The 72,089-nt window shown below is 36.5% G+C and overlaps 5 protein-coding genes across 7 annotated transcripts in view; 3 read left to right on the top strand and 2 right to left on the bottom strand.

Moving 5' to 3' along the window:
• LOC112048145 (nuclear distribution protein nudE-like 1) overlaps positions 1 to 738 on the bottom strand; it is a 16,215-nt gene extending 15,477 nt beyond the window's left edge. The window contains exons 1-2 of one of the 2 annotated variants that reach the window (XM_024085550.2): positions 462 to 738; positions 212 to 365 (exon numbers count right to left, since the gene is read on the bottom strand). In XM_024085550.2, coding sequence (XP_023941318.2) covers positions 212 to 365; positions 462 to 535 — 228 coding nt within the window. In that variant the 5' untranslated portion in view covers positions 536 to 738. The remainder of the gene's footprint in view (positions 1 to 211; positions 366 to 461) is intronic. The other variant, XM_024085551.2, reaches the window with a different exon arrangement.
• Positions 739 to 1,277: 539 nt separating this feature from the next.
• On the top strand, positions 1,278 to 12,749 carry LOC112048139 (thioredoxin domain-containing protein 11). 2 transcript variants are annotated; one of them, XM_024085539.2, is made up of 12 exons: positions 1,278 to 1,707; positions 3,127 to 3,337; positions 3,834 to 3,957; positions 4,752 to 4,858; positions 4,950 to 5,147; positions 5,926 to 6,132; positions 6,927 to 7,393; positions 8,025 to 8,325; positions 9,045 to 9,284; positions 9,800 to 9,990; positions 10,920 to 11,055; positions 12,332 to 12,749. In XM_024085539.2, exons 1-12 carry the CDS (start codon positions 1,493 to 1,495, stop codon positions 12,635 to 12,637), a joined length of 2,703 nt encoding a protein of 900 aa, XP_023941307.2. In that variant the 5' UTR covers positions 1,278 to 1,492; the 3' UTR covers positions 12,638 to 12,749. The 2 variants fall into 2 exon arrangements, with proteins under 2 accessions (XP_023941307.2, XP_023941308.2); XM_024085540.2 differs by lacking the exons at positions 1,278 to 1,707; positions 3,834 to 3,957 and having other exon boundaries at positions 3,211 to 3,337.
• A 1,098-nt stretch (positions 12,750 to 13,847) lies between these two features.
• LOC112048133 (uncharacterized) lies at positions 13,848 to 21,060 on the bottom strand. The gene is made up of 7 exons (XM_024085530.2): positions 20,844 to 21,060; positions 19,911 to 20,016; positions 19,004 to 19,212; positions 17,410 to 17,567; positions 16,527 to 16,646; positions 15,547 to 15,685; positions 13,848 to 13,986 (listed from the first exon to the last, which is right to left on the bottom strand). The coding sequence occupies exons 1-7, from the start codon at positions 21,058 to 21,060 to the stop codon at positions 13,877 to 13,879; spliced, it is 1,059 nt and encodes a 352-aa protein (XP_023941298.2). The 3' UTR covers positions 13,848 to 13,876.
• Positions 21,061 to 21,760: 700 nt separating this feature from the next.
• Positions 21,761 to 38,983, top strand: LOC112048153 (zinc carboxypeptidase A 1-like). Its single transcript, XM_052884438.1, has 11 exons — positions 21,761 to 21,842; positions 23,244 to 23,576; positions 24,268 to 24,728; positions 24,813 to 24,981; positions 25,466 to 25,629; positions 30,124 to 30,277; positions 31,649 to 31,800; positions 33,193 to 33,249; positions 35,163 to 35,247; positions 37,684 to 37,799; positions 38,807 to 38,983. Exons 1-11 carry the CDS (start codon positions 21,761 to 21,763, stop codon positions 38,981 to 38,983), a joined length of 1,950 nt encoding a protein of 649 aa, XP_052740398.1.
• Positions 38,984 to 44,445: 5,462 nt separating this feature from the next.
• LOC112048158 (sodium-dependent nutrient amino acid transporter 1-like) lies at positions 44,446 to 68,560 on the top strand. Its single transcript, XM_024085568.2, has 14 exons — positions 44,446 to 44,550; positions 49,797 to 49,901; positions 53,463 to 53,733; positions 55,789 to 56,002; positions 56,706 to 56,749; positions 58,074 to 58,221; positions 59,730 to 59,808; positions 60,840 to 60,943; positions 61,591 to 61,777; positions 62,917 to 63,093; positions 64,283 to 64,382; positions 65,021 to 65,200; positions 66,158 to 66,252; positions 67,236 to 68,560. The coding sequence occupies exons 1-14, from the start codon at positions 44,548 to 44,550 to the stop codon at positions 67,416 to 67,418; spliced, it is 1,890 nt and encodes a 629-aa protein (XP_023941336.2). The 5' UTR covers positions 44,446 to 44,547; the 3' UTR covers positions 67,419 to 68,560.
• Positions 68,561 to 72,089: the final 3,529 nt, after the last annotated feature.

Genomic DNA, 72,089 nt, shown 5'->3' with positions numbered 1-72,089 from the left:
ATACAACACTAGCATAATATTTGGCATTATGTAATAATACTAATAATATGCTTATGCAGAATATATTTTTCAAGTTAAAGAATTAACTTTCATTAATCATTTAAAGACAGACCAGTTTTAGATGTAACTGTTAAGTGGCTAATTCAAATGACCTCATCCTTGACTGTAGAAACATGTATGACACATTAAGTTTTACTAATAATAAACATACCCTGAGCATGTCAATTTCATTTCTGAGGCGTTGGTTTTGATGTTCCAGATCTCTATTCTGCTTTTCGACCTGTGCCAGTGACGCTTCTAATTCCTTTTCCAGTTGAGCTGAGTTTTCTGTGTATTCATCCAATTCTTGTTGAATTTCTGATGACCTACGGAATACGGATATGAAATCAATAAAAATAACAATTCCAATTTCGCACCGTATCGTATATATGAATTAGATTAAGCTTTAAAACTAATCATACTTTTGCTCATAATATTTAGCTTGTTCCTTCCAATACTCCACTGAATTCGAATCTAAATGTTTCGTAGATTCCATATTTTTTTTAAACTAGATCTCGACGTTTTTAAATTTACACGTATGTATAATTTGTTGGTATGTGATGTTTATTGTGCATATGATTTAATTATTTTAATAAGAACAAATAGTTTGTTGTCGTTATTAAATTAATTTCGATCTTTTGTTATATTTTCACAAATCAGCCATTACACAGATGACAGACCACAAGAAAATATCACCACAGATTAGTTACTACTTGCACAGACGACAAATGATTTTCCAAAGATTAATAGAATAGTCGTTCCTAGTTCCTACATACAGAATATTTTTTACAGTTTAGAAATACTTGCTCTACATTCTCTTGCGAATCGCGCGCGAATCCAGGAACACGTCGAAATGAGATGTTTTATAAAGTTAAATTAATCTTGTCTTTGCTTACAATATACTTCATGAATTCGCTCTAATTTTGTCTTTAATTTTTTTTATCATATACGGTTCGGGAAATAACAACATAACATAACAAACAGCTTCCCGGCATAATTATCACCATGAATTGGCACACAAGACATGAATAAAGAGCGGATTGAATAAATACTATCATGTTAATAAAAATGCTGAAATATTTAGGAATTTGAATACAGCTCTTAGCCCTCAAACAAGCCATGACAGCTAAAAAAAAGCTAGAAAAAAAACAAGTCATGACAGCTATGACAGCTATCGATCGACAGTGACAATGTCAATCCAAATGATGTGTGATAGATTTAGATCTTTAGCTGTCATTATCATCAGAAAATTAGAGAAAATGCAGATAGAATGATTTTGTATCACTTAAGTTATAGATTATTTTCTAAACAAATTAAAGGGTGTTAGTTATCAAGTTTTTATTTAATAAGTAAGATAAAGATTTTAGAAGGTGAAAATATAATTGTTCTAGGTAACATGCCAAATTACGCCAACATAAATAATTGTATATTTATTGTTTACGAATGACGTGTAATGTTTCCAACGGCGGACTCTGAAATTGAAGATATTACACGGGGCACGTCAGTGAACAGTAGACCAAGTTCAGATAGCAATGAGCGAGACTCTTCGGAAAATACGCAAGTGGCTAAACCGAACATTAACCGGGAGTTAACCCTCAATATGCTTATTAAAGAACTAGTGTTTTGTATTGCTTTAGCAGTAACCACATACGGAGCCTTGCATAACACGTAAGTTGTATTTTTTTATAAATAATTATTTTTCACACTTTAATTAATGAAATAAAATATCATAAATAATTTACAATTAATGTGTTTATATTAAATCCTAGAGTTAAACAGGTGAATGATATTTCAATTCATTAGTATTAATAGTTTAGACCATAAAGTATTTTGTTTTCAACAGCACCTGTGCAAATAATAAGTCTTTATTATTATTGTTAGGGTGAACACTATATTGAGTAACATATAAACTTCACCTCAACAATATATAGTGTGCATAACTCTCAATATGCTTGCTATTAGAGTCCTTGTGATTTACACTGTGTTAGTAAATACCACAGCCCAAAAAAATAAGTAAGTCAATTTTGTAAGATATGTTAAATTTAATTCTTTTTAATGAAGTATGTATCTGAAGTTTTTATTTTTATATATTCTATAAATAATATATTAGCTGTATCATTTAAACATGAACAACCCTTCAACTAAGCTTGTTATATCTTTTTGTAGTTTGTAGTCCAACTGGCCTTAGGCCAATGTCTTTCAGATTTGGGTCAGGTTGCATAAATATGGAGTCACAGAGGTTTCATTAACTTTCATAAGATCTTGAATTTTCAGGGTCAGATATGATCAAATATTAGATTAATACTGAATAATGAGTAAGGTTCATTTTTTTTTATACTAAAATTATGCTAGTTGTGGTAATGGATTTATTAGTAATAATAATTATTTATTTACTAGTAGGCCCAGTCAAGCTTTACTTTGACTTATGTAAACTCTAGGCTGTCTTTTAAGTACTTACTACAACAATCCATCCATTAATACATTTCAGAGGGATTATTAAATTAGATAAAAGTGACCTTTTATCTAATAATCATAATTGATACCCACTGATTTCAAGACCTGGTATTTTATGAATTAATTTATCAGATAATAATTCTTAATTAAACAGATAGAGTTTAAAAACTTGTATAAATAGAATAATAAAAACCATTTTTGACAAACTATCAATAATACATGTATACAAAAGGAATTAACGGATAGGCAAAGATTATTATTTATCAAGGTTTTAATGTTCTCTTTTTATTGAATTTAAATGTCAATATAAAAATGGCACATACACACTGTAATAATAAAAGTATTAATTGTATATATAATTGCCCATAAGTGAAACCAGTTTTTATAAACCTGTTCCATAATATGCTCTTCAAAATAAATAAAAGCAAAAGGCATTCATTGCGAAATATTGTCAACAGCACGTTCTTTGTGTAATTGTGTACAAATATGTAATTTGTTAGGGAGGAACTAAAATTAGTAGAGCTTCTCTAAGAATAAACTAGGAATAAGGGAGTACAAAGTTGTGGGCATCCATTAGTGTTTAATATGCGTTCTTAAGAGCTAGTTTTGATATTTTATTTGTTTATTTTCCAGACCTTCAAAAGTATCAAAAGTTCCTCAGCCAGAGAGATTTTTTTTATCAGACTCGGTAGTGACTGACTGGTACAGGGGCCAGCTAAGCAATGCTCTATCCTCTATGAGCTTAGAGGATATATCCTTTGTTATGTACTATGCGCCGTGGGATGCTGAGTCTCAATTTGTTAGGGGAGAGTTTGAAAAAGCAGCCAATATATTAAGTGACAGGGTAAGGAAGAAATAACCATGTTATAATTTCACTAATTTTGGGAATCACTTGATTGAAAAACTAATATCACTGATCTATACTAATATTATAAAGCTGAAGGGTTTGTTTGTTTGTTTGTTTGATTGAACGCGCTAATCTCAGGAACTACTGGTCCGATTTGAAAAATATTTTCAGTGTTAGATAGCCCATTTATTGAGGAAGGCTATAGGCTCTATATTATCCCCATATTCTTACGGGAACGGGAACCATGCAGGTGTAACCGCGCGGCTTCAGTTAGTATGTTGATAACATAAAGAGTACCTAGTTGACAATTTTAGAGTATTTCTAACTCTAGTTTGAAACATCTGTAAAAGTTTATATTTAATGAATGCTTGTAATGTAACTTTATCACTGAAGTAGTATTTTGTAAATAGCTTAAATACAGTATTAAATTCCTTCTTTTTTATGTACATTCTATTTTGTATTACAAATTAACTTACAAAATATAATTTTGTAGGTACATTTTGCTGCCATTAATTGTTGGAATCCTGGCAGTGAATGCAGATTGCAACATAATAAAATACCATCATGGCCTATATTAGTGGCATACACTGTCACCTCAAGAGGGGTTTTGTACAAAGGTACAAACATGTAGTTTTTCTCTTATTCATTCATCTTAATTATAGATAACTTTTCACAGTAGTGTCCTGACTGGTTGAGCAACTATAACTCGTAGTTTGGTAATGGATTCACTTAGACGTAAGTGTTTTATAGCTCATGGTCAAATATCATTTTAGTGCTTTAATATTAAGAGTACATACAGCTCACAGCATCACCATATAATGTAACACCATCCATTTGTTAAGTCCAGAAACTAAGAATTTTATCCATTAATTGCTAAAGCCCATTTCAGGGCCAGGCCAAGAATTACTTTGAAGGAAGATAACGCCATATTTCAGAGCTCCAATCAGGACTACACTCAGACCAATTATTGTATAGGACCTGCCTCGCTATACATTATTTTTCTGTCCAAGTATATGATCAACGATCAAATGCTATTATAAAAACTGTCTCTATAGTATCAATGTTTCATAGTTGTAATCATGTTTGTTGGTTAAAGACTTAAAAATGCCTTTTTGTGTATTTGAATGGTGTATAAAACAGACAAAAACTTCTTGTTTAGTATATATTTTATACCTAATCTAAGCTCTTTTTCTTCAGAAAATTACAGACAATTTTGTTCGTGAATTTGGGTGTAATACAAGTCTTTCTATATTTGGTCTGAGGGACTTCATGATGTTTAAAAGCATTGACATATCACCTAAAACTAGTAATTAGAATTAAAGCTGGTCTAGTTTAATTATAGTAGGGTTTGAATATTGGCTAATAACTGCTTGTCATCAAATTTTATTAATTTTATTGCTTTTTTTAACAGGACCACGAAATGCAGAAAGCATGGTCAAATTTTTGGAGTTAATAATGAAACCACTAGAAAAAATATCAAATACAGAAGACCTTGTTAATTTATTATCTATATGTGATGTAAGTGTTGCCATATTACAACTAGTGTTGGACATTAAAAATAAACTCATGATTTTTTTTAGATAGTTTTTTAAGTATTTTTTTTTTACAGGCTGTGGCAGTAGGGTTTACGCCGTTGACAGGCACGTCTCGATCTTACAACATATGGTACAATGTGGCACTGAAGTTTTATGAATTTGACCCTATTGGCGAGTTATGTTTCGGTGCAGTTACATCGGGAGACCTAGCATCTGATCTTGGGGTTGACAGTCTACCAAATGCCAGACTCATGTTGTGGAATGATACAAAGGTGTCTTTTGAATGTATTATTTCTATATTTTTTAAACATTTTTAACAATGCTTATAAAAAAATATAATAAAATCTTTTTAACAAAAAAATTCAACCAACTTCAAAATCACAAAAATAAACTAAAAAGCGAAAAATAACATTGTATGTTTCACCTTTTGATCACTTAGAAGGCGGCACCAAGCCAGTGACGTATTAATTAAAGCCGTTTCTGTAAAAACTGTCTGAAAACCTAAAGTTTGATGATATAAACGACTTGAGTTAATGCATCACTGTGGTACCGCTTTGCAACTGATCAGAAGCATGTACAATGTTATTTTTCGCTTTTTAGTTTATTTTGTGATTTTGACGTGGGTTGAATTTTTTTGTTAAAAAGTTTTTTTCCTGTTTTTACTGTGTCCAAGCATAGTGATCGAATGCGCCACAGTACGGGCAATTTCGTAATTTTCATTTTAACACAAAATTACTCAACCATTTTTCATGAAAATAAAATGAATTGGGAATCTCCTCCTTTTTTTTAAGTCGGTTAAAAACTAATAAGGGACGCTGTTATAAATTTTCAAAGCTTTTGCTTGGCTGTTATATCCCTAGATCCAACAGCAAAGTGAAAAAAGCATTTTAAGATGTAGATTTAAGCTTTTCGCTATAAGACTGATAAAAGACTTATTACATATATACATAAATAAATTTTAAATTTTTAGACTTAAACTCTACTTAGGAAAAAAACTCAATTGTTATCAACAATAATAAAACACGAAGAATTAAATATGATATTTTTCAGGAATACAAATCAGAAGACTCCAATCAATCGTGGAATGAAACAATCCTTGCAAATTGGTTGTTGGAGAACTTTTCTCAACCTGTAGCAAGAATTATACCCATGTGGAAGAAATCGTTAAACTTCAATAGATATGCGGACGGCAACCCCATGCTTATTCTATTCACACCTCTCAATCCACTTTATGAACAACTACCTTCATATGCTCTGGTAAGTATTTTTGTATATATTCTGTTAAGATATTCACGTTTATATTTCAAGAAAAAGAAAAAAAAATCAGGAAATAACTGCTATTTCTTTTGCATATTTGTTTCTACTATGATAATTATATAATTTCAGTACTGTGGAACAAAATTAGTAGTAGTATGGTCACATATGCCTTATGGATTTTTAATTTTTATAATAAATTGTATTTATTGCAATTTATCTCTGTAGAGCGTAGATAAGTTCCATTTCCTCGTCGTCCACAAAAAGCTGTAGCGTTCTAATATTCTGCAGATAATATCGCATATTGTTATCAAGCTTTGGAAATAGATAACTGCTAGTTTCGGCTTTGTATAATGGTATCACAGTTACACACACAAAATAGCGTAAACTAAAAATATCTCGTATGTTATATGTAAAATTTAACCTTCTATTCCAGGAAGACGGTTTCCCTTTGGGGTGTAACTAGTAATGACTAGTAATAACACTAGCCTATGTTTCGTGATCACTTTATATTAAAACGTTTCGTAATAATGCCGATTGATAAGACCTTTACACAAAGACTATTTTTAAACGAACTGACATGACGACGTAAGCTTTTTTGTGCGCGTCCACTGCTCTTTGTGTCGCTACAAACGTGCACTTAAGCCTTTTACTGGCGTATCTGCAATTTTGTAGCGCTACGTACTCGCGGATTTGTGCGTAGGTCACAACATGCCAGTAGAGACTTTCTGAGTCTCCTAATCTAACGTTGCAAAACATTACTTAATTAATAGTTACACACAATTTCCAATTTTCAGCTGCGTGAGGTGGCAATGGAGTATTACACATGCAAAAACAACGCAAGTAACGAATGGACATCAGAACTTATAAAACTGCAGCAAGTGAAAAGACTATTGTATCACAAAAAAAGTTTCATGAAATTCTGCCAAGAGTACAAATACAACAAGCCAGTCAAAAAAGCTACGCCACAATATAAAAAACCGATTGTATCGCAAAATAACAAATACCCATGGATAAATGTTACGCAAAAAAACCAGAAGACTGGCATGGCGAATTTCCTTCTAAAACAAGGATTGGCTTTGTCTAAACTTATAGAGAGATCCAACGATTATTCTGCACTATGGTCCACTTTGGGTTTCCTGGAGAATTGTGGTGAAAGTTCTTCCCAATCGTTACCTGCTGAAAAGGGTTTTTATGAAAACTATGAGAAGTGTCAGTCTTTTGAGGAGCAGTTTAACAATGACCTTGAAATGGAACAGGAAGAGTAAGTCTTATTTAATAGTTTATAGGCACTGTAAGGGATATTGGACGATTAAAAAGAAATATTGAAATGTATTCTAATATAGGTCTTAAGGCTAACTACTGTCAAGTCGGTTAACAACAAAGAGTTGATCCAGTATTTAGGATATTATAGACTTTTTGCAATTACTTGTAAGTCTGATGTGTGTTTTCGTTAAAACTCAATTTACCTGTTATTTAGTAATACGAGCAAATTACTATTGGTTTAGTACTATTACATGTGAGTTACTGTCACATATGTTACTCCAACTATTACTATAATTAAGTACAATCAGTGGCAGATTTACAAATATGCCGCCAGTTTTAAATATTAAAGTTTTGCCGCCCCTACTGTCTTCTGAAATTCGATACCGTAGTTGGCAATCATATTTGTTACATATTTTCAATAACTTTGCTTATTAAATATTTTAGTAGGACAAAATATTAAAATTATCAAAAGTAGAGTTTTCATATTATTTCTGAAATACAAAACTATTTGGGCCTTATTTGCCTCCTTCTGAAATCTGCCTCTCTAGGCTGCAGCCTACTTAGCCTACTGAAAAAACCGCCGCTGAGTACAATAAAGCTGTTTAAATAGATAACTAAATGAATTTCAGCGTTGAAACATCGATGCTGCCTTACGACGACGACCCGTTGTCAGCAGAAAGCCTGTGGCATGAACACGTGAAACATTTCTGTAGGCGAATGCTTTTCGCACACTCAGTGAGCCCGCCCGTGTCGCCAGCGAAAGTGTCTCACGGGAACATTACCCACATCCATGGCCCGGCGTGTGACACCAACTACACTATATCTATGATCGCTGTAGATAGCTTCAGGAATTACCATTTCGCTGAGTCTCTTGGTGTAGATATCAAAAACAAAAAGGATATGACCGCTGTAGTCATATTGGATAGCAAGGTATTTATGGCATTTGTGTTTTAGATTAGCAATGTTTTACAAGATTTAATTTTACTGACTCTGTTGGTATGTGTGGGTCAAGTTCTGAAATCTAAATTAGAACCATCCTCACGTTTGATTCAGCACATTTTTGGATATTTTCCTGAGATTTAGAGTAACTAAAAATGGCTATATGGTTAGTCTGTACGCCGTAGAAGTAGGTGCGAGAGGATTAAAGCTTGTTTTTATAGTATCTATACATAACACCAATACATACCGGTGCAATGTCATGTAGAAACCAAAATAGGTGTGAATTTTCATCGTATTTAATTTAGCCCACTTCCATCTTAGATTGCATCATCTCCTACCATAAGATGAGATTGCAGTCAAGGGCTAACTTATAAAGTTTTATTTTTCTCTCTTTGGATCTGTGATCAGTCGTTAGACTTTAAGCAAGTGAGTTGTGAGACTTTAAGGCGTTAGTTAGTAGGTTAGTTTCTGACAGGAGAGCCATAGCTCTGCCGTCACCTAGTCATCGAGCACGTCAGCTCGCTTCAGGCGTTTGATTCGCGGCGCTACCATCAATGAGCTAGCGAGGCGATTGGGATGTCGCGTTAGCCTCTCTTTATGCTTTTTGCAGTTAACTTATAAAGTATAATAAAAATAAACGTGGATATGGGTGTGTTTCAAGAAATCCATTGTAAAATGTAATAACCCTAACTCTAACTATACTATTTCAGCACGAAAGTCAATACGTCCTGTCAGAAGAGTACACAGCGAAGTCTATCAGAGACTTCATCTACAACTTCACTCAGAAGCGTCTGAACCGCACGCTGCGCTCGCGCATAGACGACGCCACGCACACGCACTACTTCGGCTCGGTCGGCGGCACCGAGCCCGACGGGAAGGACGACAGTGCGGTGCATATTGTAGATCTCACGACGCACACGTTTCAAGAAGTCGTGAGAACGCCTGGAACGGTGAGAAAATATATAGTTTTGTGGAAAAATCGTGTATTCAATTATCCATACTAATATTAAAAACTAGAGCACGCCCGCCACTTAGTCCGAGTGAAATTCAGTTTTTTATAAATCGCACAGTAACCATGGATTTTTTCGATATAAATAGTACCTAGTCATTAACCTTTATATTTCAATGAAAGTCCCATGTAAATGGGTTAAACTGTTTCAAAGATAAGCCCGGACAGAACAGACAGACAAGACCGTCAGCCAAACCACACCAGACCAGTTTCAAATTTCAACCAATTACTGGCATATTCTAATAAAGTGACGTTAGCTTTAGCTGCTTATTTATATCAGTATCACAGTAGAATATATAAAAACAGAATAGAATATATCTTCTCTTTTTCTTACAAAATACCTATTTAAATTCACTTGTTCACTTTAGGACGATCATTTGTTGACCACGGTATGTTGCTAGAGAAAATGCATCGGCCATGTATAAATGTTAATTTCAGGTTATTTAATATTCGCAGGTGACCGTGCTGGCCGTGTGCGGCGGCGGCTGCGGCGCGCTGGTGTCGCGCGCGCTGGTGCAGGCGGCGCGCGTGCTGGCGGCGTGCGGCGTGCGCGTGCAGCCCGCGCGCATCGACGCGCTGCGCCACGAGCTGCCGTGGCAGTACACGCCGCCCGCGCACCCCACCCTGCTCGTGTTCCCCGCGCACAGGTGCGTGTGTGTGGTAGCCTAAGTGTCGTTGCACACGGGCCACACGCGACAGCCACAAACTCCGCTACAAGATGCAACAAGGGGCCACAAAAGTAACTGAAGCGCGCGACAGGAACTTGCGGTCGGTGGTCGACACTTGTGGTCGGTGGCTGCTACTTTTTTAACCCACACATGCAGTATCATAATCGCGCGAGTGGAGTGTTGCGGCGTTTAGTGGCCGGTGCGGGCCACAAGAAGCGAGCAGCGACGATTGTAGCGTGTGGCGGCCACCAGCGTCAACCTATAAAATGTATAAAATGTGTGCGGCGAGTCCATATAAAATGTATGAAAACTACAGGAAATATGCCGGTAGCGGAGTTTTGCGATTGTGGCCGGTGGCTCGTGTGCGGGAGCCCTAACGCTAGCCATTCACGGAACGACTTACTTGTGCAAGTCTAAACTTGCGCTACTTTGATGTAATAGTAATCTGTATAGACTTTAATGGTACAGACGAATTAATCACAAACGTTCTTTAACGAAATAAACCTTGAGTTTTTTGCACAAACGCGCTTAATGTCATCTTACCACTACATCTAAAGGCAAATACCAGTTAGTTGGGCCTCAAAGCGTCGCGGAATTGTTATTGGTTTTACACATTGAGTACGTCATCACTCGTAACACATTTCTGTTTATTCATGTTGTGGCTTGTGTTTTTACACTTCCAAAATGAAAACGAAGGCATAATTAAGGGATTAAAACAAAAAAAAAAAACAGTAAACTTCTTACGTACTAAAATATGTCTGCGTGCGATGTTACGTCTTTAGGTAATGACATAAAATTGTGGGTTCTTTAGTATGGAGGGGCCCATCTAACGATTTATATCGATGGCTAATACACTTCTTGCAATAGCTTGAGTATATCTGTAGTTTTGTGGCGTGTGATGTCCGCAGGCGCGGCGAGGCGGAGAGCCGCGCGTTCCCCGGCGGCGAGCGCGTGACGGCCAGCGGCGTGGTGGCGCTGGTGCTGCGCGAGCTGGGCGCGCCCACGCACCTGCGCGTCAGCCTCGCGCTCTGCGCGCACTCCAAGGTATGTCCCGCTGCTGACTTTATGACGTCTCGGAAATAAGTAACATATAGTATGATAAAATCACAATCATAGTTATGTCCTACCGCCGCGCCTAATTACCTCTGTATCCATCCCAGCCCATCAACTGATCAGAGTGGGCAGCCGGGTATTCGTAATACAGCGCTACACCGCGAAACGAAAGCCTGCAAAGAATTGGTTAGATAGGCAATGGATACTTTTCGAAGTGTCGCGAGTTGACCTGGGTTGGTTGACCTTAGCTGACGGGCGATATGCATGTGTAATGTCTCGTGTAGGTCGACAATTGTGTATTTCAATGTGTTCACCCGTCTGCAGGCCACAGCAATCCGCTACCAGCTACAACAATGCACTTCAATATCCAGAATAATTTTATTGTCCACTACCGCGGCAAAAGTTATAGTTAGTTATCCAAATTCACACGCGCTCAAACTTCGTCAAGTAGGCCACAGTAACGCAATAAGAAAGGTCATACGGAAACCAAAAAAAAAACTAATTCTCCGACATAACTCCACGCGTTTTTCTACGGCGGACAGCAAAGCAATAGACAACAGACAACTACAAAAACTTGGCGGCCGCAGCAAAAGTTCGCGGTAACCTCAGCAGTGAGCCCAATATGGGTTGATTATGATGATGATGATGAGTTAGACAATGACGCGGGCCTCCCACCCACCCGAAGTCACTTAATTTTTGTATGACCTGTGCCATTTTTGTATGGACCGGTACAGAGTCGTCGTCAACAACCCATATTCGGCTCACTGCTGAGCTCGAGTCTCCTCTTAGAATGAGAGGGGTTAGGCCAATAGTTCACCACGCTGGCCCAATGCGGATTGGCAGACTTCACACACGCAGAGAATTAAGATAATTCTCTGGTATGCAAGTTTCCTCACGATGTTTTCCTTCACCGATTGTGACACGTGATATTTAATTTCTTAAAATGCACACAACTGAAAAGTTGGAGGTGCATGTCCCAGACCGGATTCGTACCCACGCCCTCCGGAATCGGAGGCAGAGGTCATATCCACTGGGCTATCACGGCTCTTAGTAGCCTCAATAGCTCAACGGTAAGAGCAGTTGGATTCCTCACCGAGTTACAGAGTCACCCGCACCTTATTTCGGAGACTATACAAAAGTGGCACGGGACGGGAGGTGTTTACATAACACCTCCCGTTGCCGTCTTGTCCACGTCCTGACACCGTTTCGCATATCTCTTCAATATATTGATACTTTTCTCACGTTTTTATTTTTGTAATTCTAACAGATAACATCAGAAAAAACGTCGTGCTTGAGGAACATGAGGGAACACGTGACTACGGCGATCAGCCGCAACCTCAAGTACTGGCGGAGAACCGAACTGACTGACCTTCGTGCGTCACTGTTCAAAAGACTGGAACATCTGCACGACGTCGCTCTACAGCTCAGCCTCTTTCACATCACTGATCTCAGACAACAAACAGACAAACAAAACACATTACTACAGTCCCTCGATAGATTAGCTACAATATGGGACATCGATGAGACTCTATTAAGAAAAAATGTCATTCCTAAACCTATAGTTGCAAGATGATATTATATGTACATTGTAAATAGTGTATTTATTGTATTGCTCATTGTATATGTATCTATAAAGACGTTGTTTATTTTAAGATAATAAAACTGTTACAAAAATGTTGATGAAACACTTCTTTTTATTCTTAAAATGCAATCTCCCAAAGCCACCATGGCCCACACTCTAGGTCCTCACCTGCCAACCTAAGGTAGGAGCATGGACTGACAAACCTACTTTTATAAAATGGTAAAGATCTGGCTAAAGTGGCGTCTGCCTTCGATTCGGAGGGTGTAGGTTCGAATCCGGTTTGGGGTATGCATTTCCAACTTTTCAGTTATGTGCATTTTAAGCGTAGATTAATCAATAATATACAGACGGAGCGTACCGTACAGGACGGTGTCGTAGCCGCTCCAAATACGAAATTCAAAAAGTAATACATTCTCGAGTCAGTACGACACGAACCGTCGCATATTTTCAATATTATTCAAGAAAATGGTGTCTTATGTTTTAAATATTTTAAAAACTACACAAAAACTTAAGAAATAAGATGGAGTATTTTTTATTGATTACTATAATAATTTACGTAATTATTGTTGTTGTACCGACTCTTGAGTGTTAAATTTTGAAATACAAATTATGAAAAATGTTTGTATAAGCGGTTGTCAAGGAGACGCGTGACGTTTGTTTGTTTTTAATGGGTTTCACCGGCTTCAGTACGTTGCTTGTAAAGACTCACTATGGTTATTGTGATTTTAAGAAATTAAAATATCACGTGTCTCGGTGAAGGAAAAACATCTCGAAAAAACCTGCATTTGCGCGCCATTTGTATGGCAATACACTGTGACTTTATATTTTGTATGTCCATCTTGTATATTTATTAAGTGTATTAAGGCAAATAAAGTTCATTTCATTTCATTTAATTTGCATAACTGAGAATTTTCTTAATCTACGTATACACGAACTAAGTTTAACCCCTCTCATTTTGAGGAGAGACTCGTGCTCAACAGTGACCCGAATGACCGATATTACTTACTGACAATGTAGCTTTCCATTGGTGAAAGTATTTTTAAATCGGTTTTGTGGTTTAGGTATGAACTATTTTAATTTTCGGTTGGGCTTATTACAGTATGACATAGGAACCGTAAGTACGTTTTGTGACAAATAAACTTGTTGCCAATTTTATAATTATAATTTAATGATTTAGTTAATAAAAAACATACATTAGTTAAAAAATACATATGATAAGATTCATAATAATTAGAACTCGACGTCTTTACCGAAGAACGAAAGCGTGTTTTGCTTTGTGCTGCTTCGCCAGCCGCGCACCAAGCCGAGAATAGCAGATATCGACTTCCTTACATACAATTCTGAAAGAAGAAGGTACTGTATGAAACAACTGCCTAGTTGCTACAGTGGTTAGCCTATATACTTTCGAATCATAGGTCCTGTGGTGCTAACATGCGACTAAGTGTAGAGAAATAGACAAAATGTCGTCCAATAGCGGCGGAGTTGTCCCAGTCCTATCTCTTTCGTCCCCAACGCAATGAAAGAGATAGCGGTATTTCCGGTTGCACCGCCATTGGAGTTTGTCTATTTCTAGACATTGGGCTACGATTTAAGCTACGCTGGGTACAGTCTCGGTTGGCTAAGGAAAACGCTTAAGGTAGCCATTGACGGTCAATTATTTTCACGTTTCTGAAAAGCAAACGGCAGTACCCACACGGCATACTATACAAGTCATGTACGCAGTGACCAACACACGATCAATTATAGTCGTGGGTGCTACAGAAAAGTGAGAATAATTGAACGTTTGTAGCTAGCATTAATCGTAAAACAATACACAGGATACAGCACGACGTAGCACATCTACGACCTACGATTCGAGCTACGCTGGGACAGTATCTTGTCTACGGGAGCATCTAGTCTTATCGCGATCAACACAGGATTCAGCTACGGCGTAGCACGCCTACGATTCAAGCTACGCCGGGAAGAGTCGTTTCTATGAGAGGAATATGTCGTAAACATTCCTTGAAACTTGTTTTTTTCTTTTTTATCAGCCAATTTTAACAGCATCTAGAAGTTCAAGCATCTGCCAGTAGACCCATCACGCTGTTTCCATACGGGTTAGCGTGCTTAGGGTGGTAATGATAATTCTTAAACGACCACTATCAAACTAATGATGATGATGACCAGGACTGAATTATGAACTCTTCGAGGCAGACGGCCTAACGTGCTCCCCGAGGTACAGGTGTGTCCCAACCAACTTCCCAACGGTGGAATTTTTACTGCCAATTTCGTAGAAAAAAGAAAAGAAAGTTTATAGTTAAAATCAGGGCCTCTAGATTCGAAGTCACATGGTTAGCACTGGAACAAACAGGCAGTTCTTTTGAATGAGGCTAATCCGACATATATTTTAATTCCATTCCATATTACATTTCCAAGCCTCAGTAGCTCAACGATAAAGAAGTTAGACTCTTCTCCGAGAGGTGGTTCGATCCCGCCTTTTGTATCGTTGTACCTTAACAGTGTGTTTCCTGACAAGATTGACGAGAATGGGAATATTGATCATATTTAAAATAAAAAAGTGTGTGTCAGCTCCGGTGCACGAATGGAGTTCACTCTTTCAGATCGACTGTCTAAATAGGTGTATGTTGCCCCGCAGCATACACTATATACGTCTCAAAAATACGCCTGAAAAGTGAAAGGAGCGCAACCGAGGAGCAGCAGGCCACTCCGGTGAAAGGTTCGCCAGAATAGTTTGCGCACAAAAAACGTAACGCTGTCATTTGTTCATCGAATTTTATTGCCCATAGTTTTTTCATCCTGGGGGCTAGGTTTCTTAATTAAGGACTAAACTCCAATAAAGAAAACATCATAAATTGAATTGGATCCAATAACCCGTAAAGCTTCCGTTATATATACGTTACCTAATATAGAGGTATCAGTGTGATTTGGAAACATCTCATGGTACGGTTTGACGAGGTACACCAGCTCCGTGCCCACCACGCCAGCGATGTAGTCGCTCAGGGAGCCTGCCACGCGCCCGTCACTGCTTCCCTGCTGAACCTAGCAACCAAGTAGATGTAAGAACTCGATACAACATGATTTACTTTTGCAAGTAATATAGGTTGACTAGCAGACGCCGCTCGGTTTCACCCGTATAGTTCTCGTTCACGTAGGAATACGGAGATAAAATATAGCCTATAGCACCCTGGGACAGTGTAGCTTCCCAACAATAAATGAATTTTTCAATAGTTTGTAGTTTTGGAGCCTATTAAATGCAGACAAACAAACAATCAAATCTTTCTCCTTAATAAAGTTATATAGGCCTGCTTTTAACGCAAAGTGTTTCTTTTCCTAAAGATTCTGCTAAAATCGGTTCTTAAGACTTAAATTTTTCCATATGAATAAAAAAAATACAATATCAGACCTGATTTTGGTAGATACAAATTCAAGTTATAACTTTGTCGTACAATTTTAGAGGGACATATTTGTTAGCGGACGCACCGAAGTCTGAAAGATGGTTTAGAAGGAATGTCACCATAATGGTACGCTACGTTCATAATGTGTCCGATTCGTCGTGAATGTCTCATACACAAAGTATGGTCATGAATAAACATTTATTTATTATAAAACACGGCTAAAACTCACGTAATGTAACGCTGGAGTATGCCAGAACCCATAGGTACGGGACCCTTAGTGATAAGCTGGTTCTTGCAACGTGGCACAATCCAAACTGTGAAGCGCAGCCGCTCGCATCGCGCGTTGAGAGAGTGGCCGAGTGGTGGGAGTGAAGGTTCCGTTACACTCTCCGACGGTTCATTATGTCATGTTCACTAGACTTTGTGTCATCTTTATTATTGTTTTATAAGTAGGATAGGACGTAAAATACCATGTTAGGACTTACCTCATAAAGTCTACCGTCTGGTAAACGCGCTTGTCGGGCAGCGTACTCTCCTATTTCTTGTGACGTGCGATAATTGCTGGGCTGACGTAACGTGTAGCGCCACGGGTATAGAATTAGCTCCTGCAATTAATTAAATTACCGTTCTAAAACATAGCTCATATATATTTCTTATCACAATGAAAAATCTATTCTATTTGCTATTCTGCACGGGACAACGTCGGAGCCGATCTATGTAAAAAAAGAAGTATAATTATTAAAAATTTATCTATCAAGCTAAGCTTTATCATCAGCTGATGGAGGTCCATTGCAAGACTTAAGCCTCATGGGTATCAAAACACCTTGGTCTTGAGCCGCCTTTATTTTAATCTAAAAACTACCTATACAGGATGTTGCGGAGTATTTTCCAGAACTTCAAGGTGTTGACAAGTCCACTTGTAGGAGCCGAACTGCATAACTAATTTTTTTTTCAAGTAGGTAAAAAAAATATTTATGATTTCATACAGAGTAAATTTAAATAATTCCAACTATCCATGTCACCTTGCATTTTAAAATACGTAATCCTAGTGGTAAGAAGATATCGACGAGATATTTCAACTGGCATTCCGCATTTCACTGTTAAGCTACTTCATGATATTTTATCAAGGAGTAAGTTTGGCTAGGTCATCATATACGGATGCGATGTACCTAAGGGACACAATTTATGATCTATTTACAAAAGAAATATTTTTTACTCCGAAAATATTCATTTTAGAACATATATACATGATTTAGAACATATAGACATTTTTAATTAATTTTCCTTAAAGAATAACCCTTGAGTTATGGGATATACTCCCGAGCATCCTGTATAGTAAAAAAATATTAGGTGTTATGAAGTATTTACTTTCTTGGGCACAAAACTCGCATGCAAGTGTATCGCCAGATGTACATTGTCATCAAGCTTGTGGACGTATTCACGTATGGCCCTCGCTTCAGGCGTGGAGAAAGGTTTGGGTCCGGGATAATATTGTGAACATATGTTTGGTGTTTTCCGCACATCGTCTGTTTGAATAAAATGGAGAATTTAAATATAAAAAAAAGGTAATTAATTAATTATTTTACTGACTATTTGGATATTTTTTGAGCCGGCAGGAAATTAAAGTTATAAAAAAAATTAATTCCTAAAAAAATACTTAAACAAAATTTTAAACATTTTTTTATTCAGTAACTAAATTCTTTTTTTCTATAGATGGATCAAGTCGATAGTTTTCCGAATTCTGTAAAACAATACTAAAGCTGGTATCCCAGCAAACTCAAACTGTACTTGTCGGGTTATTTATAAAATTTAATTTATTTTCTTACTTATGAGCTACTAGCTGACACCACGCGGTTTTACCCGCGTGGTTCCCGTTCCCGCTGGTAAAGGGGGATAATTTATAGCTTATAACCTTCCTCGATAAATGGGCTATCTAACACTGAAAGAATTTTTCAAATCGGATTAGTAGTTCCTGAGATTAGCGCGTTAAATCAAACAAACTCTTCAGCTTTACCTATATATTAGTATAGAGTACAGTTCGCGCGGCGAGAGTTTGGCTTTGACCTTCGGATGGAGGGGATTACTGCGCATGGGTACTGTCACGCACACAATACTTTTCCTTTTTTATGTACCAGGTTGGATATTTGAGTGGGTCAAAATTCATGTATAGTGATAATAATGCTAGAAAATAATACGAAGTAGATAAACTTCTTCATTTATTAAAACTATTGATAGTTATTTTACATATTTAAAATGTTTATACAGAGACAGCAATGAAAATTCTAAATAATTGTTTTTAATAAAATTATTTATTCCAAGATACATGTAAAATTGGTACATAAGAACAAAATGAATCGATACATTCGTCAGCTTCTTTCTTTAAAAAGCAATTCACGTCATATATCATTTTCCGTGCTTGCCTTTTTAAAACAATGTTTTTTTTACGCATTTTTAAATCACTTTTTAATATTTAACAAAAAAACTTAAACAAACAAACTCAACAAATAATAACAATCGACAACAATTAACGAAAATAGCAATTCATTTGTGAACGTGATTGTACAACAGGAGTGCGCGGTACGTCGTTTCGGTGCGAGAGGCAGGTAACGACTGGAGCGCCAATCAGAGCACCGCGCACCCGCCCCGCACCCCGCTAATGCCCGTTGATACCCAATTTCTGATTTCTGCGCAATAACGGTCAAAGCCAAACTCTCGCCGCGCGAACAGTATAAATATAGATTTTGTCTGTTCAATCTGTCTAAATGTTAAAAAGAGGTAAAGTTTGTGAGGTTGTAGGGGTAATCTCTGAATGTAGGATTTTGAAAATTCTTTTCCCAATAGAAATCCACATTATTTGTGAGTGACATTTTCCCACAGGAACGGGAACTGCATGGGTGGAACCGCAGGGTGTCTAATATTTGAGGTATCTTACCTAAATCTTACTACAATCGCTTAAGCTTACCTTGCCAATGGTATGCGAAGTTACGATTGACATTTGTCCCGAAACACGTTTTGCCGTTTTCGGTGTCGACATTTTTGTACCATACGGCAGGTTTAGTGCGAGCTCTTGCTGTGATGTTACGCGACCACTCCGTTGAGTCTATTGACCTGTGTTGACGAAGGTTCGTGGTGAAATTCATGCCGTCTGGATTCGCTAGCGGGATGAGATACCTGTAAATTATTGTAGGAAATAGTAGTTTGAGACGAATGACGTCAGTCAATCTCGTGTTGGCTCGTGTTGAGTTAGACAGGGGTAGCGATCTGTAGGCAGAAACGACTTGCGATATAAGTCGCTCGTCATACGTTCAGCTTCAGTATTCTCGTGGCGTTCGAGTCGTCCACATTTATTGTTGTGTAATCCATTATGGGTTGTTATGGGACAGGCGGGGAGAATGACAGTGGAAAGGGGAGTGTTAGTTAACTGTCAAGGACGTCCTTAACCCTGCATACAACGGTCACAAGTCCGTGACTCCACTCAAGATCATTCTCTGCCATTCTAGGGTCTTATTTTGGTTACAGTTTGATTTATTCATTTTGTTACTTTTGTAATCCACTTTTGAGTCTGCTAAAAATATATATAGTTTTTTTTAGTAGTTATCCCTTGAATGCAGTCTATAAGTTGGTAATAAGTTAAGCTACAAAGAGGTTTTTACAGACGGTTTCTAAGCGGCATCTTACCGAAACACTAAAACATTGGGCGGCACGTCTTTGCCGATAGGCTGGTAACTAACCACCAATAAATAAGGATAAGGTCAACTGTGACAACAACCCTTAAATTTGAACTCCTAAAAGTTTTTCGTTATTAACTAATTATATGTATAAAAAATAAGCAAAATAATTAAGTAAAAATCATTTTTTTACAATCTTACCAATCATAGTCATTAAAGAAAGGTGTTTGGTAGTTTGTGTCATACAAGAGCTTTTCTGCTAATTCAATAACTGCGTTCGGCCCAGCCCACGCCATTCCATTAATCGCTGTAATAAATGTATGTTTCTGATTATAATAGTGAAATTAACTAGATACTATAATTAATTTTTAGTCTTTCATTAGGCAGTTAATCGTTCACGCAACACGGTACAAGTATAATACATACATTGTACGGTACATACGGTACATTTATATATTTCTAAGCGCACGCGCCGAATGTTAAAGGGCGCCGCGTTCTACGAAAGCCGATATGTACAAATTGCCTCCAAGCATCTTTAACCTTTGTTTATTAATCAATTCATTCAATGTATAATTCGCTCGGTTTAATCATAATCAACGTGTCAACAATCATATTGTTTCAACTTATGCATTAGCAGGTCCATAACTAATGAATTTTAACGCATTTGTGTATAAAATTCATTGTTATAGGTACTGTAAACTTATTAAGGATATTATTATACTTTAGCTATATGCCGTGATAGCCCAGTGGATATGACCTCTGCCTCCGATTCCAGGGGGTGTGGGTTCCAATCCAGTCCGGGGCAAGCACCTCCACTTATCAGTTGTGTATTTTTTAAGAAATTAAATATCACGTGTCTCAAACGGTGAAGAAAAAACATCGTGAGGAAACCTGCATACCAGAGAATTTTCTTAATTCTCTGCGTGTGTAAAGTATGCTAATCCGCATTGGGGCAGCGTGGTGAACTATTGGCCTAACCCCTCTCATTCTGAGAGGAGACTAGAGCTCAACAGTGAGCCGAATAAGGGTTGAAAATGATGTTACTGTAAACATAATGCAGATAGGTAATGTCATCCCCGTCATTAAAGAATCCCACTGGATCGTTAAAAAATGTTGGTATTGTAAATACGTTACTGGCAATGACGAGAATCCCTGGTTTCTTGCTACGGACATCGCTGTGTAGCTCAATAGCTATGATGCTATTGTTCAGCGCAGTCCTCGGCCTCAAATGTACCACGTTCGCCATTTCGGAATCTTCAGCTGCTATATGCTTCACGACTCGTAACATGGTGACATAATCAAGATAGCCCGTGTATTTTAGATTTTTGCCCGTGCTTCTTACCCTTCTCATTTTGGCACCTGATCTGAAAAAAAATAATAAGCATATTAGCAGCAATTTTATAGGAACAGAGTACATCGCGTGTTCAACTCCAACTATCCGTTCAAGCTTTTAACGTGTAATCAGCTGTTCTTTGTTGAGTAACGTTCTCAACGTCACGTTGTTTTGCGTGTTAGTGATTTTGTGCAATAATGCTTTTAGTGTAATTGATCATACTCGTTAATTGTTTAGTGCGGGTGTAGGCGCGAGTGGGCCGACTAGAGGTCCGCTTGTATCTTCACGAGCAGAGAAAGTATGAAAGGTTCCGTAACTTAGGTGGTGAGTAGGGGGAGGCCGAGTGCTGGCTATATAGGGGACTAGCTCATTCTTGACGTTCGATCCTTCCACGCGTTATGCTGGATTATTTTGGGATAGGCAGGGAGAAGGACTTGAGTGGAGAAGGGGAGTGTTAACCAGTTTTTAAATACGTCTTTAACCCTACATACAATGGACACAAGACCGGGATTTCACACAAGGCATTCTCCACTCGAAGGTTTATTGGTAATATTCCTAGTGGTAATTGTTAGACCTGACCGTCAGTCATTCAATAATCGTGTTTTGCTCTTTAGATCTGCTTTTGATGTCAACCCTTTTCTGACACGGACATGGAAAACATGTCGGGCAGGTAGACTTTAAACCTACACCCAAGGTCAAGTCTTGGGATCTGCTCAAGATGTTTCCTTTACCAAAAATGAAGTTACAACCCCTGTCGCTGCTGCCGGTCGCACTGTATACAGCGTTCTGTACAGTGTTAAGTAATAAGATACTAGTAATATATAAGGAATTCTTGAATTACTGTTCATAGTTGCGCGGCGGAAATAAAATCATAAACAAAGCACCAAGAAAATATAGCAATGCTATCAAATATACTTTTAATTGTAAAAGCATTGTTAAAATCCAAACATTAGGTTAAAAAGGAAAAATTACAAATATGCGAATGATTAAAAAATAACAATTGACGTAAAGTTGACGTTTACATCAATTGAGAAACAGACAGAAACATCTTAGCACCTTAGCACGATCTTAGTATTTCTCTGTCTACGATTCCATGCGTGGACCAGGCGAGTGCCGATCTGGGTATCGTGTGCTAGAGAGAAAACTTCGAGCAGAGCCCGGAACTTGTGACCACGCGTGTAGGGTTAAGAAAATCGTTTCAAACATGTTAACACTCCCATTCTCTGAACGTGTTGTTCTAATTTTACAATTATCTATAAACCATGAATAAACGATGATGAAGTAAACCAAGGTGCATCTATGCATCTTACGAATGAATAACTAAGCAGTTACCAATAAACGTCGACAAAGTGCACACGTACTGTGGTCTGATTTAAAAACAATACCATTCCGCAAACTAAAGGGAAACTCAAACGCTAGAACAAACGTAAACGTACTTAGAGGTACGTACCTACGTGTATGTAAAAGTAACACAGTATATTAGTGATAAGTAATATAGTATCTACGATAAAAATTCAATAAAAATATTACGTTAATCGTGTCGTAATGTATACCAAGAAGGATTAATTACTCTTTTAATCCTAGCGAGGATAAACAGCGCAGTTATTAGGTGTACGAACCAACGAGAGGTTCCTATCAAATCCGAAAATCTGTGATATATGGTATCTTATCTAACTAGCTCGTTTCCAGAGAATTATTAGTTAAATATATAAAAACTTACAGTAGTTACTTGTAAAACAAATTCATAATAGTTTTCGCAATCGAGAAACTACAACACTCGAACAGTAACTGGTTAATGGTATGGTTACCACTTTAGGTTACCACTATTAAAAATCAGAAAACTTTACCAAAAAAAATTATAGAATTTTACAAATATTGTAACTCTTTTTGCTGTTCATCATCTTTTTCTTAATCAGATTTTACGTCATCTCAATATGATTATATTGGATTTTAACAGCAATTAACTGTCAAAATATGGCGAACATCTGCATTTTATCAACATGAATTTTAGTATTTTTTTGGTAATATTAAGTTTTATACGATTAGTCTTGAGTACGAGAGACAATAACACTGGAGAAGACTCCTGCAATGTTTGTACTTTAACAAGTAAGAATATTACAGAAGTTTAATTATCTTCTATTCTATTTAATAATGACTTCTCAGACTTATCAATTATTTAGAAAATTGTGGACATTTTACAGTATTTAGAAGAAAACGTGCTAATACAGAATACACTCGTTGGCATGCGAATCCAGAAACAAAGCCTGAATTTATAGTAAAAGTTTTAGAAGATGACGTAATCCCAACATCGGAGTCAAAATATATAGCTGCTGTTAATATTCAACCTATAACACAGGGACAAGATAAAATTATTATTAGAGGAGTTCAGGTTACAAATAAAGATTCTGTTTATGAGAACATGTTAAAAGAATATACACGTTTTGTGCCTCCCACAACTCGTATTTCAGTTGAACCAATTACGGAGAAAATATTACATGACCATTTATTAAAACCAAAGCTAATAGATAAAATAGGTAAGTAATTTAAGATAAGAAAGCCAACATATTTTTGTTGTACAATTTTATCCTTAATTAAATCCTTAATAATGTTGTAAGGGACTGAAATAAACATCAACCGAAATTCAGAGGATGATGATAGATATCCGATAAGCAGACAGTATGCTCCTATACCAGCTGTATCGTTTACACGGCGTAAAGGTGCAAACGCTCATACTCCACGTACCATTGAACGATTTGTGAGTTTCTTTTTAATACGAAAATAATAAATAAAAGTAGATTCATCAAAAGTGTTTATTAATGTCATAATATGATTATTATAAAGAGGTAAAAGAGGTAAGTGAAGTTGTAGGGGAACCTATAGATCAACTGAACTGATCAATAATAGAAAACCACGTATCTTATCCCCGTATTCACACGCGAGGAAGAAAACCGCAGGGCGTCGATTTTTCTGTATTAATGCATTTTGTTAAGTAGATTCAAAAAATAAATTGTTTAAGAACTTTTAAAAATAAATAAAAATAATCCGTATATGATTTATCTATTTATATATTTTTACAAACGGATTTTTTGCAGATGTTACTAAAAACAACAGTACGTCCCACGCGCACTTCTCCGTTTTTGGATATCACATCACCAATAAGAACGTCTGAGCTTGTAAACTTTTTGCCGTTTAACAAAATTTCTGTTTCGCGAAGTACTTTAACAGCATTAATGCGAACTACGTTAGAGGAAGATGTGAAATCCGACGAGAAACTTTCAAGAAAGTTCAATATAGATGACAATATAACCGTAGATAAAGAGTTAGATGCAACTGTCAATGATGTTCTCTACGATAACGATGATGATATTTACCAGAAGACTACTCTAAAACGTAAACGAGTTTTTGGAGATGATACTTCAGATAACCATTTTAATTCGACAGAAGATGCTACTGACTTCGAAGAATCAGAAAAAGATAATAAAAGCCAGCAATCTGGCGTTAGTGATGAATATGAGGATTATGGTGACAGTTATAGACTTAGTTATACAAATGAAACCAATAATGCAAGTGAGACAAAGAAAGAGTTTTCCAAAACAAATGTGAATGAACATCACAGAAAGAATTTGGTTTGTAATGTCTTGAGATTAAGGCCATTGTCCTTTAGCTCTCCATTAACTTTACATGAGGTATTATTTCTATAATTCACGATTTTCTTAGGCATAAATTTTTGTATATACGTAAGTAATATATCTAAATTTTTTCGCCTACAGATAGTTGCCCAAATGAAACAGTGGGCTGCAGAAAGCCCAGTTGCGAAGTGGTTGGATATAACTAAAGGCAATTACACAGTAATGGAAAATCCAATTTATATGATGTTAGTTGATGACTTGAGCAGCGGTCAAATTGTTTCCGCTAAGAAAACTGTTATGATCGTGGCAGGTAGTGTTTAAATGTCTTGTAACTACCTTTATTTGTAATTTATCTATACTAATATTAAAAAATAAACAAAAAATAAAAGAAACGAAAGAAAAAACTAAAAGAAGTGAAAATAAACGCCTATATGTTGCTCGATTACCTCCTCTGTTTACCAGTGATATTAGCCTCGACAAACAGACAGAGATTAGTCTAGACATGGAAAAAAATATAAAAAAAGCTTAATATAAGTAACTAAGAAAGCAAAGGTATCTTATATATATTGAAAAATCAGAAATAATTAGAAAGAAAGAAAGAAAAATATTTTTATTGGTCTTTAAAACTTAAAACTAAGAAAAAGAAAAACGCTCTGACCAAATAAAGGACTCCCACTCAACGTAATGATGCAGTTAGCTGCAGCGCTGGTTTACAGTGGGAGCCTTATACCTAAATAAACAATGCCTAAGAATAATAAAATCATTAGGTTACACATACTACATTGCTGTTGCAGGCATTCAAGGCAGAGATCATCACGCAGTGACCGCGGCGATGTACGTGCTTTACCAACTAATTGAACGCAGTGATGCACACACAGATTTGCTCAGTAAATTCCGGTTCTGGGTCATACCTGTGTTCAATCCTGATGGATATGATTATTCTATGACCTTTCCACATGTAAGTACAATACACTGGTAGCTAAATGTACCAGCCCGCAAGACCGAGGTCTGACTCTCAGAGGAGACGCCCTCAGAGAGTCGTTCCGCCCATATATTTTGCTTCTGCCTTCCGGCCCCATCAGGCGATGCTTCTACGCTCGCCCAAACTCTCTGGTGACGCCGCCGATGGACATTGGGGTTCCAAGGTGCTGGAATGGTGACCCCGCACTACAAAGTGCAGTGTTGGTGGACCCCTCACCAGGTGGACTGACGACATCAAACGAGTCACAGGAATTCGCTGGATGCAGGCAGCTCAGAATTGTGATGTTTGGAAGTCCCTACAAAAGGCCTATTGTCCTGCAGTGGACGTCCATCGGCTGATAGTGTAGGGCGTGTAGTGCAACGGCTTCCAAAATATTTTGGGCCAGAAATCCCTTTACCAAAATGAGCTCATACCAACGACTCTCATTTCCTTATTCATTTAATTAAATTTCTACTAATATAACACGTTTGAAAAGTTAATAGGTATGTAGGTACAAGTAATAAGTAAAGAACATAAAGTTTTCTTAAAATATCTGAAAGCCTCGGTATCCTCATTATTATTTATTGTTCCTGTTCACCCCCAATCAGTACCATCAACCTCTGGGGTCCACTTTAGGATATGGTGATCTCTTTAGTACACAACGAAATAAAAATTTTCAATAAATAAATTAAATATTTTTTTTGAATATCTAAATTAGTTTTTAGAGAGATATAGAAAAATATTAGATGTAATATCTCTTAATTCCTTAATTAACTTTCATGTTTGAACCGCAAAATAGTTATTCGGCTAATTAGTAGGTAATTAATTGATTAGTAGATTATATCGGTAAGCTATCAGTGATTAAGGAATGTAATCTTAATCATTATTTATACATGTCATCAGTCGAATTTAACTGAATAATGATCAGCAATAGTGATAAATGTATAAAGAATAATACCTACCTTGAAAGTATTTGTTGACTTGATTGTTGGATCAAGGGTCGAATACGGATGGTTTGCTCAAAAACTCAAAAGCCCCGCAAAAATAGGAGCAGATTTTTGTAAATATATACTAATTAATTTTAAACTATTTTGTTTTATTTTTTTAATAATTATATTGTCAAGAAAGAGTTCGGCTTTTTAGCTTGGTTACTCTTGGTTAACTATTTTGTTGTGTAAAAAAATGTTATAAAAACATTCATCAACATCATTACGCGCAGTTGGTTTTTTTTTCGTTTTTATAATATTTTTTGTATTAGTTTTGTCTTAAAGAAATTAAAAAGTTCGAAAAAAAAAATATTATAAAAACAAAAAAACCGACTAACTAATTTTACGAATATTACTTAAACAGGTAGGTACATACCACGATAAAACGACGAGATTTTAATGAATAGAAGTCAATCAGTCGATTCCATCAAATTTCCTACAAAAAGAAGAATTTAATGTAGGTAATCTACCTAAGAATAGGTAGATAATATGACTGTATAATTTATAAAGCTACATACACACATATACCTATACGCAACAGGTTATTTATTGCAATAAAATTTGGAATATTTTTTTATTATTTCCGGTTTGTATAACACCGGGATAAACTTGCAATACAGCTATAAAGGTGACTAATCTTGTTTATCCTTAAGTTCAAATAAGTGTAATAAAAAAAGTATCTAGTAATAAAGAATATCTTGGTTTTAAAGTAACTACGCAACTAAATAAGGATTATTGTGGCGTAAGCAAGGTTTTCCGAAACTCAAAAAACATCCCTTAGGATAAAACCAAGGACTAACAACAACGAACACCAAAATATAAAGACTATAATAGAGTGGAATAGACGGAATATTGGTTTGTGGGTTTTATACTATTAAAACAACTCGATGGATATAACTGATCACTATATTATTATCCAAAATATTATTATTTAGCAAGGTAGGCAATACGTCCGTCCACTAGCAGGTGTGACAAAAAGTGAGGAACATTACGAAAACATTTAAATACATTCTGTTTGGAATGAACGAAGATGGCGCTGGCGTATTATTTTATATAATCTAATATATGTATAATATCTTCTTAATTATATTTATAAATCTTGATTAGTTTTGTATTTATTTGTAAAATAAACTAACACGGAAAACTCCTTCTAAAATTATAAACGCGAAAGTTTGTATGGATGTTTATTTGTTTGGATGTTTGTTACTCTTTAACGGCGCTACTACTGAAGCGAATTGGGTGAAATTTAGAATAGAAATAGATTTTTTTAGTTTAGTAGAACGATAATGAACTATTTGAAACCATTAAAAAAAGTGTCAACTAGCCATTTAGCTATTATACATAGACGAGAATGGGAGAGTCGGTGAATAGTAACGGTTTGTTTACTGAAACAAGCTCAAACAAAGAGGGATAAAAGCTGCATTTTAAAAAAAAGATGCTATTTTACAATTAATATTAAAACCTACAACCGTTAACGATGTTAAGCTGAGGAAATTTTGTACTAATACTAGAGTGTTAAGAAAACTAATAGGCCAATCAAAATCTGGGAAACAGTGTTAAATACTAATCGTCATGACGTCTAGAAAAATGTGCAAAAATTTCAGACCCGCACATGACAATTGCAAAAGTTATAAACAATTAAAGATTCTCAAAAAATCAGTTCCGATATTCCGATTAATAAAAATGGAGTAATTTCAATTAATATAGACCCTCATGTCAGTTATTTAACTCTTTGAAACTTGAGTTTTTTTTTTAATGATTTATTAATTAATATTCATTTAAGCCATTTCTGACAGGACCACATGACGCGACACTGTCTGCAAAATCGAAATCTATAAGATATTCTCACATGGCTTGAATTAATACATCACCGCCTTAGCACCGCCTTCATACTGATCAGCAGGTAGAACATATTATGATGTTATTTTTCGCTTTTTAGTTTAGTGGGTACGTTTTTAGGTTTTGAAGTCGGTTGTATTTTTATGAGCTACCTCACGTGTTTTTATTCGCAGTATCAGTTTTTAACACTGTTTTCCAGATGTCGATTAATTACAAGACTAATTTATGCACGTGATGAATAAATGGTTAGAAATCGATAAAAAATTTCGATAAGATTAATGTCCACGTTTTACTTATGTCGATTATTATTTATTATCGCTGTCATTTTATTTACGTAGGTATAATAAAAATATTGTTGTGTGAGCCATGTGCGAGCAAATTTGTGATAATATATAGATACTTTTATTGGATTGCATGGTTTGGGCTATGAATCACTTGTCGTATTATCGGGGTCGTTTTATACCTGCTTACCCCTTTTTTAGGGTTCCGTAGTCTACAAGGAACCCTTATTGTTTCGTCATGTGCGTATGTCCATCCGTCCGTCCGTCCGTCCGCGGTTTAGCGCAGAGACTATTACTACGAAAATTTGAACAAAGTCGTAAAATAAAATCTTGAAAAAAATCTTTTTAGGGTAACTGCCCTACATGTAAAGTGGGGATATTTTTTTTTACTCGTTTATCTCATAGTATATCGTTGGACAGGTCTTCAAAATATATGAGGGGTCTTCTTCCAATACTATTGGTTTATTTATTATTTACGTATCTATAAACGGTTATTTATGGATACGTAATAAAAATCACGTAGGATATATAATAAAATTACAAGGAAAACTATAACGGCTAATTAGCAATCGCTATTTAAAGAGTTATAGTCACTTACTACAACTTAAAAAACGTAGGTAGTTGGTAATGAAAATTGCGGGACATTTGAGTGCTCAAGCAACCGGTGGTTAGGGCTCCAGAGTGAGGAACCTTCTCACAATACGCGCCGTCTCAAGAATCACTGTCTTCTGGATCCGACACTTGATCCAACAGTTAAGAGTGTGCAATATGTAATTTGGTGGTCACAAATGGTTCTGGATCTCAGATTCTGGAAAAGTTAGGAACCTGATATTTGGGTAAATGATATTTCAAAGTGTTAGCTTCGTTATGACATATATATACTATACAAAATACACAATTTGTAAAACTTTTCTCGATAGTTTAATTTTTTTTGAAAAATACATGTTTTGCTCACATTTTGCTTTCAATCTCAAGAAAAGCAAACTTATTTTCTTAAATTTTTGTTTTGTATAGAAAATTAGGTATATATCTTGAACATGGCCATTTTGTTTTTCGTTATGTTGTTTAATTTACTTGCAATTAGGTAAAAATGGTTTTGGCGCTCACGTCATATAATTTGCGTCGCGCGTCAATCGCTCCGTGCTTTTCACTCACGTGAAAGTAATAATTCGGCGTCTCGTTTGCGCTTCGAATTTTATCCATATCGTACCGAAGCGCTGCGCGCTCTTAAGTGAAAGCTTTTTAAGGTGTTGGTCGAAGCTTTTCGCTTTATGACCAATGACTGAAACAACTATCGGGACAATAATAGTTGATTCAACATTCCACATGAGGGTAATCTCGTGAGCGAGGTCCAAGTATTTTGATACTTAATTATGTTGTAATAGAGAAGACAATGGTCCAAGAATCTACGCCAGTCATGGGACATCTGCAAAGGGCGCGACTCTTGCGAGGCATGTGAGGAGTTCGGCATAAGATGCACCATCCAGCCGTGCTACGGAGTCAATTTGGATCGCAACTTCGAATACCAATGGATACCTAGTAAGATCTTTGAACATTTTGTAGAGTAGGTAACTATCTGCGGCGAAGAGTTCATGCAATTCGAGTCCCGCCGGATTACCTTTGAAAATCCATGCGCATTCATTGTAGGGTATCTAGATATATGAGAAACCAGAGTATAACTCTGTATGAAATCCTTCTCTTTGGGACGGCTTATTATTTTTTTTTATTCTTTACAAGTTAGCCCTTGACTACAATCTCACCTGATGATAAGTGATGATGCAGTCTAAGATGGAAGCGGGCTAACTTGTTAGGAGGAGGATGAAAATCCACACTCCTTTCGGTTTCTACACGGCATTGTACCTCAACGCTAAATCGCTTGGCGCTACATCTTTTGGTAACTACCACCCTACCGGCAAAGACCGACCACCGATCGACCACGGCCGAAGCCTCCCACCAGCCAAAGCTTCAGTGGCGCGCACGTCATAGATGCGCTGCCTACCCTGAGGACTCGTTACCAATCTGAATTGCAATAGGAATTTTCCGCTTCGTTCGATTTGTATGTATAGTGCATACGCTAGTTAAAACCCCTATGCACGCCACTGGACGGCTTACCTTTATCTAAATTCCATCCTTCGCCACTGGTCTCTAACTATCTATATTTTATATGCAACTGCCGAAGAGTAAAGTTCCGTTGAGTATTTTCCTAGCTTATTTATTTCCTACCTCTTAGCCTCCGCCAGTAAACAAAATTATTCAAATCGGCCAACCATTTTTGAATTTTAGCGATATTAAAGGCGCGCTCAGACGTGAAATTTATGGCGCTAAGCTGTTAAATTTCAAAACGTGGGATACTTATTGGGGGTATTGTGTTTTAAATAACACGTGTCTCAAACAGAAGGAAAACATCGTGAGGAAACCTGCATACCAGAGAATTTTCTTAATTATCTGCGTGTGTGAAGTCTGCCAATCCGCATTGGGCCAGCGTGGTGGACTATTGGCCTAACCCCTCTCATTCTGAGCGGAGACTCGAGCTCAGCAGTGAGCCGATTATGGGTTGATACTTTTTAGCAGACTCAAAAGTGATTACATTTATTTATAAGAAAACTAATGTCGAACAAAGGTTATGATTCACAACACTTGTCAGGACAACTTAATTAACAAATCAAACTGTAATCTTGTAAATGACCTTGAGTGGAGTCACGCACTTGTGAACGATGTGTGTAGGGTTAGAGACGCCTTTGACAGATATCTAACACTCCCGTTTTCCACTCAAGTCACTCTCCCCGCCTATCCCAACAAGAGATGTGGACGGCTCGAACGCCACGAGCACACTGAAGCCGTCCGTACCGCAAGTCATTGCAACGCGGCGATAACATACTGATGACACGTTTCTAATGTTGTTATCATCAGCGGAGGAGCTTCGCATGGAGCACCCCTGCGGCACACTGTACGCGGGCCCGCGCCAGCTCAGCGAGGCGGAGACGGCGGCCCTCACGCGTTTCCTGCACGAGCAGAGGGTGCCGATCTACGCGTTTGTTGCGTTTAAAGAGGGTGACGTGCTTGTAAGTTGATTGAACATAGAAATCATTAAAGGAAATGGTCCAAAATTGTATGGAGCCCAGGTCCAGTCATTGTACCCTAGCGGAAATAAAAGAAAATATATATTTTTTTAACTATTTTTGATTATACAAATCTACGAATTTAATTTTAATTCTTTCGAAATAATATAGATTCTCTCCCAAGAAATGCAACACTATTAGGGGTAATAATGGCGGATTGATAACGTTTACAATGTAGTAGTCGATTTGACGTTTGCTGTCAATTGTCATGCTTCAAGGGCGCCATCTTGATATAACTCAAAAACTTGGGGTTTTTTTTTTTTGGTTAGATTAGTCACATATTTAGATTTTAATAAAATCTTTGTATTTCTTAAATGTTAATGATACTGGGTACAAGAGTGGACCTGAAATGGACCATCTACTTTGTTTTTAGGAACGATTTTTTTAAATTTTATTCGATGGAGCCGGCAGCACACTCGTCTCTTTTCTCTTCATTTTGTGTAAAATTATTAGTATTTCTGAATTCTCATAGAATATCAAATCAGTAGCCCAATATCCTAGGGGGAGCACTGGACCATTCTTGGGTGGGCCCAGCCCACCCGCTGTATACGCCTATGAAAAAAGGTGACGTCATGCGTCGTTCCCTCGCGTCGTTGGTCTACGAAGATTATTAAACAGTATTTTAGAAAAACGAACATTTTCTTTTGACCAACGATTCCAACAGTATTTTCATTTTTCTTATGACGTTGTCACGTTCAACTATCGACAGTAAACTGACTTTACAATCAACCGATTTTCTTTTCATTATTTATTTTGAATAAATTTTTATTTCCTGGTAACTCCGTTAGCTACTAGAATCAAAGATCTTGGTAAATAAAAAAGTTGATCGTCTCATCGAGTTGAAGCTACTCACAAAAGAAATTGTAATGTTATCATCAATTGTAAATTATGATACTGTATGTTTTTTAAAAAGAGCAACTGTTGAGTTTCTTGCCGGTTTCTTCTCAGCAGAACCTGCCTTCCGAACCGGTGGTAGACTCTTTACAAATAGTCAACTGACGTGTCAAAAGTGCTTGTAAACTGAGCCTACTTGAAATAAATGATTTTTGATTTTGATTTTTAAAAATTTACTTCATAGTAATCAGTTGTAAAAAATGTTCTACGGATCGTGGACTATCAATAAAACTTAGCTTTTCTAGTGTAAAGGCACTCTGTTTGCCAGAACTTATCTTAAAAATCTTCAAAGACAAATAGAATTGCATAGTATATCGCATTCAAGACAACAATAAATATAAAGTAAAAGAGAATCCATTCACCCATTGATAAATAATCTAAGACATGTTAATCGTTTTAATTTTATTATGATCGATTTACTTAATACCTTTTGTTTTATAGGGCGTCATGTACCCTTATTCACACACGAAGAAAAAACGTGCCTTCGATCATGTATATGTAAGTATCTAAATACACCGTTTAAAGTATACTTATTTTCCTCATTGACACATAATTGTTCAAGCAAGCATCATAAGTTTCACCATTTAAGCATTGTGTCATCATAGTCTATTTTAACGGCTCATTATGGTGCCAGGACCAAAGATTATAAACTATTAGATATACTAACGCGTCGAAACTGAGGCAAGCAAAGGTGGTTAATTGTCTTAATTTGATTTAGTCGCATAATAAAGAACGAAAGTTATTTAAGCAAATAATAACGAAATATTGTCTACAAAGTCGAGTTGTGTGTTCAGGAACTGTAAAAACTGTATATACATAAATATATGTATAATGTGATGAGCCGTGATAGCCCAGTGGATATGACCTCTGCCTCCGATTCCGGAGGGTCTGGATTCAAATCCGCTGCGGGGCATGCACCTCCAACTTTTTATTTGTGCGTATTTTCAGAAATTAAATATCACGTGTCACGAACGGTGAAGGAAAACATCGTGAGGAAACCTGCATAACAGAGAATTTTCTTATTCGCTGCGTGTGTGAAGTCTGCCAATCCGCATTGGGCAAGCGTGGTGGACTATTGGCCTAACCCCTCTCATTCTGAGAGGAGACTCGAGCTCAGCAGTGAGCCGAATATGGGTTGATATCGAACGATGTATAATGTATCTAAACACAAATTTGTACATGTGTGTGCTCAGTGGAGTAGTTTCGGAGCTTCTGAATTCAAATCACGCTTTGCGGTGATTTTGTAGGCGCGTAACATGTCTATAGTAAAAATAAAATATCGTTGGCCAGGACTCCCTCCTTTTAGAAGAGGCATTTTTATGGTCATATTTGGTAACTTTGATTAGAATTTAAACTTCAACTTTCTTTTAAGTGAACTTAAAGTAGTAATATCAAAGGTCCACTTATCGTTGAAGAAAATGTTTATTAATATGGCCGTTAGAGCTTAGCTCCACCACGCTGCATAATGCAGGTTGGTGGGCTTAGGCTGATAATATTTGACTCTATATATAAGGATCTCTCTGGCTTGCCGACGGTGAGACTCCGAGGCGCGGATTGTAACATCAATTTCCAAACTCCGGAATGCGAATGAGAATTTAATGGAAAATATAAAACGACTCATAACTGTATGATCCGAAGCTGAATGTATTAACGATATACAGGGTGCTCGGGAGTATTCCCATAACTTCAAGGTGTTGACGAGTCCACTTATAGGAGCTGAAGTGCATAATTAACATTTGTTTAACTAAAAAATAAAAACTTTTAATGTTTTCATACAAAGTAATTCAAATAATTCCAAATGTAACACTCGTCTTGCATGCCCTTGCATTTTTAAATTACGTAAAACTTGGCTACGTCATAATTATGACGATGCGTATAAAGGACACATTTTAAGATCTATTTACAAAATAAATATCCCGAAAATATTAATTTAAGAAACACATGTTTCTTGAACATTTTTAATTAATTTTCGGTAAAGAGTATGGTAAATACTCCCCAGCACCCTGTACATCTTATCTAGGAAAATCATTTATAAATAACTAGCGGACGCCCGCGACTTCGTCCGCTTGGAATTTAGTTTTTCACAAATCCCTCGGAAACCATGGATTTTCCGGGATAAAAAGTAGTCTATGTGTTAATCCAGGCTGTAATATATCTTAATACCAAATTTCAGCTAATTTGGTTTAGTAGTTGAGGCGTGAAAGAGTAACAAACATTCATATCATCATAATCATCAGTTTTCGCAAATCTCGGGAAACCATGGATTTTTCGGGATAAAATATTTGTTAAACCAGAGTAAAATCCATTTCCATTCCAAATTTTAGCTAAATCGCTTCAGTAGTAGCGGCGTTATAGAGTAACAAACATCCAAACATACATCCAAATAAATCTTTCGCGTTGGTACATTTCAGAGGCAGCGCGCGTCTCAAGCCGCTTCAGCTGCGTACAGCATCAGCGGACGACCGTACGTCGCTGGACAAACGTCAGAGTTTCTGCGTGAGTCCACTATTTTGTTTTAGTTTATCAATATTCTAAATTTTGCCCTCATATTCCTCCGCAATTCATTTTACTTACACTGCTGCGGTGTTGCCCCTGTTGCCAGACAGATCTTGATCATCGTGACCTATCGATAGCAAATGTCATTCCCATACTTTTAACTAGTTTTCGAAGCATTTGCGATCGTAGAAAGAGACTCGAGATGCCATGCGACTACAGGGGCAGTACAGGAAAGGTCTTACAGATTTGAAATCTATACTAATATTATAAAGAGGTAAAGTTTGTAAGTTTGTAAGTTTGTCACATTTTTTAAATGGGGTAATCTTCGGAACTGCTGGTCCGATTTTAAAAATTCTTTCACCAGTAGAATGCTACATTATCGGGGAGTGCTATAGGCTATATTTTATATTGGTATCATATATATTAGCCGAGTTATCACAGTTTTTGTCATACAGGTCGGACTGAAAATCCTCTTAAACAGACTTATTCGCATGCGCTGCCTTAACTATTGTGTAAAATTGAAATTAATATACAGAGACTTTATGTATCTTTAAAAGTTCTACAAAAAAGTCCGCGACACCATATATCTATCTTCTATATATTAGCAGATATAGTACCTTTTGTGTTTTAAAAATTATTAATTTTATATACTTAGGTTTACGTCATTATTTATACAACTAAACTTTAATCCTTATTAAAATAAATTATTTAATAATCACAAGGATATTATGGAGATAAGATTTGCCCTTTACAGTATGTTAATTACTTAAATAGTTTCGGAGATAATACAAAATTTCTAAAAGACGCAGAAATTCCGCTACATGACGCCCGGCGCTTTCATTTACGTAGTTCCCGTTCCCGTGTGAATATAGTGATCAAACATAGCCTATGACACTCGCAAATAACGTAGCTTTCTATTGGTAAAACAATTTTCCAAATCGGTCCAGTAGATCCAGAGATTACCTCCTAGAACCACACGAACTTTACGTCTTTATATTATTAGCATAGAAGTCTCTATTTCTCTTGGTCATACCACCACTCTCGAAGGACTGGACCGATTTTGCTAAGGGTAGGAGTAAAATAGAGAAGTTACAGGGTAGGGTAGGGTACGGGTAGGGAAGTATAGGGGTAGTGTAGGGGTAGGGTAGGTTTAGGGCTGGGTTTAGGGTAGTGGTAGGGTAGGGGTAGAGGTAGGGTAGTGGTAAGGTAGAGGTACGGGTAGGATAGGGAAGTGGTAGGGTAGGGGTAGGATAGGCGTGAGATAGGGGTACGGGTGGGACAGGGGTAGGAAAGGGATAGGGTACGGGGAGGATAGGGGTAGGATGGGGGTAGGGGTAGGATGGGGGTAGGTAAGGTATGGGTAGGTTTGGGGTAGGGTAGGGGTAGGGTGGGTTAGGGGTAGGGTAAGGTAAGGGTAGGGTAGATGTAGGGGTTGGGTAGGGTAGGTTTGGGGTAGTGGTAGGGTAGGGGTAGGGTAGGGTAGGGGTAGTAGTAAAGTTGAGATCGAAATTTACGCGGACGAAGTCGCGGGCGTCCGCTAGTAACTTATATTTTGAAATGTTCTTTGCGAATCAATTGCGATCTAAATTTGCATTTTCTTCACTATTTCATTAGCATAGGAGACACGTTTCTAAGTCTTATGTACCTACATCTTCTGAGCTACAAATCCAGCTTACTCTTATATACATTTTTATTATAGTTTCTACTTACTATAATAACGCTAGACTCAAACCCTAGAAGTCCATGGGTGTGATGTCATATTCACTGTAGTTATACCCTGTCCTAGCACAGATTTTCGTGTACTAAGTATAAGGAAAGGTAGAACTATTTATTTGTACAGTGAAGTGATTTCTTTAGCAAAACTTTTTTAATTCCATTTAAAACGCAGTTAGCAAGCTGTTTTTGGTAAAATAAAAAAATATTACACCTCAGAGAAGCGTAAAGGCATTTCACGTGTCTGTCATTGTTGTTTATTAGGGTCTGTATACATCTACAGACTTTTAGTGTACCAGACACGTGCCGGGCAGACTAAGTAATATTCTTCTATACAATGTTTATTAACGTATTTATATCTATCGCGGCCGCGCAGACGTTGACAGACACAGGCCGCGCCTGGCCAGTATTCACGGAAAGAATATTGTGTCTGTGCGGTTCATGTCAGTAGAGTCCTTTTCATGAAACCTGAACTAAGACAGCGTCTTACACAAATGAAAAAAAGACTGCCATTTCCAAATAACAATGAGCGCCATTAAGACATTACCGCCGCGTCTGGGGGACTTCTTTCATGAAGAGGACTTTACGTGTCTCTAGCTACCTGGTGGGCAGTGTGAAAAGACGCTGTCTGTGGGTGTCTGCCACGCTACTTGTCTGTGACGCACTGTGTCTGTAGATATAAACGGACCTTTACTCGTACTAATTTATGAATGCAATTTTCAGCACTGTATGCTGGCGGTATAGAAGATTGGGTAGACGGACATCTTGGCATCGACAACACATACACAGTCATGCTGTTCCGTCCCACGGATACACACAATTCCAAACTTGTAACAGAGGTTGTAACATTTTATCATTGTACTTATTCAACCAAAAATAACCATTATTAACCAACTAGCGGACGCCAGCGACTTCGTCCGCCCTTAGATCTCTTTAATCAAGCCCTTACAGTATAGTACCGCTGTAAAAATGGAGTAACTTCTCCCGTTTTCCCAACATTTCCCTTCACTGCTCTGCTCCTATTGATCGTATGGTGATGAAAAGTATACAATAACCTGTCCAGGAGTATGAATAATAATTGTACCAAGTTTCGTTAAAATCCATCGAGTAGTTTTTGTTTCTATAACGAACTTACAGAGAGACGAAAATTTTACTGATTGCATTTTTGGCATCAGTATTAATCACTACACCCCCTGATAGTTATTTTGGAAATATATTTCATGTACAGAATTGACCTCTCTACAGATTATTATAAGTATATATATAGATACGTTTAATTTGTATCAAATAAATTACTTACTGATTTTAAACTATTATCGATTTACATGCTTAAGAAGATGACATGCTAACGATAAGGCTTATGATAGATCACCAACTAATGTCAGATCACCAATTTGATAAAAAATAGCGCAATTCTACAAAGTTACAAATACAATTGGGACATAAGTGATTTATTTTGTTATGATCCGCGAAATACCAATAAATCTTGATGATGTCAAGCGACGTCATCAATTAGACGCGAAACTTTCAAAGATTTCCCAAATTTCTGCCCCCACGCCCCTTCCTGGATCGATACGAGCCGAGCGAGTAAGCGACTCGCATCTCCACCATTAAAATATCGGACAAGATTCCTCTACACCAGCACGTGTTTTGTGGCGATAATTACGACCTCAGTGTGTTATTTTCATGCTAAATGCATGAAAATAACACACGATTCTGTGTCTTTATTGAAAGGAGGTTGTGAAATTTTCTTAAAAGGGAAAACTTGGAGGGCTTTGTTTTAGTGTTCCATTTTAATGTAAGGATCTTGTTACATCTATCCTTACGAACTGTTGTTGTTTTGCAGCGTGTTGTCCATGAAGCATACGCCGCGGTGGATACTTTACTTCTACAAAGCGTGCAGGGGCCGCTGGGACCGCCCCTTGTAACAATGACAAGAGCAAGCGAATGGCGATTGAAACCACCATCGACAATAGCAACAACGAGTATCTTCGTAGTTTTAATAATACTTGGACACGGCTAAATGACTGGAAGCTGGCGCATAAATGGGTGCTTAGAACTAAGAGTTTGTTAAAATAATGTTCGTGACAAAGGTTATTATAGTATACAAATAATTATAGTACAAATAATTATTATAGTTATAGACAACATTATTTATGTAACGCCGCACGCTGTCAAATGGGTATGGCGCGTGTTTTTGGGCTTGTTGGTGTTATTTTTGCTTTAGAGTTAGTTATTCTATTTGATGTCAAAGAACTGATGCATTCGAAAGAAAAATGCTGTATTTTGAACGTCTAATATTTTTTTTTTCAGGAAAATACTTTAATGTTCAGAATTAGTTTACATTTTGCATACTTGTGTATTGTAATTGCATGTCTTCAGCCTTCGAACTAAATTTATTATCCTACGCTTGTCTTTTTAAGTTTATATATTGAATTATAATGCTCATATTTATTATACGTCATTAAATAGCTTTTTTGTGTTTGTTTGTTTTTATTGATATCATAATCTAAAGTAGAAAATGCGCACTTTTTACGTGAAACAATGATAAAAAGTAGGTATATCATGAAAAATTACAAACAGCGACTTATTTGATAATTAAATATTTGTACCAATACCAGTTGAAATATTTGTATAAAATGATGATGAAATCATTCCAGTTAAAACATCGATCTCCTATTAAAAAGTATCATAGGATGTACAATCAGCGACCAAAAAACGCCCGCACTAAATGAGTGCCAAACACAACTTCTTGGCACTCAATTCAAGTAATTTCATTTGCAAATTCAGCCTTAAACTCAATCCTTAAGGTTGAATTTTCTCTGAATTTGGGATTTTATTGAATATTGCACTATATTTAAAGGCCTTTAGGTATAATTTTCTTTACCAATAATTCTAAAACTATCAAAGCAAAAGTAGCCAGTTTTTAAGTGAAATTTTCTACGATAGTGCGTCCTTTTATTTTATGAGGTCAATGATTTTAAACTATCAATTGACTGAGGTAATGTGTTAATTAAAGAAGTGAGCAAATTTTGTAATGTCCAGACTAGCGAACCTAATCATTGATCTTATCATTGATAACAGAATGATAGAGCCGTTATAAATATTTTTCAATATTTATATATTACCTACAAAAATATTCGCGTAAAAGATAAGAAGATATATAATCATGTTCATCATAATTATCACAGTCATTATCATTTTATCAATAAATATCAAAAAATTGCTCAAGTTCGTGACCTAAAAATTTCCTTTCCGTAGCATTGCAAACATATAAACCTTCACGCTACAAACAGTAGAGCTATTGTGTAACGATGTTTTTAAAAGTCTGTGAATTTCAATCTCATCTCTATTTCGCCTCTACCTACTCTTAAATCTATGGTTGTAACAGAGAGTCAATGAAATTACAATTCAACAAGATTCTAATCACTTTTTGACTCAATTCATACTATGGATGTAGTCAAGTGACACGTCGATTTTCTTTCTGCGATCGCAAACGCTTCAACAACTAAAAAATGTATGGGAATGACATTTGCTACCGACAGGTCACGTGATCAAGATCTGTCAGGGGCAGGATCGTAATAGTCAAGCTAGCCCCTGTAGCCAAGTGGCACGACGATTCTCTTTCTACGATCGCAAACTCTTCGAGAACTAGAAAAATGTATGGGAATGATATTTGCTACCGACAGGTCACGTGATCAAGATCTGTCAGGGGCAGGATCGTAATGGTCAAGCTAGCCCCTGTAGCCAAGTGGCACGACGATTCTCTTTCTACGATCGCAAACGTTCCGAAAACTAGAAAAATGTATGGGAATGACAGATCAGAAGACCCTGAAACGAAAGAACAGTCCATGACTTAGAAGAGACTCATCTCCAACTCCTATGAAAAAGGGCTCTTTTTCGGGGATAGCCAAGGGTAGCAATGACCAAATACCTCAGTCATGGAGCCACTATTATTTTTTATGCAGAACTAATAATAAAATTACGTAATGAAATACGCGAGAAAAGGCATGGAAAACTAGCAAATATTGTTTTATTCCAACAAGATAATGCCACCGCGCAAAAGTCCAAAGTTGCGATAGCTGCCATTGAAGATGCTGGCTTTGAATTGTGTTAGTAATTTTTCCGCGGCTTAACGCAGTAATCGCTGCTGTACATGATTTTTAAAGGATCTGGTCGTCCTGATCGAAGAGAAAAGGAATTTTATGTTTGATGGCCTCCGTGGCGCAGTGATATGGTGGATTTACATGACGGAGGTCCTGGGTTCGATCCCCGGCTGGTCAGATTGAGATTTTCTTAATTGGTCTAGGTCTGGCTGGTGGGAGGCTTCGGACGTGGCTACCCTACCGACAAAGACGTACCGCCAAGCAATTTAGCGTTCCGGTACGATGTCGTGAAGAAACCGCAAGGGGTGTGGATTTTCATCGTCCTCCTAACAAGTTAGTCTGCTTCCATCTTAGATAGCATCATAACTTACCATCAGGTGAGAATGTTGTCAAGGGCAAACTTGCAAAGACTAAAAAAAAGGAAAAAGATACGCCAAGTGTATTGCCTAAAAGGTAACTTACGTTGTAAAAAATATCATTTAATAAAAGATAATTGCATCTTGATCATAATCACTACTTAATGAACACCGTAGTATTTCCAAAAAAATCATTACAAATACGATAGTGACTTTGTTTGTTACGCTTTCACGGCTAAACTTCTAAGCCGTTTTTAAAAATTCATTCACTAATACAAAGATACATTATCAGCGTATAACATGGGTTATATTTTGTTCCGATATGCCCACAGGAACGATAACTACGCGGTTGAAATCGCAGGGCGTCCGCTAGTAAGTACAATATTAATTGAACTGGTTGTTCTATTATGTACTTTGAACAAAGAAGCGTCGTTTATGTTAAAGACTGACATTCATTCACACAATATGGTAAGTGTATGGTAATTATAATTAATGTACACGATTAGGTACAGTACATTTCTTGCATGATTGTGTACAGAAAATTAGTAATTACATGCTCTGAGGATTTTTAGAATACAATCTTATAAGATAAATCTAAGAATATTACTGGATTTGGAGCTGTCTGACTTTGACTATAATAGTCGATATTTAAATTATAAAATATATATTTTTACCACGCAAACGACCTAGTGGTAATCGGAATCGAAATCGGTAATCGGAAGTCAGAACCACTAAAACCTAGTGGTTCCGACTTCTGATTGATTCTATTTTAGAACCTTGACAAAGAAATACTTGCATTTAATTGACGCATAACTGGTTGTGTACGCATGTGACGCCGCGCGGTTACACCCGCCTGGTTTCTGTTCCCATAACAATATGGGGATAGTATATAGCCTTCCTCGATAAATGGGCTATCTGACACTGAAATACTTTTAAAATCGGACTAGTAGTTCCTGAGATAAGCTCGTTCAACTAAACAAACAAACAACAGCTTTATAATATCAGCGGGAAAGACTCCACTTGTCCTGCCTGTAATATCATAATAGACCAAAGTAAAGGCAGACTTCATTGACTAAATTTAAATTTACTTACCAGATCATCATCATATCAGCCGATGGACGTCCACTGCAGGACATAGGCCTATTGTAGGGACTTCCAAACATCACGATACTGAGCCACCTGCATCCAGCGAATCCCTGCGACTTGCTTAATGTCGTCAGTCCACCTGGTGGTGGGTCGACCAACACTGCGCTTACTAGTCTGGGGTCGCCATTTCAGCACTTTGGGACCCGTCCATCGGCTCTTCGAACTATGTGCCCCGCCCATTGCCACTTCAGCTTCGCAACTTACCAGATACAAAATAGTATTTCTAGTTGGCGCACCCTGATGTGTCAACGTTATAGGCGTGTGCAGTAATTATCGCTGTCAGTGTTAAATAGTAATATTTACCGACAGTGGCGTAGCATGCCTAGAAGGGGCCCTGTATCAAACTTAGTTGAGGGGCCCAAATGAAGGATACAGATTTCTCACAAAAGATAAAAAAAATGCTCGCTTAAAATCAATATGACAGTGACTTAACCTATGTAGAATGTTTCTAACTTTTGGGCACACGGTTAACCAGGGAAAAAAAGAAATTGTGGATTACTTATGTTTTGCTTTCACAGTCACACGTAAGGGGTCCCTGTAGTCCGGGGGCCCCGTATCATTGATACGGCTGATACAGCGATAGCTATGCCCCTGTTTAACGATATGATACGTTAACTGTAAAGAGACCCTTTCACGTGAATCCATTGTTTGTCGCACAATGTATGTCGTGCAATGGTGTCATGCCCTGCTTGATTTGTGTCACTCATTTTCTGAATAGGAACATCACTATACACTAGTTACTTTCCTATAAAGTTTTACAAATTAGAAAATCACACTAATATTATAAAGGCGAAAGGTTGTGTGTATGTTTGTTCCTCCTTTACGCTGCGGCTACTGACGCGATTTGGCTGAAATTAGGACTGAAAATAGATTTTACTCTGGATTACCACATTTATTTTTCTTTACTTTTCATCCCGGAAAAATCCATGGTTCCCGTGGGATTTGTGAAAAACTGAATTCCACGCGGACAAAGTCGCTGGCGTCCGCTAGTAATCAATATTTAAAAAATTAGTGACAAATCAGTAAATTATGCGCTGTTGACAATATTTATTTGAGTTTAAAAAAAGGCGTTTTTTATGTTTAAATTTAAAATCGCCAGCCAACGAGATATAAATTACGTATTCTTTAACCGTTAACTAAATAAGATTATCATTGGTTAGGTACCATATTTAAGCCTATGTATTGATTGACTTCTTTAATCCTCTAAGCCTCTAAGGAGTACCCTACGTAAAAAAATTGTGGGACTTGTATTTGCGTAGTATTTCATTCATTTATTTATATTTTTATTGCACTAAAATCATAGAATATACATATACAGCATACACACACAAAAAAAGGAAAAATATATTTAATCGCCAATTAATATCTTTATAAGAGTATCATACCTACAATAAAAAACATTGCCGTAACTAGGCATTTTATATTGGGTGGGTTGTTAACTTATGAATAAAATTGTGAAAGCATCTATCTAAAAGTTCTTACAACGTTGATTAAGTAATGTGCACTAAAAAAAATATTAAGCAGAAGTAATTGAAAATAAAAGCACAATTTAATTAAATACTAACTACTTGAATTTTTTCAGGGATTGTACAAAAGAGGATTATTAAAAAGATGTAACAGCCATTGCAAAAGGCTACATAATAAATTGTTTTTAAAAGTTTTGAATTTACCTTTATATTACTTATATAATTATCGAAACAAAATAACAAAGGAAACTATCGGTATATATCAGACCAGTAGAGGGGTATATTAGATAGAGGGGTCGAGCCCCCCAGTCTCGGCCCTAGCTACGCTTATGCAAAACTGTTAAATGATTTCGGAGTTGATTACGATGGGACCTAAAGAGACACTGATAGGAAATAAATATATAATACATTGAAAGGAGCGGTTTCGTTCATTCGAGTAGATAGTGCCTGCGCTAACGTCGCAATATATTAATTAGTAAAGTTATTAGTTACAACTTTCGTTCAAATCACAAAATGGTAAGACTTTTTAAGTAGTCTGCCATTTGGTTGTTAATTTTACTAGCCTTTTATGATATTAATATTTTAAAAACCAGTAATTAAATAGTAATTCAGAAAAAAATATTGAAATTAGTTAACAGATAATATATTAATCTCATTCAGATACGTAAAGGCTGCTGAAATTATTAACCAAAAGGGCATTTTTGTGTTGTGTTAATTCAAGATTTAGTTACCAAATTATTGTCGTGAAAATAACATTGATGGCCTTACTTTATGCCGATTTAGCGATATGTAATTGTAGTCCAGAGCAGGACATTGTATGCAAATAATACGTGTAATATATGCAAGTAATACGTGTTGGCCACTATAAAAATTAATTTAGTCCCAAAAAATAAACTAAAGGCAGTTATTTTCGCGAAAATACCTTAACATTATTAAAATGTAAACTAACTCCGAACCAAAGATTTTAAAATAAATACCATTAAAAATTTAATTCCTGATGGAGCGAACTATTGAAATAATTATGATAAGAACGACTTTTTTAAATTTTAATTTTAAAAAGTATCTATTTTCAGAAAAATAGGATTTTTTTAAATTGTATAATAATTAAACTTACCTACACCATCCTATTTCTAATATCGCTTGTGTTATATAAACAATGATGTGAAGTTATTAAATAAGTACTTACTTATTTTTGAATACATATTTAATTAAGTGTTATAATACGACGACACAGAGATATAAGTATTACGAAGTTTAAATGTATTTAAGCTTAGTTAAGGATATTAAGAACATGGTCTCGTCATTATCAACATTAGAAGCTCTTCTATGTTGGTGTTGTGGTTGTTGTATAAAAAAAATAACGCAACGGCGTTTACAAGCGAACTATAAGGACGTTATTAAAAAAGATTTTCACAGAAATTAACTTTTTCACACTGATAAGAATTATTTTTTACTGCACAGTGTACCATAAACATCTCAATTTTTTTTAATTAATAAGATAGAGGTCGCGCGAACAAACATTTCCGCGTTCTGTGTTCCGAGTTTTCTCGTTCTAATGTATGTACTCGTAACTTCCTAGCACCGTGCAGACAGCACAACACGACCTGACCGCCTTCTACTCGTATCTGAGCAGTGTTTTTAAGTTATAAGCGTTGCGCAGAACGCAGAACTTAGAACGCTTAAACGCTTTGTGTTTGCGCAGTCGTTAAGTACAATTCTGCTGCATAATTCTCAAGTAGGGCAGGCATATATACCTACGTACGCTTAGTCTTCCAGATAGGCAGTTAATTTTTACATTTATCAAGTTCACGGCCCTTTAAAATACCTAAGGTACTTAGTAATTCCATTGGCTTGCCTTATACACAATGATATTAAATATTGTTAGATGTGTTTCTAGCGCTTGAAAAATGAGGCGATTTCAAAAGAGGAAATTTATACACAACTCAATATATACCTAAATATCGTCTACAATTGTGTGTTCAGGAAGTGTAAAAACTAAATATACATATTAATGAAATTAAAGACAAAATTGGCATGCGTGCGCTCAGTGTTGTAGCCTTCGGATCACTTTTCGCGGTAATTTTGTAGAGACGTAACCGATCTATAGTATACAATAAAATTATCATTGCTTATACAAATAACGTTTAACCGTTTACTTAGGTAATATGTAAATACCTTATACCTGGTTCTTTAATAGCAGCGTAAACAAATAATTTTATCCATTGACATACAAACACTGCATTTCTGTTTATCGCTATATAAACAAGGTTAGATCTTTGATGGATAATTTATCAAAGATAAACCGTCACCTAATTTTTTTCAATACTTACTAATTAAATACATGCTTGTATCAAGAGCGTAATATGTAATCATTGTAAATATTTAGTAATTTTAATTAATGTTATTATCACTACAACGCAGTTTGTAACTTATGTGAGATCATCGTTTTCATTGTTCACTAGCGAACACCCGCGACTCCGTCTGCGTGGAATGCGGTTTTATACATCGACCTGTTTATTTACAACTACTTTTTAGAGTTTACTCCTTAAGAAACGATTTTTCATATGTAGCCCCCGGTATGATAAAAATACCTAAACAGTAAAATTCTATGAACGAATGACAGCGTTACGTTTTTTGAGCGCAAACTATTCTGCGCACCTTTCACTTTTCAGGCGTTGGTATTTAGACGTATATAGTGTATGCTGCGGGGCAACACACACCTATTTAGACAGTCGATCTGAAAGAGTAGCGATTCCAATTTAGTTTTTTTTTTTGTATTAAAGGTGACTTATGTTCTGTGTTCTTAGATGTTCCTAGACATGTTTGATGAAAATCTGCTGAGATTGCGACCCACTCGAGTACCTCCCAAAACTTTTAAACGGCTCAACCAATTTTCATAAGCATATTTATGAAACACGTAAAGAATAAACTTTAAAATTGAAACCAATATGCAAATTTATTGATATTTACCTCAAAATTCAATAATGTAAACCCAGTTTGTGTAAACGTGTAAAAAATTACATACAAGCACATTTCTCGATAGAACTAGGCGTTCGTAATTTATCTGGGCATTACTTATGATGCCCGTATAAATCACTTGACCCGTAACTTATTCGTGACTGTTCATTCGTCATTGGTTGCCAGTCTATGTACCTACAATAGATGAATAGTTGCACGATAATATGAATGTCAGTATAGCAGGTGTCATGCAAATAGTGCATTGGCGATAGATTTTCATCTATTGATACGAGTACTTATATTATAAATGCAAACGTACCTACTTTGTTTGTGTACTTTCACGATTATACAATCAAACAGATTTTTTTTTAATTTTACACCAGTTTTCGAACGGATTTTATCAATGTAGATGTATATCGTATATCCGCTTCACAAAAATAGTTCTGTAGATAGTACCACGGATATAAATTAATCTATATTGATCAAAAATACAAATAACGTTTAATAATCTAATTACAAACTTATAAATTTCCGGATTAGAATGTTTGGTGCATAATAAAATTGTCATGAACTAAATTTACTTTTTTCCGTTAGCATATAATATCTTTAAACAGCCACATCACAGAAAATATATCTTTACTCTGGCTGGTAAACGAATGTTCTTTATGTTTATAAAGATACGGCATACGTTTTAAAGAATATAAAAAAAATAGAAGAACTGGTAATGGGAATTACTTGGAAGAATGAAAAACTCGATAGATACCTATTAAGTGGATTGGCCCATGAAATACCTATTTCAAGGTCCAATTCAGGAATCAAATTCCAGTTCTAATAATCTGAAGCCGAATAACCACCAAGGCATTCAGCTTACCTATTTACTTATTTCATCTTTATTAACAGCTTATGATAAACATCAAAACAACTGACAAATGTCACCTATTGTATGATACCCACGAAGGGATGTCATTAGGCACAGGATTGTATTTGTTACATAGAATCTCAAATTCGTTTGTCAACTAACATACGTAATAATGTTAAATACTGGTAGCTGTGTTATTAGCGCATGAAAAATGAGGCGCTCAAAAGAGGAAATTTCCACATCTCAATGTTAGTTGTGGTCAGCAAAAAAAAAAAACGTTATTTAAAACAAATAATACCTACCTGAATTTCGTCTACAATGTCAAATTGTGTGTTCAGGAAGTAACATTTATATATTCATAAATAAATAACTAAAGACAAAATGAAATAACTAAACAATTAAAGACAAAATTGTGCATGTGTGCACTGTGTTGTAGCCTATTATTCGGATCACTTTTTGCGGTGATTTTGTAGGGACGTAACCGATCTATAGTATAAAATTATCATTGAACATACGTCAAAATTAATGAATTAGACTGAAGGTAGAGCAAATCCTCTTAAAGTACGATTATTAATTTTAACTACTTGACTCCTAAATGGACGACCGGTCGCCCATCGTATCCGTTACATGACATGTAAAAAATATAAAGTAAACTAAGGGCAATAGGCGAACACAGTATCATGCTCCGCGCGATAGAGGAATAAAAAGATTTTTTAAATGGCTCACAACGGTAGATTAAAACCGCATTCCCTGACTGTCGGCTTCTTCAACGCAGACGGGCTTTTCGATAAAATACTCGCGGGCAGCGAATGGTTAGTCAGTAAAATGACAAGTGCAACTGTCACTGAAATGTCATTTTAGTGACTCGAATTAATAATCTTAGGTAAGATTAATCGTTACGTGCAACATTGTGCATACTGCGAAAGTTTTGGGATTAACCGTGATGCAACATTGACAGATAAAGCTATCTGCAATAATACCTACTGTCAGTTGTAAAACGTTTATTACCAATCAATATTTATATCAGCCGCTAATGCTCATATATAATGACAAGATAATTATCGAGCAGATAATCCGCGATTACTGAGTTATTAAGCCCACGTATTGTAACATATTCACGTGCTTAAAAAATATTACCATGCCGGGATATTTTTGTTTTATTTTACGTTATATTATTTAGTGCTAAAATAAACTAAATGGTGTTACAAAAGCACATTTGGATTATTAGCTAACTCGGCGTTTTTCGAAAAATAACTGTAATGAAATAATCAATCACAAAATTTTAAATTAAACATTTTGAAGGCTATAAGATGTCAAGTGATGACTATATGTGGAAAACCATTAATATATGTCAGACACGTCAGAGTTAGTCCTCAGCCCAGATAAAAAGAAATTTTGGCTGGTGGGAGGCTTCAGCCATGGCTTGTTACCATCCTACCGACAAAGACGTACCGCCAAGCGATTTAGCATTCCGGTACGATGTCGTGTACAAACCGAAAAGGGGCGTGGATTTTCATCCTCCTCCTAACGAGTTAGCCCGCTTCATCATTTACCATCAGGTGAAATGGTAGTCAAGGGCTAACTTGTAAATCTATACTAATATTATAAAGCTGAAGAATTTGTTTGTTTGGTTGAACGCGCCAATCTCAGGAACTACTGGTCCAATTTGAAAAATTCTTTCAGTGTTAAACAGCCCATTTATCGAGGAAAGCTATATGATTTATATTACCCCCGTATTCTTACGGGAACGGGAACCACGCGGGAGAAACCGCGCGGCGTCAGCTAATAATAAAATAAAAATACTTTTGCTCTACCGAGTACCGAGTAGTAAACGACGTAGGTATTCGTAGGTATATCTAAAAGGTGACAGCGGAAAGAGTGCATCCGATCCCCTCTAGCGGAATCAACCATTACAATAATAATAATGATTTTTTTGTTTTTCCAGAAAAATAAAAAGGGGAAAGTAAATAAGGCATTCGATGCCTCGGAACCTCCGCCATCCTTCAGCGAAGCGACCAAAAATGAAAAGGCTGCACTCGACACAATTACGGTACAGTACCACCATACCGCTCTAATCAGACTTGGCGGGCTTAGGGTGATAATGTTCTACTACGTAATGATCATTATCAGCTGGGTTATTATGTATATCGGTGTACCATTCAAATAATGAGTCACTACGTCATTTTTTTCATTGTTTTTTCGTTTTTGCAATCATCATCTCACATGCTTCTGCTCTTACGATATCAACTCATATTCGGCTCACTGCTGAGCTCGAGTCTCCTCTCACAATGAGAGAGGTAAGGCCAATAGTCCACCACGCTGGCCCAATGTGGATTGGCAGACTTCACACAATTAAGAAAATTCTCTGGTGTGCAGGTTTCCTCACGATGTTTTCCTTCACCGTTTGAGACACGTGATATTTAATTTCTTAAAATGCATACAAAAGTCCTGGACTTAGCTCGGAGTTTTTCTTTCTGCCACGCGATGGACCCGGCACCCGCTCGGTGAATCCATGGATTGCTATGATCGTCTCTCTCTGTTTCCAACGAAATGACATAATAATGGTAATTTTACGTAAAATGGCATTAGTATATTAGTAGCAAGTAGTAACGTTATTTTAATAAAAAAAATCATTATTTACGTAATTTCGTGCAATTAATAATGTTAGATGATCATTGCCACTTGATATAACATGGCGTAGTCAAGGTAATTTCGTAGAAAAACTTATGTTAGATGACCACAAAAACAAAAATACGACGAAAAACGATGTAGTCACTTATTATTTGAATGGTACACCGAGGTACATACTACTACATACTGATAGACCCTAACAAGTTAGCCCGCTTCCATCTTAGATTGCATCATCACTTACCAATCGATGAGATTGTAGTCAAGGGCTGACTTAAACGATAAAAATTACTCAAACAATAAAAATATATCAAGACAGACCTTTAACTACAGACTTTTGGTACTTGACTTACTTTTAGAGAAGAAACTTTTAAATTAATCAATCCAATAATCAGTGGCGTGCATAAGGTTTTTAACTAGGGTATGCACTATAAGTAAAAATTGGAAAATTCCTTGTCCAACTATGTATTCTGTGGTCCGACAGGTTTGTATTGAGTCCTTAGGGTAGGCAGCGCATTTTTGGATCTATGAAGTGCACGCCACTGCCAATAATATATTGGCACATAATATGTTAAGCATAAAATTGAATATAATGATAAAAAACCTTTAAAGAATCATCTATAGAAAATAAAATACGAAACCTATATCGACAACTAATTGTCTATAAAGTTTATTACACTATAAACATTTCTACGAATAAAAGTATGTATAATGTAGTCACGTGTGTGCCTACGTCTAGATATTTTATTAAGAACTATAAAATCATATAGTAATTTACTTATTTCTCTTTAATAAAACATCGATTACATTTCCGAAAAGTATTAACTATAAATACACACTCAGAATAGATAATAAATAATCTATTATCTCACACAAATTAGGGTTCATTTAAGTTCATCTGTATAGAGTAGGTATAGACATTTTTTTATAGGTAATAAAAACGAATAAAACCTACTTATTTAACAAAAAAAAAAACTTCTAAAACTTTAAAATAGGCACGTGTATTGAAAGGTACTGCAAGATTGGAGGAAGATGTAAATGGTAGGTACGTTTATATACGGTAGTTGACTCATATCAAATTTAATATAAACAATAGGTATTAATTTCGTATAGTTCGTGGAAAAAAATTCTTACAAAACTCAAAAGTCCGGGATCCCTAGAATTTTTAAAATAAAAAAATCCTGGTAACTCAGTTAGCTACCATTATCAAGAATTTTCGTAAATAAAAAAGTTGATCGTCTCATCGAGATGAAGCAACTCACGAAAAATTAATTATAAAGTTTCGTGAGTAGCTTCTCAGTTCTCAGTTTCTAGTAATCAGTTGTACAAAATGTTCTACGGTTCCCTGACTATGACTTCTGTACGTCACGCTACGAATATCGCTACGTGCCAGATTCCAGCCGCCGGTGCAAAATTCTCTGGTTTCATATATTAAAATAATAGAATAGTAGCAACTTGCTCAAAACTATGCCAATTATGTGCTGTATAAGTTTTTACTTTTAATTAAAGCCATTATGCCAGCGCAAGACGATCGAGCAGTTATTTAATCTATTTATTTATTTATTTAATTTAATATCAAGCAATACCATACATTACATTATACAATATAATAATAATAATTACAAGTTACATTTTATTACATAATGCAAGTTATGGATACCCAGTTTGGGCGTAGCCTTTTGTCGAGTGAGTGATAGGGAGACCGATTTTATTTTTTGTTTTTATTTGTCATTCAAGTAGTCATTCACCGTGTAATAGCACTTTTCGACCAGAAAGTCCCTTAATTTCTTTTTGAAAGCAATATCTTTCGCCTCATTACGTATACGGTCTGGAAGGTTGTTGTAAATTTTTATTGACATTGCGTATGGGCCGGAGCTGTGGAGTTTGACTCGAGCTCAGCAATGAGCTGAATATGGGTTGATAATGAGGTTACTCTATAAATTAATTTATTCTTTGCTGTAGGTATTTTCATTTCGTTAAACGTTATCTCTTAAGCAATAGTTAAAATTATGTATAATAGGTTGACATTTCCGGCATATTACAATAAAACGTAGAGAAAGGTTTGGTTATTTGTTATTGTAACCTTGAATTGATATACGCCAAATGTTTACGCGGAATGATAGCTATCTGTCCTTTGCTGCACAATCGGGTCACTGGCGCAAGGATTTTTATCCTTAATTACGAATCGGAATGCATATCTATATTAATTTTAATAATAATTAGAACGGTGAAGGAAAAACATCGTGAGGTAACCTGCATATCAGAGAATTATCTAAATTCTCTGAGTGTGTGAAGTCTGTCAATCTGCATTGGGCCAGCCTAACCTAACCTAACCACTCTCATTATGAGAGACTCGAGCTCAGCAGTGAGCCGAATATGGGTTGATAATGATGATGATGATGATTATGATCTATATTAATTATTATTTATCGTAATTAACTTCATCGTCATTAACTATCTAGTTTATCTCACTGTTGAGCACGAGTCTCTTCTCAGATTAAGTGATGTCAGGCTTTATAGTACACCACGCTGGCCCAATGCGGATTGGCAGACTTCACACACGTAGAGAATATTAAGAAAATTCTCTGGTGTGCAGGTTTTCTCACGATGTTTTACACCGTTTGAGACAAGTGATATTTAATTTCTTAAAATGCACACAACTGAAAAGTTGGAGGTGCATCTCCGCTTCGGATTCGAATCTCCGCCCTTCGAATCGAAGGCTGACATCATATCCACTAGGCTATCGCGGCTAAAAAAGATATTATAGCTTGGCAAATCGTTCGTAAACCGATGGTCTGCGCGGGTCGTGTAGCGATGAATGAAAAACCCACGACTGAGGCACCTCACTTCCCCGTCCGCACGATTTCACACCCTCGCAGTCTTTCCCCCCCCGTCGCCCGCATATCATGGGTGTGTCATCAACGAACTTAACAGACTATAGGTACAAGTTTTAATATATTTTTCATAGAGCCTTTCTTTTCAGAAAGATGATACTGAAAGTGGGGAACCCGAACGAGCTATGTGGGGAAATCAAATCGAATTCCTCATGTCCTGCATCGCTACATCCGTTGGGCTAGGCAACGTGTGGCGGTTCCCCTTTGTGGCTTACCAAAATGGCGGCGGAGCCTTCCTCATACCATACATAATAGTGCTTATACTTATTGGAAAGCCCATGTACTACCTTGAAGGTGTATTGGGCCAATTTAGCTCTAGAAACACAGTCAAAGTATGGGCCTTAGCCCCTGCTATGAAAGGTAAATTATCTATTTTTGTTATTAAAATATTTATACAATTTTTTTTAACTCCCGCAAAAAATCCAAACTAGAGTAAAGTTATGGGCAAATTGCTGAATTAATTGTGAAAGTGTTGTTTGCTTGTTGGGCATCAAGACTTTCACGTTCTAACTACTCAACCGATCGGTATGAAATTTCCTGTAGATGTAGAAAAATCCTTTAATTCAGAAAAACATCACTCTTCCCTAGTTATAAAAAAATAAATTTTACTAACCATTTCGCGGGCATTGGATAGTTACGTATGTTTTTTTTTTTTTTTTTTTTTTTTTTTTAATTTATTTGGGTTAACAAACAGTAAACGATAAGATTACAATTCAAAAAATTACTGACATTAAGACTAAATCGTTAACCTACACCGTTAACCACAGATTAATATAATTAATACAAGAAAAGTGAAATATTAAAAGTGAAGTGATATTGAAAGATTAAGCTACTTATACATTAGATTTTAAATTTTTTGTGACAATTGTTTTTTGAATTTACTTGGACGAGTATCAGAATATAAATCAACGTAGGTATAATTATCATTATAGTTTCGCATTAGCGCATACATTGGCGAACGCTTTCCAGTGTTAGTACGGCATTTACCTATAGCAAACAATGGTTTTTTAATTCGCATTTGTGTAAGACGTGGAACTCTATAATTTAATTTATTATTAATAGGTATGCAGTCATACTTTCCATGACAAATGTCATAGAGGAGCAAAGCCAATAGCTGAGTGCGTCTAGTCTTAAGTGTATGAATATTGTATTTTTCAAGAAGATAATCATACGAGCTATAATTTCTAAAGAATTTGAAGTTTACACGTTTTAAGTATTTCTTTTGTACTGATTCAAGGGCTTCAATATACTTCTGGTAGTACGGATTCCATACCGATACAGCATATTCCAATTGCGAACGTATAAGACTCTTGTAAATGTAAAGAAAAGTTGATGGTCGGGTAAACTCCATACAACTTCGCATAACAAAACCATACATTTTAAAAGCTCTGTTGACAATATTATCTATATGAATATCCAAATGTAATTTTGAATCCAAAACTACACCAAGATCTTTAACGCTGTCTGCTGAGTCTAATTCTGTACCACAAAGTTTGTATTGAAATTTACTAACAACTTTTTTTTTTGTAAATCGAATTAATTTACACTTATTTAATGCTAAACTTAATTTGTTTTCCTTGCAATACGTTGAGAAACGGTCTAGATCTTCTTGGATTTTAACATGATCGTACAAATTTCGAATTGAGTAGTAAATTTTTAGGTCATCAGCATATAGAAGTATGTTGCTATACTGGAAACACGTATTTACGTCATTTATAAATAGAATAAATAAAAGAGGACCTAATATAGAGCCCTGTGGCACACCAGAGGTTACAGGAACGAAAGCCGATTCGAAACCATTAACAACAACTTTCTGTGTACGGTTAGAAATATAAGATTTAAACCAACGCCAAAGACTGCCTCGAATTCCATTATAAGCTAGTTTATTTAGCAAAATTTTATGATCAACTCTGTCGAAAGCCTTTCGGAAATCTGTATATATACTATCTGTCTGAATATTTGTGTCTATTGCTTCAAAAAGGTATGTCGTATAGATTAAGAGGTTGGTGGTAGTAGACCGTTTTTGAACAAAGCCATGCTGCTGCTCGATTATTTTCCCATGTAGCGAGGGATAAATACTTTTATGCACGAGACGCTCGAAAAGCTTTGACAGAGCCGGTAATATTGAGATCGGACGATAGTTCTCAATATCTCTCCTTGAACCACTTTTGTGCACGGGTACGATACGAGCTGATTTCCAAATAGAAGGAAAAATTCCCTCAGAAAGACAACGGTTAAAAATATGGTGAATGGGCTCAAAAAGCGAGTTTGCAGTCTCTTTTAAGAAGACAGGCGGCAGATTGTCAATGCCTGAGCCTTTTGATACGTCTAACAAACGAAATGTTAGGCATGTTGTCAAGAATTTTTGTAATGCACCGCAAATCATGTTAAAATGATTACATTTCTGTTTTACAGGCATTGGATACGCCCAGTCTTTAGCTTGCAGTTACATTCTCTCTTACTACGTATCCATCATCGGTCTATGCCTTTATTACTTCGCTATGAGTTTCCAGCCTGTTTTGCCTTGGGCTGTCTGTGACCCCGAATGGCGTAACTGCGTGCCGTCAGGACAAACTGAAAATGTCACCTTGACTAATGTCTCCCGTAGCAGTGCCGAGCTTTATTTCACGTAAGAACTTTTTTATTACATTCATCACCATCATATAAGCCCATGAACGTCTACTGCAGGCCTTTTGTAGGAACTTCCAAACATCACTATCAAGAACTGTCTGCATCCAGCGAATCCCTGCGACTTGATGTCGTCAGTCCACCTTGTTCGGGGTCGACCAACACTGCATGCAGGGTCGCCATTCCAGCACCTTGGGACCCCAACGTCCATCGGCTATTCGAACCATGTGCCCAGCCCATTGTCACTTCAGCTTCGCGACTCGTTGAGTGAGCGAGTTGAGTCAGTGAGTTTGGTTCTTCTGCGGATCTGCTCCTGATTCGATCACGCAGATATTAATTAGAGCGTAGCTAATTCCGTCGCCCGCTGTGTGACTCTGAGCATTCTTATGATGCCCATAGTTAGCGACCAAGTTTCCGAACCATAGTTCATCACTGACAATTTATTATATTAGGCATACCTCGATAAACTATGTATTCTGTGCTTAGACTACAATTTTGCGTAACGGAAAGCTAAGATTAGGTCGAAGCAAGAGCCGCATTTTTGCATATGGCTCAAACTTACAAACTATGAGTTGCCTTGACTACATCCACCAGCCAGCTAAGACATAGGCGTTTCACGTTAAAGATAAACTTAGCTTACCTCCGTAATTATTAAATCATTGTATTGCTATTCAATTATAAAATAATTTTACTTTTATTTTTAGTAAAACGGTGCTTCAACAGCCCAAGGGGATAGAAGGCGGTCTTGGTAAGCATATTTGTACCAACACTAAGTTTTAAAAGTTTTTGTTAATCCGGAATCATCAAACGGATTGTCATGCGGTTTTTACGAATAAACCATTTAGAGTTTAGACTTTCAGAGCAACATGAACTTTCTTTCGTAGAGAAAGTCGTTATCCGATAAAACAACGATTTTCACACGTAAAATGTATGGCTTTTCGGACTCAGACCTTACCTGGCTAATTACCCTTGGACTTGTAACGCTCTCAAAGTCACCAACTAAATTGTCTTTCGTTTAATGAGGGGGACGAGGTAAACTTTTTTTTTACAAGATAGCCATTGACTGCAATCTCACCTGATGGTAAGTGATGATGCAAACTAAGATAGAAGCGGGCTAACTTGTTAGGAGGAGAATGGGAATCCACACCCCTTTCGGCTAAATCACTTGGCGGTACGTCTTTGTAGGTAGGGTGGTAACTAGCCACGGCCGAAACCTCCCACCAGCCAGACTGGAGTGGCTGGACCAATTAAGAAAACTTTTTTCGGCCCACCCGGGAATCGAACCCAGTACCCCTGTCTTTGAAATCCTATATCCTATATTCGCGGCTAAATATTTCGTTATTCGCGGATCTGAATGACGAAACTTACGTAAAATCTGCAAATTTAAACTTTAACTTGCAAATACATATTGCTCAAATTGCGAATGGATGGTTTAAGAATGCCACTACTTAAAATCACTCTGAATAGTCCAAATTCTTGAAACCATTTTCTAAGACTGAATATAATAGTTAATCAATAACTTGAATTAATTGTTTTTCTTTATATATTTGTTATTTATTTTGTCACCCAAGAAAGTATCCCTTATAATCCGATATAAAATCCATAATCATGGTTTCTGTATTCGCGATACATTTAGAGAACGTATCCCCCGCGAATAATGAGCTTTTACTGTACGTAAAATAGGTTATACTGTTTATGATACTAAAATGAATAAATGTTTCTTTCGTTCTTTCTTTCTTTTTTTGACGACCGCGTGGCGCAGTGGGTAGTAACCCTGCTTTCTGCATCCACGGCCGTGGGTTCAATTCCCACAACTGGAAAATATTTGTGTGATGAGCATGAGTGTTTTCCAGTGTCTGTGTGTATTTACACATTATATAAGTATTTATATGTATTATATAATTGTATATTAATATTATAATATCAACTATCTTAGCACCCATAACACAAGCTACTCTGTATGCTTACTTTGGGGCTAGATAGTGATGTGTATTGTTTAAGTATATTTATTATATTTATTTATTTTTATTTACGTGCACGTGAGATAATTTCACTTGGTTGTTAATTTACAGGTATGCCGTTGTGGTACCTCACACTGTGCCTGTTAGCATCGTGGCTCGTGATTTTCGTGATCGTCTCCCGAGGAGTGAAGAGTTCGGGGAAAGCTTCCTACTTCCTCGCCCTGTTCCCCTATGTTGTGATGATCATATTGCTTATCACGTTAGTATTTACTTACTTTCTGTACTTAATGTTATATATATGAAAGGGAGTTTATTGCATTATTACGCCTAACCTTTGATTAATTGTTATGCGCGTATATGCATGCGAACAAAAAGCAATGGGTCTTTCTTTAGTCCAGAAAAATCTACTATTTCCGAAAAAAATGCATAGAATTGGAAAAAAAAAATGTTTTGTGAGAGTGATTCAAAAAGATCTTGCAAAAGAGGTTGCACGATTCAGGAATTCCACGCGGACATGTTGATTATTAATAGCTATACAACTTAACAGCCACAATGTCCTACAAGTTGCGTGGTACACTATCTCGTTCCGAAGCTCGAAAATTTCATTTCCTGGTAACTCAGTTATCTACCAGAATCAAGAATTTTCTTAAACAAAAATGTTGATCGTCTCATCGAGATCAAGCTACTCACTAAAAACTAACTTGTTAGTAATCAGTTGTACAAAATGTTCTACGGAACCCTGAATATTACTCAACACTTACCCGTTAATATACGATCTTAATCAATACATTTTAATCCATCTGATTATTAGTATTTATTACGGTGTTAGTGGTCTAATCAGACCCCTAATAAATCTTTTCATTAAAAGATTAATTACATCCACCTGTGGTATTTATTATGTGTATCACAGGTGTTGTTACCACTTACCATCCTAAGCTGCTTATAGTATTTAAACCCGACTTTAAATAAGGAGCTTCTGTATTCGTATAAGTATGATAAGAAAAGATTTTATACTATAAATATGTTAGGTGCGTACAAAATCACCGCAAATTTTGTGTTTACTTACATTATAATATATTCATGTATAGTTTTTACACTTCCTAATTACATCCACCTGTGGTATATATGTATGTGTATCACAGGTGTTGTTACCACTTACCATTCTAAGCTGTTTATGGTATTTAAGCCCGACTTCAAATAAGGAACTTCTGTATTCGGCCCGTATTCGTATAAGTATTATAAGCAAAGATTTTATACTATTATGAAGGTATGTTACGTGCGTACAAAATCACCGCAAAAAGTGATCCGAAGTTAGTTACTCCACTGACTGCATACATGCACAATTTTGTTTGTTAGAAGTGTTTACTTACATTATAATATATTCATCTAGGTATATATAGTTTTTATACTTCCTGAACACACAACTCGACATTGTAGACAATATTTAGTTATTATTTGTTGAAATAACTTTCGTTATTTACTTTTATTTAATGCAACTAAATGAAATTAAGACAATTTTCCGCGCTAGTAACATATCCTAATAGTATTTAAAATCTTTGATGATATGTAAATCTATATGTTATATACATACGAATTAATTAAATGGGGTTTATGGAAATGCATATTATTCAGGGAAGTTTTATAGAACTTTTCGTATAATCAAATTAAAAAGCCAGGACGTTTTTTTACATTTACTTAAAAAGATTGCTCTTGGAAGAAGATTAACACATTAGTTTTATTAACAAACAAAATAATTGTCTTTTTCAGCACGGTAATTTTACCCGGAGCAGGAAACGGCATTCTGTTCTTCGTACTACCGCAGTGGGATAAATTAGCAGAACTTAGCGTAAGTTTATAATTACCTAATAATATAATTAAAGAATTACTAAATCAATTACCGTTACTTATATATATTACAAAAATACGAATTAAAAACTTTTAAATTGAATTTTAATATAAAATCTCGATTCCACAGCAGCGAGGCAACATGAATAACAACGTTTCTTTTTCGGAATCCATTTTTAACTAGTGTTGTTACGCTCAAAGATCGAAAACGCTCATAATATCAACCCATATTCGGCTCACTGCTGAGCTCGAGTCTCCTCTCAGAATGAGAGGGGTTAGGCCAATAGTCCACCACGCTGGGCCCAATGCGCATTGGCAGACTTCACACACACAAATAATTAATAAAAATCTCAGCTATGCAGGTTTTCTCACGATATTTTTCCTTCACCGTTTGAGACACGTGATATTTAACTTGTTAAAATGCACACAAGTGAAAATTTGGAGGTGCACACCCTCCGGAATCGAAGCCAGAGGTCATATCCACTGGGCTACTACGACTCTTTATCCACATGGCGCACGACGCGTTGTGGCAATCACAGAAAGACCAAATAGCGAAATTCGTGTCGTGGCGGACATGCTATCCGATCTCAACGCGTTGTGGCAATGAAGAAAAGCCGTGACGCGTTTGAGCATTCATTGTTTTAACCATATCACGACGGACAGGTTGTAAATTATCGGTGTCCCCCTCTTCGGCCCCCCTACTATTATAGTCATTCTTTAACAATCATTATCAGATGTTAATGATTATAACCGCCACCGAAGGCTTATTATCGTGCTATCCGAGATTCGATGTTGTCGTCACCTTTAACTTTCTAACTCCTGAATTTTATTACTGAAACTTAGTTAAATAAAAAAAAAGAATAAAGACCTCGCTAGCCACTAACGATGCAGTTTATCTGAAGGTATTACTGATAAACTCGATAATTATTTTCGGTAATTATAAAAAGAACTCTAAATTTTTTACTCAAAAAGTATTTTTTTGCAATCTTGTAATGTCTGCTTTAATCCTTATCTTGTTCTATTTGTCCTCAGGTGTGGTACGCCGCTGTCACTCAGGTGTTCTTCTCCTTATCCGTGTGCACTGGCCCTATTATAATGTTTTCGTCCTACAACGGCTTCAAGCAAAACGTTTATAGGTAATTTTTTTGAAAAAATTTTTAAAGAACTGGAGAAGGTGAAGGTGTCTTTGGGAGATGTTTCAGTTTATTTAGTGACTACGTTAAGCTAGAGACAAATAGGTAGTATTTTAATGGTATTTATTGATGATGAAGTGATTTAGTGATCTTTATATATAACACCGGGAAAAATATTGAAAAATATACGCTTAATACTTGAATGGTTGAGGTTTTGGGCCCTAGAAACCTTCCTTCCTTATCAACCCATATTCGGCTCACAGCTGAGCTCGAGTCTCCTCTCAGAATGAGAGGGGTTAGGCCAATAGTCCACCACGCTGGCCCAATGCGGATTGGCAGACGTCACACACACAGAGAATTAAGAAATTTTCTGGTATGCAGGTTTCCTCACGATGTTTCCTTCACCGTTTGAGACACGTGATATTGAATTTCTTAAACTGCACACAACTGAAAAGTTGGAGGTGCATGCCCCGGACCGGATTCGAACCCACACCCTCCGGAATCGGAGGCAGAGGTCATATCCACTGGGCTATCACGAATCCTAGAAATCTGCTACCTTCCAAAGCGACCACAGTTCAAACGTAGCTACTTACAGTATGATGCAATCTTTATGAATCATTTGTTAATCCTCATTTTCGTGTTATCTTCAGGGATGCGATGATTGTCACTACACTGGACACGTTTACAAGTTTGCTGTCAGGGTTCACAATTTTCGGTATCCTCGGCAATCTGGCGCACGTGCTCGATCGCAACGTCACCGAGGTGGTGGGCTCGGGCGGCACCGGGCTCGCGTTCGTTTCATACCCTGATGCCATCGCTAAAACCTTCCAGCCACAGGTATGTCGTCAACAATATCAGTCTGTTTTAACAGCCCACGGATTGTAGAAGAGATAGATATGAAATTATAGAAGAAAGGATATGGACCTTAGAAAGGAGCTTTATCGCGGGTTAAAAATTTAATAAGATGTAAATACTAAATTACATATTCCACCGAAGCAGTATTGCAGTAAAAGTTAGAGGAAAACATTATGATTTTATTAATCATAATCATAATTATCAGCCGATGGACGACGGGCCTCTTTTATGGACTTCTGAAGACCATGTTCACTCTGCAACCCGCTAGAGGGGGTTTTGGTTTAATTTGGTTCTTTTACTGATCTCCTCATTTATTATTCGACTAGTAGACGCCGCACGGTTTCGCCCGCGTGGTTCCCGTTCCCGCAAGAAAACAGGAATAAAATATAGCCTACAGCCTTCCTCGATAAATGGGCTATCTAACACTGAAAGAATTTTTCTTATCAGTTCTAGATATTAACGTATCCAACCAAACAAACTCTTCAGCTTTATAATATTAGTATAGATCCCACAGACAAACTCCAAGCATAGGTATGTGACTTTGAACCTTCATAAGAGACCCACATTTAGCGACTCAGCCCCAGCTGTAGCCAAGTGGCACGTCAATTCTCCTTCTACGATCGCCAACGCTTCGAAAACTAGAAAAATGGTTAATTTATTATTAATTTTATGGGCTTATTTTTGTACACCTCTCTATTTGTTATATATTTGTATAATTATAATTATGTTCCTGTCCCTTTTTAATATTTGTTGATGTTTGTCTAGAGGCGCTCCGCACGTCTCGATACCGTCCAAACGTCACCTTAATGGCTTCACGGAAGATCAGTGCGATGTCCTCACGGACACAGCAATATGCCGAGTGGAGACCCTTTTAGGATCACATCATGCTAGTTGCAATGTATTTTAATTATTGTTTTTTTCCCTCTTTCCTTTTTAGGATGTGTATTCTGAATAAACTTTCCTTCTTTCTAACAGTTCTTGATCACGTGAGCATCGATAGCAAATGTTATTCCTATAGGTACATTTTTCTAGTTTTCGAAGCGTTTGGGATCGTAGAAAGAGAATCAACGTACCACTTGCCTACATGGGCTGGTTTTAATATCTTTATATTTTCATTTCAGCTATTTGCAGTTCTCTTCTTTTTGATGATGTCCGTGCTGGGAGTCGGCTCCGCTGTGGCGCTGTTGTCATCCGTCAACACTATATTGTTGGACGCGTTCCCGCGAGTGAAGACGGTGTACATGTCCGCTTTGTCGTGTACTGTCGGATTTGGTATCGGCCTCGTTTATGTTACACCGGTGAGTGATCTGTTATAGCAAACACGCTAATGTAATATTTAGATATTACATACTATTTGATTTATGTATGTCGTAGGAAAAGTAAAATCATTGATAAAACATGGACAGAACCGCTGACCTAACCGTGGTCATCGGCTCTGTCATTTACAATAGATTCAAAAATGATAATAGGTAGGTTTCAAGATTATTAATTTTTAGGTTAACCTCGCTTCCACGGCGACTTATATAAATATTAGCACTAACTTGAAAAAACTAAATTGTTAATTAACTACCTAAACCTGTGTTAAAAAAAGGAAATATAAAATTGTAACTAAAGATTTTTACGTCGTAGAATTCATTCGAATCGTTGTTCATTGGTAAAGTACCCAAAAGGCTGGCTGGCAGTATTGCCACGTTGTATGCCAATACTATTGATACTAATAAACAAATTAGTTAGCAGTTACTTAAACTAATCTTCTATAATATAAAAATGAATCGCAAAATGCGTTGGTAAGCATATAACTCAACAACGCCTGGACCAATTTGGCCAATTACTTTTTTAAAATGTTCGCTGAAGTTCTAGGATGGTTTTACGGCAAGAAAAATGTTAAAAGACTAAAAAAAAATTATACTCCCATACAAACGATTCAAGTAATTATTTGAATTTTAATATTTGTAGGGCAGGGATATGGTAGGGGTAGGGTAGGAGTAAGGTAGGGGAAGGTTAGACGTAGAGTAGACGTAGGGTAGGTGTAGGTTTGGAGTAGGTAGGTATGGAAGAAGTGCACAAAAGTCAAAGCGAAGCTTGACCGGGTCCGCTAGTATTTTAATAAGTATTCGTAATTTGAACGAAAGATTCCTTTTTTTCAGTCTGAAAAACATAAATGTTGGTTTCTTTAATTAACATTAACATTATTTAAACATTAGTTAAAGAAAGGAAATATAAAATTATAACTAAATATTTATGCGTCGTAGAATTCATTCGAATCGTTGTTCATTGGTAAAGTACCCAAAAGGCTGGCTGGCAGTATTGCCACGTTTCTTAATTTCTTTAATTAACATTAACATTATTTAAACATTAGGTATAGATAGTAGGTTAGGTAGGCCTTCTTCATATTTAAATGTTCTATATTTTTTTAATTAAGCTATAGATACATTCATTTATTAAAGTAAATAAAAAAATAAAGAATGTTTTACTTATATTTTTTAGGCAGGCCAATATGTGTTGGAAATCGTCGATTACTACGGTGGAACTTTCCTTATACTATTCTGTGGTATTGCTGAAATTTTCGCAGTATTCTGGATTTACGGTAAATAGAACTTATTTACGTTTTACGGTACTGTTAAGATGAACAAGAGATGAAACGCTAAAGAGTGTACGGTGTAGTTATAGCCCACTAGCCTAGATAGCCCAGTGGATATGAACTCTGCCTCCGATTCCGGAGGGTGTGGGTTAGAATTATTAATTTTTAGGTCCGGGGTATGCACCTCCAACTTTTCAGTTGTGTGCATTTTAAGAAATTAAATATCACATGTCTCAAACAGTGAAGGTCTTATATACGTATGATGATCCCTGAAGATGGTTACAGGATATTTTTAATGACAGAAATCAAAGAAGGCCCCTCAGGATTAAAAAAAAAATCGTTTGTCTGTAAAGTACATAAGTAGTTAAACGTGAAAACGTCATAAGAAAATACTGATGGAATGGTTGCATTTTTCAAAAGAAAAGGTTCTTTTTTCTAAAATACTGTTTAATAAACTTCATAGACCAGAATATACTTTATTTCTTGTAAAAAAAGTTGGCAACCCTAGAGCGAGGGAACGACGCGTGACGTCAGCTTTTCTCGAGTGTACAGCCGGCTCCATCGAATTATAAGACCTTCAGGTCATAAACCTTAATCCAGGCGAAGGCGAAAATTGGCGCTGATGTCATTCGGTGTTATTTCAGGTCTAGAGAACATATGCACCGACATCGAGTTCATGTTGGGTATCAGCACGTCGGTGTACTGGCGGTTCTGCTGGGGCTTCATCACCCCCGCCATGATGGTGGTGGTGTTCGTCTACGCGCTGCTGTCCTTCGACAACTTGACGTTTGGGGGAACTTACATATACCCTACCGCTGGTTACGGTGAGTATATTATTGTTTTATGAAGTACCTACTAGCAGACGCCCAGCGGTTTCTGTTCCCTTACGGGTACGGGAAAAAAATATAGCCTATGTTCAACAAGGTTAACGTAGGATTCTAATCTATATATAAAAAAGAATTGCTGTTCGTAAGTCTCGCTAAAACTCGAGAACGGCTAAACGGATTTATCTTATCTTGGTCTAGAAATGTTCGTGGAGGTATAGGGAAGGTTTAAAAGGTGACAAAAATTAAAATAATTTCCGAGTAAACCATAAAAGCAATCCTTTTTTTTTGTCCCCATTTCCCATACAAACGTTTCCGTGCCCACCCTAGAATTGACCTGTGCCCATCGTAGGATTCTGGGCTACCGATGTGGAATTTTATTATGATACTAATAATAAACTTGATGTGGGGGCTCAGGCCCACCCAAGATAATAATCATAGATACGCCAATGATAATTTTCGAGGTAATGAATCGGTTGAAAAATAGAACATCTTGTCTGATGGTCAAGATCGAATGTGGCTAGACTAGTCACCAACCTACCAGCAAAGACTTAACGCCAAGCGATTTAGCGTTCTGGTAAACTTGTATCTCTTCCAAGTTTGCACGCTTCTATCTCAGACTTCATCACCTATCACTTCACTTATAATAATAATAATAATAAATATACTTAAACAATACACATCACTATCTAGCCCCAAAGTAAGTATACAGAGCAGCTTGTATTATGGGTACTAAAATAGTTGATATTATAGTATTCATATACATTTATATACTACATATAAATACTTATATAATGTATAAATACACACAGACACTGGAAAAAACCCATGTTCATCACATAAATATTTTCCAGTTGTGGGAATCGAACCCGAACTTAGCATCCGATGAAATCATAGGCAAGGCCTACCTTGTCATAGAACAATAAAAAGTAAATAAAATTCCTTTTTCTCTTACAGTGGCAGGTTACCTGATGCTGTTCGTCGGTATAGCATTAGTGCCGTTGTTCACTGGGTTGGCCATGTACAAAAATAGAAGCGGTAACATCTGGGAGGTAAGCACTAAGCATATTCGCATGTGTATTTTTACAACTAACCACAGGCAAGTATGTTTTTAGGGTTACGTATGTACGAATAAAAAACGGAGGCCTTAAATACTTATACTTCTGTACGTTTGTCCATCCGACGCTCTGTCAGTAATTTTTCTCCAAATTTACTTGCATCTACCGGCGCGGACACGGTGAACGTAGCGTCGTAGCGTCGTAGCGTGTCCACAGGTGACGCGTTTCCAGTACGAATCCTTAAATGTCGCCGCACACGGGCCACACGCGACAGACACCAACGCCGCCACAAGAATCAAGAAGGGGCCACAAAAGTAGCTGAAGCGCGCGACAGCTACTTGTGGCCGGTGGTCGACACTTGCGATCGGTGGCTGCTACTTTTTTAACCCATACATGCAGTATCATAATCGCACGGGTGGAGTGTTGCGGCGTTTTATGTCGACGTTTAGTGGCCGCTGCGGGCCACAAGAAGCGAGGAGCGACGATTGTAGCATGTGGCGGCCACCGGCGTCAACCGTGTGCGGCGAGTCCATATAAAATGTATGAAAACTACATGAAATATGCCGGTAGCGGCGCTTTGTGGTGGCCCGTGTGCCCTTATGTGGAGCCCATACGGGAGTGGAGTGGTGGAGTGCGTTGAAGTATGGAGTTTCATATACAAAGAATACTGAACGCCTTGTGTCCGCGTCGGTAGATGAGTTTTGAGTTAAAGTAGAATTTTGCTACACATATTAATTTATGTAACCCAAACGTAGAGGTGTGATGTGCATAAACGAAATTCAAATATAGGGAGGGAGATACTTATGGAGAGCAAAATGGATAATTAAAAAAATTGCAAACTAAATCGGTTTTCCACAATTTCCGAAACTACGTTAATATTTATTCGTTGCTAGCTCTACGCAAGTTCAAGAAATGGGTTCAAATATTATTTCCAACATATCCGAAATTTCGACTTAAATATAATATCTTTGTTTCAGACCATCAAGAAGGCATTCCGGAAAAAATCATCATGGGGACCACGTGCTCAGAACAACAAAGTACAATGGCTGCTGTTCACAGAGAACAGACAACAACTACGTCTTACAATGAACAGGTCCTGGCTTCGACACATTTGGCTCAGCTTATCAGGAGGTTACCAACGTGCGCTGAGATACAAGTAGATAGTATATACATAAATATACAGAACTGAAATATAGTTGTAGGTCAGCGAATATTCACTCAACATCCTTGTAAAATATTGTAGCCTTAGTTGATAGATAAGAGCTAGTTAGTAAAAGATAGTTTCTTGAGATCTTTTTTCTTCTTTTTTAAGTAAAACATATAACATCAGACTGTATTCTGATATATATACACTGATTCAAACAGATCCGTTCTGTGATTGACGGGAATCAATCTATATAAGCGCAACTACGAGTAGCCCAATATATGAAACAGCTCTCGAAAACTCATTTTGAAAGAGCCGCCCCTCTAGGGCTGCCACCTTTAGAGAAAAAAAAATCAGGACGATTGGGCATCCATCAGAGACGTTCGGAGTTTGATCCAAATAATAAATAAATGGATGGCAACCCAGCTAACCATTCCAACCCTCTCCAAACAACTAGATTTAAAAATTGGTTAATTTAAAAAACAGATGTGAAAAAGCATATGACATATTATACTCTTATATTTCAGACAAATAAATCTTGAAAAATGCAACAAGAGTAAAATCTTATTGTCTTTTAAAAATAAATGTCAATTATTTGCTTATTCCATAAAATACTATATTTTATTTAGGCGTACTGTATTTTATATAGCTAAATCTGAAAAATACTATATTTTTCTGAAAAAATGTTGGCAACCCTATTTATTACAATTTTGGTATAATGTTTTTCAAAATGGCGATCTCCTCAACCTCAGACCATGCATGTAATTCGTCTAAGGCCTCGGCGTTATAGTTCATATAATCATTGCGTTAGTTCCAGTAGTAATTGGTCACCGGGTCAAATAATTTTGGGGCACTAAGTAAATATAAATGAGATATAAGATAAGTAAAATAGCCCGGGACTACCAACAACCTTTATATCTGGTTTTTTCATGTTTAGTAGTACTGTGTTTCGGTCTGAAGGGCATGATTGTTGGTGTAATTAATTAGCACATGAGACTTAACAACTGACTATAGTAACGGCTATGATATTTAGTGACAGCAAACACTAGTGCCTGTATAGAGAAAAGATAATATATTTATTGTATCAAATGTTTAGATGCTTATTAAAAGTGAGAAACTATATAAATAACTGTAAGATTTAATTGCTGATAATATAATTAGTACCTAGTTGTAATGTTCTTAGTATGTATGATCTTTTGTAAATAATAAAAATAATAAATTAAAACATTGTTTACACTATGTTTGTATGTTAACTTATTTTAAACCTACCTATTTATAACATAATTAATAATACTAATATATAAAGCTGAAGAGTTTGTTTGGTTGAACGCGGTAATCTCAGGAACTACTGGTCCGATTTCAAAAATTCTTTTAATGTTAGATAGCCCATTTATCGAGGAAGGCTATAGGCTATATATGTCAGCTAGTATTTGATAACTCGTAAATAACTGTGCCCAGTGGCTCATTCATTTTTCTAAGGATGTTTGTTATTCTTTCACGCAAAAACTACTAAAAGGATATGGCGAAAGTTTGGAATGCAGAGAGAGTATACCCTGGATATGCTATTGTTATTCCGTAAATATTCGACACCCGATTCCTGTAAAATTTCTGAAAATCTTGCATTTACGCGGACGATGTTGCGGGCATCCTCCAGTAATAGGGATTCGCACCTACTCTCATATCAATATTTTGAATTCAAAAATCCGATTCACTTCGTTCATATAAAATTCACTCGAGCAAAGCCTATAGACAGGGTGTTAAGGAGTTTCCATAACTACGAAATACCGATAACGATCGATATCGATTATCGACGAGATATTGCGACTGGCACTCCGCACTAGTAAGCTAATTCATGATATTTATCAATGAATAGGTTTGGATGCGATAAAGGGACACAATTTAAGATCTATTTACAAAATAAATATTTTTTTCTCCGATAACATTCATTTTAGAACACATGTTCCTTAGACATTTTTAATTAGTTTTCCATAAATAATATAACCCTAGAGTTATGGGAAATACTCCCGAGCACCCTGTATAGATATGAGTAAGCCAAACTAAACTCAAAACTGTAAAAGTCATTAAGCCTACGAACCCTTAGGAAAATCGCTCCTAAAAAAAGTTTCATTTAGCTCGAGTGTGGCAGAGATTCTGCGCCCTCGGTACGTACCCATTAAGGAACCTACAGGAAATAATCATTAACTAAAATATCAGTAAATATCGCATGAAGATCGCATTAGCACTTAGTACTCAGTCTAAACGCCAATCTCTGGAGACTTTATTATTTTTTTCTCTACATGGTTAGCCCTTGATTACAATCTCACCTGTAAGTGAAGATGTAATCTAAGATGGAAGCGGACTAACTTGTTAGGAGTAGGATGAAAATCCACACCCCTTTCGGTTTCTACACGACATCGTACCGGAACTCTAAATCACTTGGCGGTACGTCTTTGTCGGTAGGGTGACAACTAGCCACGGCCGAAGCCTCCCACCAGCTAGACCTGGACCAATTAAGAAAAGGACCAGGACCTCCATATCATATTAATCCACCGCGCACACCACTGGGCTACGGAGGCCGTCATAAGAACACCAAGTATTGAATAGACCAGAGGTTCCCGAACGAATTGTCACCGTACCCATGCTATCTGAAAAACACTATAGTTAATTAATTTATTGATTGTGCTGTAAGTGGATGACAAAAAGTAAAATTGTCCAGAGAAAAAGTTATTTCATCCAGCTTTAATTTTAATCTACTTACAGCAGCAGCACAAGAAAGCAATCAATTGACAAACTATTTTATTAAACTATTTACCCCATTCGGTATGAAACCAGATACATTTTCGACCTTTCGTGGACCCCTGCTTAAAAATTGTGAACCCCCATTTTTACGTCACGTCAACGTAGACACCCGACTAGTCTTCCGTAGACCACCTGGACCACTTTGAGAATCGATGGAATAGACGAAGGATCAGATGCTAGATTTGTTTTCCAAATTCCTGACCTTCTTTCCTCTTTGCTAAGTTGAATATTAAATATACAAACTTTCACTTGTACGTATTATAATAATCCGAATTTTAGCAAGTCTTGAATTTTTAAATTATAGGTATACAAACTTATCATAAACGATTACGACTTAAAACCGCTACTTTGTAGTACAAATTGTCTATTCATTTACGATTACATATCATAATTATTGATACTAATTATTAGACATCAATGCGAATATAAGTCTGTCTGTCTGTCACCCTTTCACTGCTAAACAATTGAATCGATTTTGATGAATTTTGGTACCTATAGAGATACGTAATTGGAGAAGATGGATTGGTCCTTGGAGAAGAATATATTTTGGCGAAAATTTCATCCTAATTAGGGATGAAAGATTGCATAAAACTTCTCAGTTTTCAAGCTATTTTAATGAAAGTTGGTACAACTTATGGATAAATCTCAAATTTACAGGGGCTAAATATCGGTTATGTAGATCTTCAAACGAGAGTAGACCTGTTAATTAAAATTACCAAAAAAGGGGTTAAAAGAAGGGCTGCAACCATATTTTTTTTAACAAAATTTAAAAGTATGTTATCTCAATCATTGGAACCACTGATTTTAATACTCTTTTTAGGTGAAGATAAAGCAAATTTTAGAGCAACATAGTGTAAAAATTTAAATGAAAATGAAACAGGAAAATCAATACGAAAATAAAACATTTCGACTAATCAAACGATAAGATTATTTATGTACCTACTCTAAGTCATAATTATGTGTGTCATTGTTTATATTTTATTTATTACTATAAATATAGCCAGAGTCAGAAAAACTTGTTACGAAATATCAAAATTTTTTGAGTACGACGACCCAATGTGCTTATTCATAGACACAACAAACTCAATACGTGAATGTGCCTGAAAAGACGCCTGCTATAATAATTTGATCATTCCTGAATTTAATATGTTTGATGAACTCTGGAGTCAGTTGGAAATGCCTTGTTTTATAACCGAAAGCACGCAGCGAAACGTTTTGGTCAGTCGAGAGTCGACGATGATTAGAGGATGGTCATCCACTGTCATTCACTGGATGGCTTAAGGTCGTGGCATTTGGAATACCTTATATGTATATGTCCAGTAAGACATATAGAAGCCGTTTATATCCAGCGTCTATCATTTTTTTTATTCTTTACAAGTTGGCCCTTGACCACAATCTTATAATGGTAATGATGCAATCTAAGATGAAAACGGGCTGACTTGTTATTAGGTAGGACACCCCTTTCGGTTTCTACACGACATCGTACCGGAACGCTTAACCACTTGGCGGTACGTCTTTGCCAGTAGGATGGTAACTAGCCACGGCTGAAGCCTCCTACCAGCCCAAAAATCAGCAAGACAACCAACAACAGTCAAAAGTAATTGGACACCTACCAACCTGCTCACTCCGGTCTCATCCATTGCTAAATGTAGTTCAGATAGCTACATAGTAAACATCATCGTAATTTCCTAAGCGCTCGAAGTCGACTTACAAATCCAGTTTAATTATCTCTAGGTAGAGGCATAAAGAATATAGATAGATAGGTGTATAGATATCACCAATCGGTACCGTTGCAGCAGTATCTACGTTGTTATTAAACGGAGATCCCTCGAATCGTCATGATCATACCATAGATATCCTTGAATCGTCTCAAGTCTGGTAGACAGAA

Source organism: Bicyclus anynana, chromosome 11 (genome assembly GCF_947172395.1).
Source record: "Bicyclus anynana chromosome 11, ilBicAnyn1.1, whole genome shotgun sequence".
NCBI lineage: Eukaryota > Metazoa > Arthropoda > Insecta > Lepidoptera > Nymphalidae > Bicyclus > Bicyclus anynana.
This window is presented reverse-complemented; position numbering and strand designations above follow the sequence as displayed.

What these genes read in the sequence shown, in the direction of transcription:
- LOC112048133 (XM_024085530.2), bottom strand. Translation starts at nt 21,060, where the DNA reads ATGAGAAGGGTAAGAAGCACGGGCAAAAATCTAAAATACACGGGCTAT. An exon ending in CGAGTTTTGTGCCCAAGAAA is followed by an intron (nt 16,647 to 17,409) that starts GTAAATACTTCA and finishes AATTAATTGCAG; the next exon opens with GAGCTAATTCTATACCCGTG. An exon ending in CAGACGGTAGACTTTATGAG is followed by an intron (nt 15,686 to 16,526) that starts GTAAGTCCTAAC and finishes CTTGGTTGCTAG; the next exon opens with GTTCAGCAGGGAAGCAGTGA.
- LOC112048139 (XM_024085539.2), top strand. Translation starts at nt 1,493, where the DNA reads ATGTTTCCAACGGCGGACTCTGAAATTGAAGATATTACACGGGGCACG. An exon ending in AAGAGGGGTTTTGTACAAAG is followed by an intron (nt 3,958 to 4,751) that starts GTACAAACATGT and finishes TTTTTTTAACAG; the next exon opens with GACCACGAAATGCAGAAAGC. An exon ending in CTCGTGTTCCCCGCGCACAG is followed by an intron (nt 9,991 to 10,919) that starts GTGCGTGTGTGT and finishes TGATGTCCGCAG; the next exon opens with GCGCGGCGAGGCGGAGAGCC.
- LOC112048153 (XM_052884438.1), top strand. Translation starts at nt 21,761, where the DNA reads ATGTTTCCTTTACCAAAAATGAAGTTACAACCCCTGTCGCTGCTGCCG. An exon ending in AGCGTTCTGTACAGTGTTAA is followed by an intron (nt 21,843 to 23,243) that starts GTAATAAGATAC and finishes GACATTTTACAG; the next exon opens with TATTTAGAAGAAAACGTGCT. An exon ending in ATTCTATGACCTTTCCACAT is followed by an intron (nt 25,630 to 30,123) that starts GTAAGTACAATA and finishes ATGTTGTAATAG; the next exon opens with AGAAGACAATGGTCCAAGAA.
- LOC112048158 (XM_024085568.2), top strand. An exon ending in CTAAAACCTTCCAGCCACAG is followed by an intron (nt 61,778 to 62,916) that starts GTATGTCGTCAA and finishes TTTTCATTTCAG; the next exon opens with CTATTTGCAGTTCTCTTCTT. An exon ending in GCCTCGTTTATGTTACACCG is followed by an intron (nt 63,094 to 64,282) that starts GTGAGTGATCTG and finishes TATATTTTTTAG; the next exon opens with GCAGGCCAATATGTGTTGGA.